Genomic DNA, 61,332 nt, shown 5'->3' on the forward strand with positions numbered 1-61,332 from the left:
CAAATTATTGTTTATCTTTTAGATTGTAAATATTGTATGAAACAATGCATTTTGGTGGCTCCATGCATTGCTTAAAAGAAAAGGATAAGTAGGATAAGTCCCCCGTAGGTAAACATTTTGCATTGTGCTTTCCAAATGGTATCAAGGACCTGAGTGTAAAAGTTATAGAACACTAGACATTAAGCCCGTTAAATTACGGGTGCTAGAACATATGTTGAAAATTCGCCAGAGACGGTCCGTGGGGCACATGCGCAGTAGCGCCAGAGACGGTCCGTGGGGCACATGCGCAGTAGCGCAATCCCATGGACACAGGGACTGGACGCAGAGACACTTCAACTTTATTATATAGGATACTAGGATACCCCTTAGAGGGGGTGATGTTGTGTGTCCTTTGAACTTAAGGAAGGTCTTTTGGATGATAAAGTTACAAGGGTACCCAAAGGGTTAGATACAAGATATGACATTGCTTACTTGTACTGATTTGACATTTTTGTGCAGAACCCAAGAAGCTTTGTTTATGACGACCCCTAAGCAGCCCAGACCACACTGAGCATGTGCACAGTTTTAGGGGCCCATTTACTTAGCTCAAATGAAGGAATAGAAGAAAAAAAACATCAAATTTTGAATGTTTTTTTTGGCTACTTCGACCATCGAATTGGCTAATTCGACCTTCGACTACGACTTCGAATCGAACGATTCGAACTAAAAGTCGTTCGACTATTTGATAGTCGAAGTACTGTCTCTTTAAAAAAAAACCTCTACTTCGCCACCTAAAACCTACCGAGGTGCCATGTTAGCCTATAGGGAAGGTCCCCATAGGCTTTCTAACAATTTTTAGGTCGAAGAAAAATCGTTCGATCAATGGATTAAAATCCTTCGAATCGAACGATTCTAAGGATTTAATCATTCGATCGAATGATTTTTCGTTCGATCAAACTATATGCGGTAAATCCTTCAACTTCGATATTCGAGGTCGAAGGATTTACATCCGGCAGTCGAATATCGAGGGTTAATTAACCCTCGATATTCGACCCTATGTAAATCTGACCCAAAGTCTTGCAAAGATGTTTAACAAAGTTACAAGATGGTGACCCCCTGTAGCCAACTTTGAAAGCATAAATTATTTGTTTGATTAGGCTTGTGGTGCAGTAAGTTCATGTTTATATTTAGTATTCAACATACAGCATTTCTAGCCTTATTCTATTTTAGACTTTACATGCCCTTTAAGAGCCTACACCATATTAAATTGAAATATTATAGATGTCATTTATTGACTATTAGTGGTTTTAATATCGACAGGTATTTTTCAGAAAATGTACATTCAGTCATTAACAGGTAGTTTACAATACATTGTAAGAAAGAAATACTGAAATAATCCATTAACACTTACTTAATTAAAATGAACTGGTATTGATTTCTAGAATCTGTTTTATTCCATTCTTTTATTCACATTAATATTTTTGAAAAATCTTTATGTTTATATGACCATATGTTATACAGTAGATAAGCGCTATTGACTGGATTGAATGATACATGTGATTTAATATTATACCAAATATAAGAGAAAAGACAGAGGAGGAAAAAAACACCCTTCTATGAGTGCATCCACCCTGTTTAAAGCTGGCCCTATAAAGAGGATCTGTTTGCTGGGCAATGTCACTGTATAAGCAGGTTGGCCAAAGTGGGCCGATCCAAGAGAAGGAAAAAGTATAGGTAACACTGGGCACCTGGTGCAGACTTGTAGGACGGGGACTGCATACAAAATCCAATGTAGTCCTCATTTGGCAGGATTTTTCTGATTCATATCAGCATGCTGTAGCCATTGCTTTTGTGGCTTTTATTATTTTGTGGTTAATTAATTAAGATTAGAGTGGAAGATAGAATAGATTGATTATAGAGTGACAGATGATAGGTAGATAGATTGATAGGCAGAAATAAGATAGATATTACTGTAGGTAGATTAGATAATAGAGCAATAGATAACAAATAGATGATAGCTAGAATGACAGATAATAGATGATTGATAGATGATGATAGAGACATAGATAGAGAGATAGATAAATAGATGATAGGTAGAATAACAAGAGAAAGCTAGATGATAAAGAGATACATAAGTATACAGTATATGGAGAGAGAGAGTGAGAGAGAGAGAGAGAGAGAGAGAGAGAGAGAGAGAGAGAGAGAGAGAATTCTATCTGGCCAACAGTTTAAGCAGCTCATTGTTGTATGTATGGATGTAGAGTACCAGAGATAGACTATACTTGCCATATGAAGAACTGTTGCAATATTGCTAAATTTGCACAAGAAAGACTTTTATGTGAATGCACTCTGAAAATGTACTACCTGTACTGTAACACTATTGTGCTGCTCCTTTCTTATTGTGTTATGGTGCCTTCAATTTTTAAATGTAATAATTTATCAGAGAAAAAAAATCTAACGTGATGAAAAAATTACAGGAAGTGGCCAAATTCCATGGAGTCACCGGCTACATCACTGTAACTACCAACTGGCTTTTTACTCTGTGTCACTTTGATTTTGTGCAATACAGGTGCTGCCACAGTGCTTTCCACAAACATTTCATTATGGACCATTTCACAAAACATTGGGATAAACATACAACACAACAAACAGTACATTACGTATTAGAATTGTGGCAGGTGCCTTGTTATAATTTATACATCTCCATAATCTGCTCATGAACTTGTAGCAAGTATTAATACATCTGAATTTATAGTTTTTATACCCGTTGAAAGGAATATTTTACAAGTCGCTTTCACACTTGCACACACACACACACACACATACACCATAGAAAGAGCACAAAGAGAATCTTCTGAACCCAAGAACAATAGTGTTACATTTTTAGTGGTGGCTTCTATTGTGGGAAGAAGTTTCCTTCCAGGCGGATGGTATTACTAATGTGAAGTTCTTGGGGGGTTTATAAAGTAGTTTCACTGCCTCTGTCTTTGGGGTTGCGGTCAACGTCCGAGTCGTCGTACTCCGACTCCATCTCGATCTTCACTTGAGGGACAGGGTTTGTTGTATTTCTAGGAAAGCCGATGGCAGGAGAAGGAGGGCAGGAGATCTTCAGGTGAAGAGTAATACTGTGAAAGAGAATATAATCAGGGTATTTGGACCATATTGGTAAAGTGACTGTACATAATTGTAAAAATAAAGTTGAAACTAATATGAAAATACCCACCTGCGATCCACATCTGATGCGCTGGGAGAGGTGTCTCCATGCAACCCCCCTGAGCGCCCACCTTTGTCCTATATTTAAAAAAAAGATACATGTTGCAGTTCAATGCCAGAAAGGTTGATTTGTAGATTTCAAGTGTAGCGATCCTATTTGCCATGGTAGACTACAACTGCATATGGGGTGAACGCAAAATATTCAGAAATGGTGTATTGGCTCCTCCTCTACAAACAAAGGGGGCTGCAGAACTACATTAAAGGGCATGTAAAGTCTAAAATAGAATAAGGTTAGAAATGCTATATTTTGTATACTAAATATAAACATAAACTTACTGCACCACAAGCCTAATCAAACAAATAATTTATGCTTTCAAAGTTGGCTACAGGGGGTCACCATCTTGTAACTTTGTTAAACATCTTTGCAAGACTAAGACTGTGCACATGCTCAGTGTGGTCTGGGCTGCTTAGGGATCATCATAAACAAAGCTGCTTGAGTTCTGCATGGCTGGGAAGTAAGGCGGGGCTCCCCCTGCTGTTCATAAGTATGATTGTTTCCCTGCTCAGCAGTTAGGGACCGTCTGACAATTCCTATCCACAGCAGTAAATGAAGGGAGAATTTCACTGCATACAGTCAGGTTTCTTATAAAAACAGTACACATTTTTTAATTAAAGTATATTGGATATAGGTTTCTTTTTCATTACAGAAAGTGAAATGGGATTTTATATTATTTCCTTTACATGCCCTTTAAGTTGTTTATTGTAAAACATTATCATTTTAAAATATTCTTTTTATAGGTTGCTGAATTGTTAAATAACTAAATTAAATTATAACATGAACACAATTTCCAACCTTTTGCTTGATAATCTTTCTGCCAGGATTGATAGCCACTAATATAAACAGCAAGAGAAATAACACACAAGTCCTGGAGGTTAACATATGAGGTTTTCAAGTCATTTTCTGTTTAAATTACTAAAGTCCAATATACTGCAGCACACTGCAAATTGTATAATAATCAAAAGTGTACTTTATTGGCTCAAATGTGAGCAGACATGTGGCAACGTTTCGAGCCTCACAGGACCCTTTCTCAAGCCTGTGAAATCACATACTGTTATTCCTGCCCAACACCCTCACTGTTTCCCCACCCACAATTTACTCTATTTAACACAGAACAGTATGTGATTTCACAGGCTTGAGAAAGGGTCATTTGAGGCCCGAAACGTTGCCACATGTCTGCTCACATTTGAGCCACTAAAGGACACTTTTGATTATTATACAATTTGCAGTGTGTCCCGCAGTATATTGGACTTTTGCAATTGATTTTCTGACCGAAAGGATTCATCGCATGAGGTAGAGCACTCTATCTTTGTGTGGAATTTTCTATTTAAATGACCAAGAATAGCCTAGTACAAAGCTCTTCTACACTGGGTTCTATCCAAGCCAACTGTGGTTTGTTCATAGTCACTTTCCTTGATATTACCTCATCACTGTCAGAGTCTTCTTTGCCTTTTTTCTTCTTGCACTTGTCCTCTTGCTTTTTTTTGTCCTTCTCAGGCAGGATATCGTCTAGCCAAGCAAGATCGTGCTGACTGAAAACCCAGTCGAGCATTTTCCTCACTATTATCAAGCCAAGGATCTAAGGAGAGAACAAGATGGGACTTGGCAGCTGATTTATCACTCGCAAGCAGACAGTATGGCACAGCGCCCATGTCATCATGCTTGTTAGGTGCTTATCTTACAGGGAACCATTCCATGCCATCAGTGGACAGTGATACAAACCAACACAGCTTGAAGCTTTTTTTTATATTCCTCACAAAGCTAAAGGAATGAGTGGAAAAAGCTTTTTAATTAATTATTAAGATCTCTTATATAGGTGTGGAAGCTGTCTGCTGACTCTCAGTTCTATAGAAGTCAATTGTCCTCGGCCTCCTAAATTTTATATAAAGGTCAATCAAAACATAGTGACAAATCTCCTGCCAACCATTTTCTTGACCCTCAAGCCCTCCATTGTCTTTTTCATGCAAGGGCAGAGCTTAGAAATTCCAGAGAAAGCATCAGAACAAGAAGAAAATTCTATTAATAAGGGACTACTCTGTACAGTACTTCTTGTCTTTGTGTTTTCTTCTGAGCTTCTAAGCACTGCCCTCGAGTCCCAAATTCTATAAATTATTTCCAAAAGAAAAAGAAAGTCTTGTGAGCTGAGAAGGTTCATTTGACTTTTCTCCAGTCAGTTCTAAGCAGAGCAACATCAAAAGACATTGCTTTTCACAGGAAATGTATGTTAGTGAGCTATAAGTGACTGGCTTAATGCCTTCTAGAACATCTATTTAAGTGCAGTGGTGTCATTAGTAGGGATGGGCGAATTTGAGCCATTTCGTTTCGGCAAAAATTCAATGGGAGTCAACAGTTTTTTGACGCGCGTCATTTTTTTTTTGACGTGTGACGCCATACAAGTCTATGGGTGTCATTTCCACGATGAAACAAGGCAAATAAATTGGCCCATCCCTGGTTGGAGTTGCACAATGTACGGAGAGTCCTCACCATGACTGGGAAAATAATGGCAGCAACAGTCGACTTGAGGATCCACAGGACAGCAAGGCAGATAATTTGGACAACAGTGAAGAGATGGATTCTGCGTAAGGGGACGTGCCGGAGATATGCATAGTCAGGTTGATGCTTTGCTGGCATCATGAAGAGTTTACAGCGATCCCAGAACTAAGGAAGGATAAAACAATGTCAGCACTGGCATTTTAATCTTCATCTTAAAGGGATTCTGTCATTCTTTTTATGGTGTGGTTTTTATTTCTAAATTACACTGTTTACACTTCAAATAATTCACTCTACAATATAAAATGTCATTCCTGAACCAGCAAGAGCATTTTTTTCTTAGTTGTAATATTGGTGTTTAGGCAGCCATCTCAGGTTATTTTGACTGGTCATGTGATTTCAGAAAGAGCCAGCACTTTAGGATGGAACTGCTTTCTGGCAGACTGTTGTTTCACCTACTCAATGTAACTGAATGTGTCTCAGTGGGACCTGGATTTTACTATTAAGTGCATTTCTTAGATCTACCAGGCAGCTGTTATCTTGTGTTAGGGAACTACTATCTGGTTACCTTCCAATTGTTCTGTTGTAAGGCTGCTGGAGGGGAAGGGAGGGGGGTTATATCACTCCAACTTGCAGTACAGCAGTAAAGAGTGACTGAAGTTTATCAAAACACAAGTCATATGACTGGGGTAGCTGGGAAACTGACAATATGTCTAGCCCCATGTCAGATTTTAAAATTAAATATAAAAAAATCTGTTTACTCTTTTTAGAAATGGATTATAGTGGAGAATTCTGTAGTAGCAGCACTATTAACTGTTTTCCCATGACAGTATCCCTTTAACTTTAAAATGTTGAGCCTTGAGGGCTTGTTAGGGTAGGGTGTCGGTTGACATTTTGACCTGCACATCACAACCTTGCACCCTTAAGCTGGGACTTCAAAATGATATGTTAAGCTGTTTTACATGAAATAAATAAATCTTCCTTTAACAAACCAAGATCTTCATATGACTCTAGCAGTGACTGTTTTGGTATGAACCCTTTAAGGTCTAATATTCAAGCAGGAGCAAAGCTCATAAGAACCTTGCTGTTTCAGCATGTCAGACGTAGTTCCATGAATATTATGGGTGGTTCACTCCAAATCTGACTTCAAGATGAGCTTGGAGGTGTATTTAGGAAATCAAGTAAGCAGAGCCAGGATAAGTAAGATTTGCACCCAAGGCAACACTTCATGGATCAACAGTATGCTTATACAACCCTCACCTGCCTGGCAGCCAGTTATGGCCTGGCCCCCATTGCTTACCCATTGGCAGTCTCCTTCTCTTGTCTGCTTTCCCCCTTGTGCCTCCACTTTTGCTTCAGAGGCTTGTGCCTCGCCTTCCTATCCCTAGTTCTAGCCCTGCAAATTGCCATTCTCCTCAATCTCTTCCTCTTGAGGCTGAGCCCGCAAGTCACTGCTCCAGGCACCCCTAGGAGGATTTGCTTGCAGTTTGTGAATCACTACTCTAAGGATTACCATATTCTGGCAAGGTATCTAGAAATCAAAGTGGAGTTTTGAAAACAATACCACTTAAAATAGAGCAGCACTACTTCCCCTAGAAGCTACATACATTGCCTAACCAAACACGGTACCTGTATGCCAAGGATTTAGAACATTTTATAAACTCAGTGCTTTGCTGTAGAAAATTCATAAGGATACACTACATGCGCCTCTTATTCTGGGGACTCGTGCCCCTTATTTCAGAAGAAATGATTAAGCCTTTATAACATTATGTTGAAAGTCTAGTGACTTTTTACCTGGATTCCATTGAGAGAAGCCACTCCCATATAGAGGAAGACACCATAGAGCACGGGCATTGGGATATACTAGAAGAGAAGGAGCATGGTCAGTAGCACACATACTATAACAAATGAAGCTACAGGAATTTATAGCTAATGTTTATAGCAATTTGGGGGAACAAATTTATTTAAAGGGGTAGCTCACTCACCTTTACAAACTTTGTTTTGAAGAAGTATATGCTTTCTATTATTTTAAATGTTTTATCGTTATTCTAAGAATTAAGTTATAAATATGAATCCATTTCCCCCCCCCTCATGTTCCGAATAGCAGCTCTGTAAGGCTCGACACTGCCATTAGTTGCTGGCCCCTGCCGAATTTTTCTCAACAAAAATTCAACTTCAATTTAGGAAGCAAACTCAGCAGAGGCTGCACCTGATGCTGCTGAGAAATACCCATGACTATTAAGTAAGAAGGCACTTCTTTTGCAAATTTCATTCATTATTTTTTATAATTTTAAAGATATTAGCAGTTGTTTTCTTGAGAACATGAAAGAACAACTATACCCCCGAGCAATGTAGGTCTCTATAAAAATTGAATAAAACATCTCATATAAATGATAAATTAACCATTTTGATAATAATATCATTTTCTAGCAATATGTGCCATTGGGTAATCCTAAAAATTAAGAATTAAGGGCCACCCCTAGGGATCCTGGTTCACGATGTACACTAACAAACCAAGGGCCCACATACATGTTAGGTCACATGAGCCAATGAATGGACACATTTCTGTCTTTTACTCCCACACTTCTTCCTGTTACAGTTATAGCTGCAGTATTTCTGGTCAGGTGATCTCTGAGGCAGCTCACAGACCTCGACAAAATGGTGGCTGAAGATAAAAGGGCAATATTTGCACATATCTATATTCCAGTTTGGTAAGATTCTTTAATAGGCCACTTAATAATATATAATCTGTTGTTTAAAGGACAAGTAACATCAAAAAAGTTATTTTAAAAAAAATTCATTAGTATACACAAAAAAACCCACCAAGACAAATTAAACTTTGAAATCGCAAAGTCTTTATTAAGAAATAACTTAGAGAAACTCTGCTTACTCTCCTCTTCAGAAAGCGATCGGGCGATCCATCGTGCGGCACACTATTTCTCCTCCCTGCCTTCCTTATAGGAGATAGCCAGGGAGGAGAAATCGACTGCTGCACGATGGATCATCACTGCGTAACCTTTTCTGAAGAGGAATGGAAGCGGATATTCGGTCAGTTATTTCTTAATAAAGGCCTTTTTCGATTTTAACGTTTAATTTGTCTTGGTTGTTTTTTTCTATGTATACTAACTTATTTTTTTAATTTTTTTTGATGTTACTGGTCCTTTAAGCATTCATTCTGGGGTATAGTTTTCCTTTAAGATATCTGCTAGTCATGTGATGTTTCTCTGGTCAGTTTTCAGCAGAGCAGAGTTTTCCCCACTAACTTGTACCAACAGTATCCAGACTGCCAAAATAAACAGCAAGTGGTGGCGGTGTTTTAAATTCATTATAAAAGCAGTGTAAAAACTGCTAATATCTTGAAAACTAGAAAAAATTTGTGCAAATTGCAAAAGTGCTCAGAAAAGTAGAATAGTGTGTCTACGAGCCTAACTTTTACATCAGATTCATAGCTGTATTGTTTAGACAAAAAATGGAAACATTATTGTGGTTTTCAACCTATTTAGACAAGACATTAAAAGGGTTATTTACTTAAATTTGAATTTATCTGATATCTCCCATTGACTAATACATGACTCGACAGGTCTGAGATGACGGATTTCAGATTCGGGCTCTTCACAGCATTGGGGTATAATAAATCTTGAAAAATTTTAGTTTTCCTGAATTGCTCAAAATTTTCAGGCTTTTTTTCCTGAATTGCTTGAATTTTTTCCCAAAAACCCTGAAAAAGATGGATTTTTGGGCTAAACCTAGTGCAAGCCACAAAAACTTCAAATTGAGATAGGTGCCTCTCCCATTGACTTAAACAGGACCTCAGAAGGTCTGAGATGGCTGATTTTGCAGCAATAGGGTATAATAAATCTCAAAAATTCTAGTTTTTTATACCACGAAAATTTAAGTTTTGCACCAAAAAGCCTGACCAGATGAATTTGATAAAAAAGATAAAAATACAGTGTTTTATGAAATATACAGCAAAAGAAGAACATACAAATATAAGACCATAGCATTAAAATAGATTTAAAAAGTTAATGCTCCATTTGTCACTTTAATGTGATCGTATCAGAGAATCCAGGAGTCACACATTACATTCATATAAAGATACTCATTCACCCGCTCCCAAAACAGAACAGGGATGACAATATAAGGAAGTCTTGGATATTATATTGTAATTGGGGGAATCTACAGTGACTGAAATTGAATGTCGGATAAAGATAGTTTACTGCACTTGCAAAAGTGACCACTGGGTGGTGGTACAGACTCAATAAGTTCAGCAGAACTGCCGCAGTGGGTCTGTTCTTACTGCAGGAAAGCAGCAGCCATTTCTCCTGCTATAAAATGACAGGGGGCGATGCTGCTACAGCCATAAAAACAGAACAGCAGTGATTTATTATACATAGATGATAGAATTTGCCTCGCAGCATTTGCTGACTGGCTGTGCTTCTTGCAATAAGATGTTCCCTAGTGCCACCTTATGCTTAGAAGAGAATATTCAACTCATGTTGCCATGTTAGAACTCTATTGGCTGTTGGGTATATCCGTCCTGGAGCAGAGGCTCTTGGTCCATACGCACATGCCACCTGCTGATTTAAAGGGGATGTTCACCTTTAAATTAACTGTTAGTATGATGTAGAGAGTGATACAATTTGTGATTGGTCTTCATTTCTTTTCATTTGCAGCTTTTGAATTATTTAGCTATTTGTACAGCTGCTAGGGTAGGGTTGCCACCTTTTCTGGCGGTGGAGACCGGGCAGGGCACGGGGCTGTGACGTGGAGGGGGGCGGACTGTGACATCAAGGGGCATGGCTATGATGTGGCAATTGTTGATTGGCTGATCGCCGTGTCAATCATGGGGAATCCTGCCCGGTTTTCCAAATTAGGAGTTTTGACTCGGGCAGCCCTTCAAATTACCGGGCTATTCGGATCAAAACCGGACAGGTGGACCCTAGCAACCAGGCACTGGTTTAAGCGAGAGTCTGAAATATGAATAGAAGAGGACTTGAATAGAAAGGTAAGTAATAAAAATGAACAATAAAATTGTCGTCTCACAGATCAATTGCTTTCTGGGTTCCCGGAAGCAGTGAACCCGTGTTGAAAAGTCGGTCAGAAGAAGAAAGTAGATGATATAAAAACTATAAAGAATAAAAAATGAAGACCAATTGAAAAGTTGTGCACTATAACGTACTAAAAAATAGCCTGAAGGTGAACTATCGTTTTAATAACAGCTCTTCTAACATGACTGTTGGAATGAATCATGGGAAGCAACTCTCCAGCTACAGATCAACGCAGTTGAAATTTCAAACCGGAGAGCTGCTGAATAAAAAGCGAAATAACTCAAAAACCACAAATGAAAACCAATTGCAAATGGTCTCAGAATGTCACTCTCTACATCCTACTAAAAGTTAATTTAAAGGTGAACAGCCCCTTTAAATGACTCAAATTGTTGAATTGACATAACTGCTCAGCTAACAGGCTGTCAGGGGCTTCATTGGTGAATTAATTAGTATAAACATATAATGTCCATTGGTAAAACAGGCACATTGCAGAATGTTGTTTGACGCGTTTCGGGCGCATGTGCCCGAATCGCGTCAAGCAACGTTCTGCAACATGCCTGTTTTACCAATGGATGAATAAAGCTTTGGAGTTTTAAAACACGGTGGTGTGCGGAACCATCTTCTTTTCCGGTTTCTAAACTCGTACGGCTTGGGACACTGAAGGATTCCAGCACCCAACCACTTACAAGCCACCAGTCTTCCCTTATTGATGCATGTGGTGAGTCGGAGCAGCAGTACTTTCCTTTTCTCTCTATGAACTGTGATTGCTACAGCGACTTAACTGTGCTGGGGAAGAGTTCTGGCACTTTTTTTGTACAGGCTCTGTGAAAACTAGGGAGTTACCTTTTTATTGATAACCAAACCTAAAATGTGATTTTAAACTCACATTTAATTTAAATGGTTCAATAATATACTGAATTTACTGAACAGAGTTTGATTGTGCAGCCCCACAGCAAGCTGAGATACTGACTTTAAGGGGGTTATTTACTTAATCTTTTATGGTCAGGCTTTTTGGGGGCACAAACTCGATTTTTTTTGGAAAAAGAAAAGATTTTTTAGAGATTTATTATACCCTGAAGCTGCAAAAAGCCCGACTCTGAAAATCCTCCATCTCAGACCTGTTGACGAGCCATATCAATCAGTTGCAGAGGTTTCTATCCCAAATATTGTGGTCTGTGCTGGGTTTTGCCTGATTAGCAGATGATTTCTGGGCAAAAACTCCAAAAAATCAGGCTTTTCTGGAGATAAACCCCATAAAAACGTAGAATTCAGGTTTTCGCTCGATTTTATCGTTTTTTTTTACTGATTCTGATTTATTTGAGTTATTTTATTTATAAATTAGACAAAATCGGGCATGGGAGTTTGGTCAAGCTTTTTTATTGGGACAATGAGATAAATTCGGATTTTAGTAAATAACCCCCTAAGAGTGGAGATTATTCCAATATATCGTCATTGTCTGCCAGCTGTAAATTTCAGTTTAGGCACTGTCCATAAAAGTACATAAAAGAACAAATAAAAAGTGAGCAACATGGTACAGTACCTTCAGCACAGGAGCCAGGAAAACAGAGATTCCAGTTAAAATAAACACTATAATTCCCGATACTCTCTGCTCCCTGACAAGACATAAAAATATATTTTTAAGAAAGGCAATGAAAATAACATACAGAGTTAATGTTTATTTTGGTATAATGGTATTATTATATCTGTACACAGAAATAGGCAAGTGTTATCTATCGGAGAGCTCTAGATAAAGAAAATATTCCATAACCAGGAATGTGCAGGTAATATTTAACTCAGGGGCCCCCAATCTTTTTTTACCTGTGAGACAAATTTGGATGTAAAACAGGTGAGAGCAACACACGCATGCAAAAAGTCCCTGGAGGTGCCAAACATGGGCTGTGATTGGCTATTTGAGGCTCTGTGTGGACTTACAGGAGGTTCTGTTTGGCAGTATATATTGTTCTTTTGCAACTAAAGCTTGTCTTCAAGACACAAATGAAAAAATAAGCACCTGCTTTGTGACCATTGGGAGCAACAAGCAATTGGTTGTTGAGCAACGTGTTGCTTGAGAGTCACTGGTTGGGGATCAGTAATCTTAACTACTGCTACTATGGTGCAGTACCCCTAATTTATTATAATAAAGGACTAAGTGCAAAACACTGGGGCTCATTTATAAAAAGTGGGCAAATTTGCACCTGGGAAGTAACCCACAGCAACCAATCAGTAACTGGCTCTTTACAGGCAGCTGCAGGTTGAACAATGAAAGCAAACATTTGCCCTCCGTTACTGTCCAGGTACAGATTTGCCCAGTGTTTATAAATTTAGTAAGGGCATTATAATTAAGTAAGGGTACTGCACCGTGATATTCATAGTGCTTTCCTACAGAGATTCGTACTGTTTTCTAGCTTTGGATAAACAGAATGCACAGGGACTGTCTAACTTAGTTTTGGATAAAGGGTATGTGCACCTACTGTCTATTAGCTCTGTATAAAGGCAATGTACAAGTACTGTCTGACTATAAGCTTTAGATAAATGGAATGTACAGGTACTCTCTTACTACTAGCTTTAGATAAAGGCAATGTACATGTACTCTCTTACTCTCTTACTACTAGCTTTAGATAAAGGCAATGTACATGTACTCTCTTACTCTCTTACTACTAGCTTTAGATAAAGGCAATGCACAGTTACTCTCTTACTGTTATCTTAAGCTAAAGGGAATGTACAAGTACTCTCTTACTACTAGCTTTAGCTAAAGGCAATGTACAGGTACTGTCTTACTGCTATCTTTAGATTAAGGTAATGTACAGGTACTCTCTCACTACTAGCTTTAGATAAAGGCAATGTGCATGTACTATACTACTAGCTTTAGATTAAGGCAATGTACAGGTACTCTCTTACTACTAGCTTTAGATAAAGGCAATGTACATGTACTCGCTTACTACTAGCTTTAGATTAAGGCAATGTACAGGTACTGTCTTACTACTAGCTTTAGATTAAGGCAATGTACAGGTACTCTCTTACTACTAGCTTTAGATAAAGGCAATGTACAGGTACTCTCTTACTACTAGCTTTAGCTAAAGGCAATGTACAGGTACTCTCTTACTTCTAGCTTTTAGATAAAGGTACTCTCTTACTACTATCTTTAGATAAAGGGAATTGACAGGTACTCTCTTACTAATAGCTTTAGATAAAGGCAATGAACTCGTACTCTCTTACTACTAGCTTTAGATAAAGACAATGTACAGGTACTCTCTTACTAATAGCATTAGATAAAGGGATTTTACAGGTACTCTCTTACTACTAGCATTAGATAAAGGGAATTTACAGGTACTCTCTTACTACTAGCTTTATATAAAGGGAATGGACAGGTACTCTCTTACTACTAGCTTTAGAGTGCTGCTGTTTTTTTTCTGGTTTGTACTACATTACTTTGGCGGAGGGTACAGCTTGCACTTGGGGCAGCAAAGAGCCGTTTTCTACTGTGTAGCACACTTCAACAGATTCTAGGTGCCTTTAATTCAGTTACCTACCTTACTCCTAAAAACTGTGGCTGCTCTCCTGGAGCACTGGTCTCAGTCTCCATCTTCAAGCTATCGATGTGGGCAATAGAAATGACAGTGGCTGCCACATACCAGGGAAGTCCCATAAAGGAGCAGACTGCCATTAAAATCCCAACCCAGAAGAGATCCAAGTGGTACCCACAACCTTTCTGCAAGACAAAAGTGATTGCCAAGTAACTAGAGGGTTTATCTCTTTCTGTTCTCTGGGTCTGAACCTTAAAAACAGCTCTACAGGAGTCCTGTTTTTCTTTATGTCAGCTTTAACCAGCCAGCTTGTAAAATTGTTTGAGGAATTAAAGCCAATAGTGCAGAGAATATAAAATATTGCTTTTAATGGCAACTACATGTGCAAGTAACCTTAAAACCAATCACTCACTCACAAAGGAAACATTGTAATTAATAAATATTGCTTAGAATTATATTTTCCTTTACTTTGCAACAAATAATTTTTGGGTAGATGGGCCTTTAAAAATAAATGGATTTATTTACTGGAGTGGCACCAAGAATGTTCAGCAAATAGACTACAGGATAACCCACCTTTAGCTTGTGCTCTTTTCTATTGACGATGACACCAGTAATCTGCTGGTCCATGAAGATAAGAATAGTCACCAGCAGAGCAGGAAGTGCACTGGCCAGATAAACCCACCAAGGATTCTTGCCAAAGGGAAAGACAAACCAACCTCTGTCAGGCCGTGTGGGCTGGTCGGGGAGAAGAAGATTCAGTTGCAGTAGTTGGATAACAGTCTTTGCACCATGTATAGCACAGCCATGATTCTACAACTATGACGAACCAGGAACCCTTCTAGCTTTTGGCAATACTACTGCTTTCATTTTAAGACATTTTGCATTGTTTCATAATTTAACGCATTGCTTGTTAGTAAACGTCAAATTGCCCATAAATATTACAACGTATTTTGGCACATGAAAGGACACATTTACTAAGCTCGAGTGAAGGATTTGAATATGAAAAACTTTGAATTTCGAAGTATTTTTTTGGGTACTTCGACCATCGAATAGACTACTACGACCTTCGACTTCGATTCGAACGATTCAAACTAAAAATCGTTCAACTATTCAACCATTCGATAGTCGAAGTACTGTTTCTTTAAAAAAAACTTTAACTACATACATCGGTAGTTTAAACCTACCGAGGTACAATGTTAGTCAATGGGGTCCTTCCCCATCACTTTCCTAAGCGTTTTTTGATCAAAGAAAAATTGTTCGACCGAACGATTTTTACTTTGATCGATTGAACTAAGTATTTCCCCAAAATCCTTCGAATTCGATATTCGAATTCAAAGGATTTCACTTCGAGGGTTAATTAACCTTCAATATTCAACCCTTAGTAAATGTGCCCCGAAGAGTCAACTGAATAACTCTATGTTATAATATTTTTTAATAATGATGAATAGTGATGGGCGAATTAGATTTGGCTGAAAAATTCATGAATTTACTGTGAAATTCCCGACACGGTGAAAAATTAATGAAATGCATTGAAGTCAATGGGCGTCAAAATAAGTTTGACGCATGTAAATTTTGACATGAGCCACAATTTTTCTACGTGCGACTATTTCGTCCAAATGCATTAAAGTCAATGGGGGTCTGAATAATTTTGATACGTGCCAATTTTTATGTACGCGAAATTTTAACGTACAAATTGTCGGCGCAGTTTCGCTAATTAATTCACTTGTGGCGAAACACGGAAATTTGCCGCAAATTTGTGTCTGGCGAATTTATTCACCCATCACAAGATGAAGGCAATTTTCCTGGACGAACTCAAGATACTGTGGTACCAAAGTATGTCGTAACATGCCAAGCCTCCTCACTTGTTTCTTTTCACATATCTCCCTGAAACCCTATCTTCCTTCAAATACATGTAGAATAGTCTTGAGGTTTGGGGTAATTTGGGGGTGACTGCCATTTTATTGAATGTGCGAATTGTAGAGCACATTTTTCCTTAGCACTTAGTTATCAGGATATCATCTTTGGCCTTTTAAAGGGGTTGGTCACTTGAAATTAATTTTAGTAAGAGTGATATTCTAATACAATTTGCAATTAGTTTTTATTTTTGTGTTTTTTTATTTATTTAGCTTTTTATTTAGCAGCTCTGAAGTTTGCAATTTCATCAATCTGTTTCCTAGGGTTCTAAATTCCCCTAGCAACCATGCATTGATTTGAATAAGAGACTGGAATATGAATAGAAGAGGCCTGAATACAAAGATTAGTCATAAAAAGTAGCATTAATTATAAATTTGTAGCCTTACAGAGCATTTGTTTTTTAGATGGGGTCAGAAGAAGAAGGCAAATAATTTAAAAACTATAAAAAAAAACAAAAAATGAAGGTCAATTAAAAAGTTGCTTAGAATTAGCCGTTCTATAACATACTAAAAGTTAACTGAAAGTGAACCACCCATTTTATGTACTTTAGGGAAATAAGTGAGACGAAGCACTAGAACATGCTTAGCTCATTCAACAATTAATAGATAGAACTTTAAAATGTAATTATTTTATAAAATATTAGGTCTAGCATGAAAGCAGTGGCATGCTTTTCCATAACTGTGAGGTTATTCATCAATTGTGATACCTTGTGAAACAGACACTGATTCCACTGTTGAGGTTTATGATGCCCGGACATGTTGAGTTAAGTACCAAGCATGTATTTTTTACCCCTTTACCTTAAATTCAGTAGGTACTTGTAGTTTGGGAGTATCTAATCCACAGAGAATGTCAAGACCAACAAAGATTAGAATGGACATGAAGATTGAGAAGTCACTAATAAGTTTACGTAGCTAAGAAGGCAGCATGAGAAAGAGAAAGAAGGGAAACAAGAATGATTAAAAGTTGCAGAAGAGGTATTATTTATTTATTACTTCTCAAAATTTCATTACAGGTTATAATAAATTTGAACATACTAATTTAAGAAAGCTTTTCATAATTCTTTAGAGAACTTACCTTTTGAGTGATCAAAAATTGTTGTATTGTTTGAAGCTGTCCCAGACAGGGCCAATTCTCACATAATGCATGAAAAGACTATTCTTTATTAGATATCTCATACCCTATACTAGTGAAGGAGTTTGTTATTTGATTCTGCATCCTTTGATGAATATGCCCCAAAAATGGCCGTGATAAGAGAAGGTGGTCAAAATGCCTATTGCAACCAACTACATAAAGCCAGGGGTTACTGTAAAAAGAACATGGGCCCATGCCACAAGCTTTACTATAAAATGAGATGAAAACAATATATTTTAGATCTTCTTTCTTGTAAAAAAACACAAAACAGAAAACAAAAGTAACTGTGTACCTAATGAAGCTTTGCCTTAACAAAAGATAAATTTTTGTGTCCTTGGGCTTTGTTTTGAAGATGTGAAAACAAATTGAGAGGTGGGAGCTGAGAGCTCATGGTATTATTTACTGGGTTTGTAGCGACATTGTTTATTCAGAAAGGGAAAACTAAAGCTAAAGTTTTTGGGGGGAAAATGTGGTATGCAAGTCAGCAGCAGCATTTTACCATCCTTCCACTGTTGTGGTGTCTTGACTACTCCAAAGACTGCTTAACAATATAGCTTTTGAATGTCTACACAGCAGTAGGGCACTTTCAACAGAACACGTGACCTCTGTGTTCATAAGACCTAATGAGAAATTTCCACTACAGTGTTATTGCTACTCAATAAACTCAATATTGTAACTATCTGTAAGCTTTTTTAGTTTGGGGTACCCGTGTTTAATGGTTCAGGTTATCCTTTGTGTACCAGATAGTTTCCAGTGAGGACGAGGGCCAACTGCTCCTCATACTGTTTTAGTCTAAAGCAGTGCTGTCATATTAAGACATATCCTTAAATCCATATACCTCCTCCTCCCCTGTAGATAACACAGCACCCCAGTACATGATTATACACATTAAGGGCCTCTAACAATAATTTTCAAATGCTAACCAACACCCAGAACAAAGGTAGCAAAGGGCAGGCAGAGTATGGCACACAAAGGAAGCATAGGACAGGCAGAGAATGGCACATACAGGGAGCATAGGGCAGGTAGAACAGAGCAGAAGACAGGGAAACCTATCAGGACCACTCTAAGATGTATTACATTCAGTGCTGGTATCTATCTTAGCATTAATATAAATTTAATTGCATGGAGATTAATACAGTTTTGTCCATTATATATATCAGATACAAAAATATATAAATAATGATGTCATACAAAGGCCACACACATCCGGATTCTTCACATGGAAAGCACTAATGCTGTTATATAATTGTCCATGGTCTTAAAGTTTTGAAACCACTGCCATAGACTAAGGCAAATATAATTTATGAACACGGATAAAAAATATTCAACTCATTGCATTTGTAAGATTCTATAACACTACAGAGCATTTAACCATTTAAGGTCAGCATGCACACTTTTAAAATAAAGATTCTGAAAATCTTGAGAAGATGGATCATTTTAAGTACTAGACAATATTTGAAGTCATACAAACCCAAATTAGTGCATTATTGGTGAATAAAGGAAGCACATTTACTAAGGGACAGACAAAGGAAGAAGGAAGGGAAGATTCAATGGAGCCAACCTTTATTTCACTAGGAACATGCAACTTTGGTGTCTCCAACTCAAAAAATGCGTCCACCCCACAGAAGAGAAGCATTGTGAAGACAATAGAAAAATCAGCCACCAGGGTACGCAGCTGGGGGGGGAACAGGGAAGATATTTAGGTAAACAGGATAAATATGCTATTTATTACAGTAAATAGACTTAAAAGGGTTGTTCCCTTTTATATTAACTTTTAGTATGATGTAGAGAGCAATAGTTTGAGACAATTTGCAACTGGTTTTCATTTTTAATTTTTGTGGTTTTTGAGTTATTTAGATTTTTATTCGGCAGCTCTCCAGTTGGCAATTTCAGCAATCTGGTTGCTAGGGTTCAAATTACACTATCAACCATGTACTTGTTTGGAGGTAAAATTTAAATTATTTAGTTATTGATTAATATATAATTTGTTTGGCCACTAGGTGGCAGTGAGTCCTATGTAAACTGTGAAGTATAAAGTTGGTAGTGAAAAGTAAATAAAGAAACCAGGAACAGGAAAGCGGTGGCCAGTGATAGAGAAAGGGAACCAAGATTTTGCCACAGCTGAGCTGTATGAAAGAAAAAGAAGTCACTCAATAAAGTGGAACTGGTTAAAAGAAAGTCCATACCTCATGTTTAAAGGTTACACACTGATTTTAATAGGAGATTTGATTTGAATAAGAAAAGTCCTATATAGAAAGATGAGCAATAAAAAGAAACAATAACAATACATATGTAGCCTTACAGAGAATTTATTTTGTAGATGGGATCAGTGACCCCCATTTAAAAGCTGGGAAGAGGCAAAAGAGCAAGGCAAATAACTCAAAAAGTATAAAAATAAATAATGAAGACCAAATCCAAAGTTGCTAGAAATTGTGCACTCTATAACATACTACATGTTAACTCTAAGGTGAACCACCCCTTTAATGCTGTATTAACTACAGTAAGTACAGTTTTAAAACGTTTACAGGGTAGCGTAATAAAGGGTGCCAAATGTTATAGGTCTAGTAGCCTATAGCAACCATTTATTTATTTATTCTACAGGCATGGGATCCATTATCCAGAAACTCATTATACAGAAAGCTCTGAATTACAGAAAGGTCTCCCTTAGACTCCATTTTAATCAAATAATTTTTAAAAATAATTTCCTATTTCTCTGTAATAATAAAACAGTCCCTTGTACTTGATCCAAACTAATTAATCCTTATTGGAAACAAAACCAGCCTATTGGGTTTATTTAATGTTTACATGCCTTTTTAGTAGACTTAAGGTACAAATTACAGAAAACCCCTTATCTGGTAAATCCCAGGATCTGAGCATTCAGGATAACAGGTCCCATACATATACTACATTTCTCAGTGGCTTAAATCAGTTTCCAGCCAGACACAGGGCTCCCTCTCTTACCCTTATCATAATTTACCACCCTGGGCATAAATATCCTTACCTTGGTTGGGAAGTAACGGCTAAACTTAAATTTCTTCAGTGATATAGTCATTGAATATGTTCCAAAGAACAAGATGAAAGACATGAGGGCAAGATCCGGCACATATTTGCACGAGTTTCCTACCAGGCTGCCACCGTATTTCAGACATTCCTTCATACTTAGCTGGGTCCAATCCAGAGCTGTAGCATTAAGGACATTGTACTTGGAATTCACATAGGAAAAGAAAACACACACAAAAAAATTATTTAGAACCGTTTTTAGATGGGGTCAGTGACCCCCATTTGAAAGTGGAAAAGAATCAGAAAAAGGAGGCAAATAATTCAAAAACTATTAAAAAGAAAAAAAATGAAGACCAATTGAAAAGTTGCTCAGAATTAGCCATTCTATAACATACTAAAAATTAACTTAAAGGTGAACCACCCCTTTAATGCAAGTGGCATCCCAATGAAGAGAGCGTGCAATGAGAACGACTGTCCATAACTTACCAGTGAGATGTTAGTGTTGTTTGGTGCAAAAGGAACTGAATCATTGAATAAAGTTGCGTTCACTATAAAGGGAAAAAAACAATGTGTAAGCAATGATATTCATGATGTCATTCTTACTGTTTTGCAAGGAAACTCCCTATTGGGGCATAGAGAGCCCATTAATTTACAGGGGTTTAAAAGGGCGAACCTTTCATTCATTTCACTGAAGTGGAAAGTCATAACTTTATATTCAGTTACTCAAACAAGTAATGTGTCTATTCGTCTAAAAATCCATTCAATGACAACTAGGAGCGATGTTTCATTATCCCACACGATGGCTCCTCTTAGGAAAACTAGATGTATAACTGGGAACATACACAAAAGGAAAGACTTATATTTAGAGGAAAATATGAAGAGGGATTCGATTTCATGGTCTGCATTCATGGCCAAGGTGGATAAAGGCATTAGTAGAATTAGCAGCCCCAGTGCAGAGTTGCTTTACTGTAGAACCTAGACTATCTTACTGACCATGTAAAATTGTCACTATTATACCAATATATAGAATATCATACTCCAAAACTTCTAGTCACACATAACTACCAGAATACAAGTATTAAAATGTCCCAGTGCCTATGATTGAGTATCAGATGGACACGAAACACGCAAAGCTTGAGATAATTGTTCAATAAAGTATTTTGAATTTTTTGACTTTTGGTCTGACCTGGTGTGGTCTCCAGTGTGCCTTACACCCATTATTTTGTCTATATTCAGTAATAGATTGTAACCTACTAACCTAGACATCAGCATTCTTTATTCTGTGTATGGTAGACCAATCAAAGTTCATTTCTAATTGCTTGCTTTTGGTAAACTCACATAGCTATACAATGCACCTAAGAACCCCATAACCCCAAACTAATATAATGCCTGATGCACATCAGTGTAAACAACAGCACACACACACAAATATCACTGCTAATGCATCATGGTGGACATAAAAGGGGTAGACCCTGTGGCTTTAGGAGATCCAGTAAGAAGCCAGAAAGAACAGTAAGCGTAACATTGTGGTTATTTCCCATGGGGCCCCTGTCTGCATTATGTGATGAATAAAGGCTGGGAGAGTTAATGTAAGTTCTGTATATGGTTAAGGGGGAGCCTAGAACATTTTTTGCAGGGGTTCATGGGACGTTATGTGCCCAGCAGTATAAATAGCCAAAACAACAGATTGTGATCATCCCACATATAAAAATATCTATAATATCTATGGCCATCAGTACAAACACATCCAATGTTTCCTTTACTGATTGTAGGGGTACAGGTGCTGGAGCTAGAGTCCTGTATGGGTCCATTTTTTGGAACCCGTACCCGACCCGTACCTGCAACCTGCAATCCGCAACCCGGACCCGCAACCCGCATTCTTACCCGCTTGGACCCACTACACGACCCGACCCGCAAGTACCTTTTCCGCAACCCGGACCAGCGACCTGCTGACCATTGAGAATAAGGAAGTGCTGTCATTGTAAACTGGAAGTGACATTATCGGAAGTAGGCGTGATCAGAAAAATAGGAGTGAAACAGGAAGTGCCGTCATTGTAAACCGGAAATGTCATAATCAGAAGTAAGCGTGATCAGAAAAAAGGAGTAAAAATCTCTATTGAGAAGACCCACGACCCGACCCGCAAACCCGCATAACCGCTGACCCGCGTCTATACCCGCACCCGGAACTTCTACCCGCAGGTTTTTGTGGGTAACCCGCGAGTACCCAACCCGCTGCAGGACTCTAGCTGAAGCGTTACTGGCTTATGATTGGAGCATCACTGGTAGGTGCTAGCTAAGCTCTAAATTCAGTGCAAGGGGCTTTAGAATCCCTGTATATAATATCTATTATAGCCAGTACAGGGCTTCCCATGCTGAGCATTCAGAATGACGTGCAAAGCTGGAGCACTCAGTGGACATCCATGTGCCTCGCACCTCCTTCCTAGCACTTTGCCCCATTTATTTTTTATGAAACCTTAGATCTGAGAAGAGAATGGTAAGGTGATGAAAAAATGAGATAGAAGTACTTACTTTGCATAAAGGACAGCCAGAGTTGTGCAATGAATAAGAAGAAATGTGGCAAATATCAGTCACAACAGTTGCTCTTAACAAGGAATTATATGTTAAGCACAAGCTCTTTCTCTCTCTCTTTAACTACTTGTGGAGATATTATTCTCAGGCAGCAGTCAGGTTGCTCCCTTCCTAGTACATAAGTGCCCTGACAGACGGGACATTTAGTTCTGCTGTGCGTGTGACAACATTCCTTATGTTCCCTTCCTACCTGTGGTATAACATACATATCTGCAAGGTAATGCCTTATGCAATGCATATGTTTTCATGTTTTCTCACCTACATCCCATCTGCCATTACTCAAAGAATCACCATTGCAACAGTCAACATTGTATATTGGTTGTACTAATTAGCGATTATACAGCAACCTGGCAACAGGTCTAAGCAATTCCCTAAGGTTTCCACTCACTCCTGCTATAGGACACTCCATTTACAATGTCATCTAGCACAGCTGTGAGTGCTCTGAAAACTATAGGACCCTCACCGTCCTCTAATAAAGAAAGATTGTAGGAAACAAGACAGAGGTTTACATAAAAGGTGCCATTTATGCCCATAATTTTCAATATGTCTTCCTATCTCCATCTAACTGCCTTGGTTTTTATATTTTGCTTTATGCCAATCATTGTTTCTCCATGCCCTATCTAACCCAACTCTTTTTTTTTGCTGTTCTTCATTTTTTATTACATTCCTATCAGTACCATCCTTTCTACATTATATCAGTCCCTCTTTTCTTATACCAAACATCTCCCTAATTACCACTTTTCAACGTGCCAGTACACTCTGTATTATTTCCCTTTTGTCCTGTATTTCTCCCCTTTAATGTGTCCTTTGTCTCTTATCTTTAGATCTTTTCTATTTCATGAATTTTCTTTTTAAAGGGGCAACATAAAAAAAAGTTTTGCCTAATAAAAGAAACCATAATTTTGCAATATACATTCATTTATTAAATGTTTTTCAGTTTTTTTGTATAAGTATTGCTATTGAAAGCATGTTTGTCTGACTGTTTCTATTTCCAAGTGTCGGACTGGCCCACCAGGATAGCAGGAAAACTCCCAGTGGGCCCAGGGCCCTATTTCTTTATGAGAACAAAGAGGCTTAATAATGGAAGAATATAGTATAGTAGAGAAAAGGGACTAGGAGAATAAAGAGGTTAAGTGAGGAGTGGAGGTATAGTTGTTTGGAAAGTGGGCCCTCAGCCTAAGGTTTTCTGGTGGGCCCCTGGTATCCCAGTCCGACACTGCTATTTCCTGATGTCTCAGACTGCTGATACAATGTAAGACAAGGCAGCTGATTAACAGACCTGTGTTTGCTGGGGAACTAAGACTTTTGCAACACTGTTTCAAAAGTAACAACCGGAGTTAAAGGGATACTGTCATGGGAAAAAAAAAATTTTTCAAAATGAATCAGTTAATAGTGCTGCTCCAGCAGAATTCTGCACTGAAATCCATTTCTCAAAAGAGGAAACAGATTTTTTTATATTCAATTTTTAAATCTGACATGGGGCTAGACATATTGTCACTTTCATAGCTGCCCCAAGTCATGTGACTTGACAGTATCCCTTTAAGCAAATGCTGCTTTTAGTAACAATCATTTCTACCAATAACTTTAAAAGAACTGAAATGTGTTAATAAATGTATAGTGGAAAGTTGCTTAGAATACTGTTTTCTTTTATTAGGCACATTTTTTTGTTGTGGTTGACTAACTTGCCCTTTAACTACTATATTGGCCCTTCAGGCTTTAAGTTATCTGTTCCCAGTTCTATTCTTGTATCTTCATTAATCCTTATTCCTCTAGTTTTACTTGTGCTTGAACTTAATTTTTCAACCCAAATTAACCATGTAATTTAAACTTATGTATCCCTAAATATGAATGCAGTTCCAGCACATAAAAGCAAATAGACATCTGAGAATACAATACGAATGCCCAGAACATACACATATTGGTTCCATGCATGACTTTGCTCTAATAAATCTAGAAAAAAGCAAAAACAGCGGAGCACCGGAGAGTCCAGTAAAAATATAAAAAAATTTAAATTTTATTTAGTATACATATAAAAACAAATTACAGCAGCAGTGAACCATGGCTGCCCACTTAACGCGTTTCGTGGCGTCCTGCCACTTCATCAGAAGCTGTCGGCAGCCAACCTTCAACTTCCTTAAAAGAACCTTCTACATGTGTGCTTTTAAGGAAGTTGAAGGTTGGCTGCCGACAGCTTTTACTAAATAAAATTTAAATGTTTTTATATTTTTACTGGACTCCCCGGTGGTCCGCTGTTTTTGCTTTTTTCTGGATTGAATCGACCGCATGGGATGGCGGCGGGGTGTGCAGCACGATGAGCCCAGTGTCCGGTAAGTGCTCCCACTAAACTACAATTTTTCTGGACTCTAATAAATCTACTGCCCTTAGGGGACACATTGCTGAAATCCCTTATTAGAAATCCTTATTCTACCATTGGTGGCTATATAAGGGACAAAAAATCTGTCTACTGACCTGGGTCAGGCGCAACACACTCGCATCTGTATAAGGTGACTTGGTCAGGTTTGAAGTCAGAATTAATTGGGTAATACTTGAAAGCTCCGATCATTTTTTTAATGGCATCATAGATGAAGATAAAACTGATGAGAGTTGAGAATCCCTCCTCTGTGAAACGCGTGATGTACTTAATAATAAAGCTGGCGTCAGTAGCGACAAGAATAAGGCACTGCAGGGCAGAGTGGAGCCCGATCCACAGCCGAAATTCCATATAATCTATATCATTACCTCTGCAAGTGACAATATTGTATTACAATTTCACACAATAACCTACATTTTAAAAATACAATTTACCTTTTTTTCCTATATTATTTTCTATCAGATTCTAGCTTTCGCCTCTCTTCCACTCTCACTAGTAAACCAGCAGTGTAGGTAATTAATATATGGAAGTTAATTTTTCCATTTGATCAGTACAAGGAGAGATGATGCCATTAAACTGTAAATCTTCAACAAATCTCTTTCATCAAGAAACCAATCTCACTAATTCACTAGATAAATTAAAATATAGGCTTATAATAACAAATCATGTAGCTATTAAAAGTAAATGTTCAAAGTGAAATTTAAATATGAACATTATCTCCATGGAAATAATCTTAAAGTGGGCAAATACATTCACAGTAAAATGGGTGGACAATTCTGCTGTACCCAATTTGATTGGTCACTGTATGATCCCATTGGATTTTCATCTACTGATGTCTTCTCTCTGTAGATGCAGAAGTTTATTTATGATGGAGGGGAGCCAACTGAATCCCCTTAAAATCTGATTGCCGGCTGATTGGATTAATAGATGTGGATGTGGCCAAAATGCTGTTCTTAGAATTCAAAACTAGATTTAAAGGCAAAAGCTTTATTTACAGAGATCCACATCATATCTAACTCGGTCAATGATGAACTGTTGGCCATTATGTAATAAAAGTGCAATGCTTTCAAACAGATGACCAATAAATGCTGCCTTATGATTGGTTGCTATGGGTTACTAGACCTGGTGTAAATGTTGCCCTTTTTAATGAGTATCGCTGATCAGGCTCAATATGAGTGTCTGTGTACATTTATGATCTTGAGGGAGCAGATGATATTTTAGTACTTACTTGCTAAAATCAAATAGGAGTTTCTCAAAGATGAGAATGGGCCCAGTGCTGCTCAAGATGATAAGAGGTTGTCCAGCAAAAAAGCAAAACACAGAGCCGGCCATTGCTGTGCCCAGGAAGCTTTCCATAACTCCCTGGAAGGACATATAGAGTAGAGAGTTAGGAGCAAATCCCCCCGACTCTACCCAGGAGCTATTTCTCTTTTTTGAAAGCACCTGTAGAATGTGCCTGACCTTCTTCATGGATACAACACTGTAGAACACAGTCAAAACTATGTTCATAGAGGGAACACAGGTCCTTTTGGTCCATTTTGGAACCTGCTTATGTTTTTTGCAATTTGAACCCTCCCTATGTGTTTTTCCTTTTCCTATAGCAAAGTAACATGGTACTATCAATGAAAATGGTTTGCAATATTTATTGCTGCTTTATGGGCCAGACCCTGCAGTGCATTCTAGTTCTAACTGAATTTGCTCTACATTTTTGGAAATATGCTGCCATTTCTAGTTCATGTACAGGTACAGCAGGGCTGATTGCCAGTCTCTACTTTACAGCAAAATGCAAAGACATGACCATTTTGCCATAGATATCTGTGAATGAGAATGACATTAGCACTTGGATCCAAACCTTTGTCGTTGAATAAGAGAGCAGATCAGCAGTCAACATCTCTATAGTGCTGCTTCACATACCTGGTAATTGTCTGTGGCATCTCCAAGTAGCCCCCCAAAGGTGATGGCGTTGGTAATGCAGCCCAGGTAGATGAACAGAATGGCAGAAATTGACTGGATGTGAAAAGCTTCATAGAAATCGCTAGGAATCCAGGGCAGCTTCCTCTTGATATCCAGATACAACCCCCCGCAGAACCTATAGGACACATGAACCTGTTATTTTAATTACAGAACCCAATAAATAAAGGCATTTTTCAACAAACATGAACTTATATACTTGGGATAATTTAGAACCATATTATTTTGGATATCAGAAACAGATATGTAACTCTATTGTTAAGACTACAAATAGTCAGTGATCTGTTATCAATGATGGAATTTTAAGGCCCCCATACACTGGCCGATAAAAGCTGCTGACAGACCGAGTCTGCAGCTTATTGGCCCATGTGTGGGGCCATCCGACGAGCCTCCCCGATCAATATCTGGCTGTAAGTCAGGCAGGGTAAAAAATTCCGTCAGATCGCGGCCGCATCTGTTCGTTGATGCGGTCCCGCAATCTGACCGCCCGTATTGCCTCCATTCTGCTCCAATCATTGGGCCCTAGATCTGATTAGCCCAATATCACCCACCTCAATGTGAGAGATCAGCTTGTTTGGCAACATCGCCAAAAGAGCGTATCTCCCTGTGTATGGCCACCTTAACTGCAAGAGATCTTTTTTAATATTGGTCCCATTAACAGTGGGTTTATCATGGGCTAGTGTCCCCAAGAATTCATTAAAATTCACCCATGCACGTTGCCAAATAGGCAGATTACATAAAAATACTGGAAGATACAGGGTGTAAAGCAGATCCTGTTTTCTTCCTTTTTGGAACTACTTAAATAACAAAGTTTCCATACATCTATAGCCAACCAAATGCATAATTTGCACACAATATTATAATGGTGTAGCCACCATAGGTTATAGCTTCAGTTCTACTGAGGTCTCAAACTGTAACTAAGAGGACTAACATAGTCAGCGATCGTTAGAGAACAACAATCTGGTTATGACAGCATTTACTGAACTTGTAATCTTCTCACCTCCCAGTAAATGAAAGTTCTTCTCCAATCTCATGGGCAGCTGGCATCTCACCATCTTCACTTCCTGCGCCACCGCTTCCAGCCCCTCCTCCTGCCGAGCCATTCATCTGTCCAGCTTCATTAACTGAGAACATTGATTTTCTACAATGGTCATAGCAGAGATGAGGGACAACACAAAGGGCTGCATAGCCGACCACTAAACATTAGCTGAATTCCTACTACAGAAGTTAATAGTCAAAGCCATCACTATTGTCCTTCTTCAGGATTACGTGAACAGTTTTTAAAGGCCTAATTGTTATGCAAATGTAAAAAAAATATCCAAAAATTAAGAAGAATTAATTAGATTTTAGTTTTAGGGGAAGAAGAAGGTGCTAAACACTGAAGAAAAATGATTGCTAAATATTTGTTAGTGTATGTATCTCTAGATCAGGAGTCGTGGATGCAAACAACGAGCAACCTATTGCAGGGGAAATGCAAATTAATTATACTTCTGTATACTTGAAATGAGCGATCAAGCATGTGAGCATTCGTTTATACTCTTTTTTTTATATCTTATGCATAGCAGAAACCTAGCTCATTTTAGACTATAACAGTACTTACCTCTGGTCAGCTGATGGGATCTTTTTGGGTGGTTCTATTCTGATGGTTGGGTCCCACTCCCCAGGAGGAAGTACAATGACTTCATTTAAAAACTCGTCTATTCCTGCAATTAAGTCCTCGCGGTCTTTTGCTTTGTAGGCAACATCGCTAAATATCTGAAAAGTAAACCACACAGTATTGCTCTCACAGGGATTTAATACATCTGTAGATTAATAATAGACACTCAACAGATAAAGATGCATTGTCTTCCGAAGAAGTCTTGACCTTTTTAAGTTGGCCTGATTGTATTTCAGAGTGCTAATGCTATAGTACTAGGTTTGCCAAGTTTTTTGAGTACTCACATCATCCACCATCAAGGTTGCAATGGCTCTGCCGATTTCAGTGTAAGATTTGGCTTTCCCCATTGGACCCAACAAAATGAAAAGGAACCTGTCCAGAATAAGACACATTAAGCTACAAATATTTAAACTAATGTAACCTCTTATATTCCCTTTAATCAGCCTTTTTATTGTAAATTACTGTATGCTTTTAGTTCCTTTAATCTAATATTACCTTGTGGGTACAGGGACCTCTGTAACCCCTCCCAGCATTATGGACTGTACCAAACGGACAAAAGCTACAAAAGGCTTGTCTAAGAAATCCACCTCTCCCACCAGAACATTGGAGGCCTCTGCATCTCGAGGAATCTTCTTCATGAATTTGTTCTTCAACTGGTAAGAGAAAAAAGAGTAACAGAGGCTTTAAATATACTGTTTCCCGCTATAAATATTTTTCTTCTGACCTTAGACCAAGAATGGGGGACAACATAATCCCACTCCAACACACCAACATAGATTATATACAACTATTGATCCAAAGAAACATTTGATATGTTGAGAAGCATGACCTTATGGCTGTTTACAACAGGCTTAGGTAGACTGAGTGTGTCACCTGAAAGGTCTAATATTTAAAATGTGTAATATAATGAGTAATGGTATACCCCTTGAGGGACGATAAACTTTATCTAAAGTATCATATAGAACTCTGTTTTAAGGAGCCTTTAAATATTCAAACCTAATATAAACTTTATTTTTCCCAACTTTGTTTACACTATACTTTGAACCCCTTTTTACAGGCATTGTGTATTTAAAAGGAATTATCTGATTTTCCCTTTTAGTTTTTGTGTAGTTCTTTAAATATCTCAGTGGTAGCCAGCAAATGAAGACACCTTCTTCTTTTTAGCATTTATGATCCCAGTATGAAACTATGGAATTATAATGAATGGCTAGTGTGCTAGAAATGAATCAATGAGACTCCTACAAAGTTTAGTTTGGTAATAACACCCCATTTTTTCATGGACTGCTTGAATGTCTTCAGATGTTGCAACCCCTTTGAAGTTAAATTTTAGTCTGACCTCCATCAGTTCATAACAATGTTCTATTGATATCCAAGTTGTAAATTACCGTCACCCTTAAATTTCAACTTACTTTGCCTTTATGCCAGCTGGCTTGGGTCCCCCTAGCAGGGCGACCCCCACATATTGTGAACCACTGGAGTAGAAGCTTATGATCTAAATCTAGGTGCAAGGGAAAGAGGAGGCATATGGATTTAAGGGTATGTCTTAATAAGACTTTTTTCACATATGAGTGATAAGTGATATCCCTGCAGTGAGCACCAATCATTTGGTTTTTTGTGTGCTACCACCATTAATGTGGACATGGTCTTGTGGTAACATGGGTGTGGTTTAAAAACAGGGAGTGGTCAACTCTGGCTTCCATTATTGGCCCTCCATGTAGGCCAGAAAAATTTCGGCCCTCAGTACCACAGAAGTTGGACAGCACTGATCTAGATGATTATTTTCTAATGTGATGTCTGACATCTGTGTTGACATGATTCTTATACATCTATTTTTTAAGGCCCCCTAATACTTTGTTTGAGTGTCCAGTAAAACAAAGTTTTCAGATATGTTAGAGCTCAGAATAGTAACATATTGAAAGGAAATGAATCAAAACCTTGTAACTATCAAGCTTCTTGCAAAAGTCTCTTAAAAGAGAACAAACGTTAAATATCTTCAGCTACTTTCTATCTGGTGCTTCTCTTTTTTTAAAAAAAAAACAAACAGCATGGGGTATATTCCGACTGCTCCCTGGTATCCTTATGTGCCACACCAAGGGAGACACAAGGGAAGAATCAAAAGATGGGGAATGGAGTTGTGTAGAAAAATTCCCCTTGCTTCATTTTGTTTTTTAAAGAAGAGGCATGCCAGTCCAGGGAAGAATGTGAGAAATTTGAAATGATATAAGAAACCACAGCAAAAAGGAATAAGTAAAATATACAAGTGATTCAATGTTTTTTTTTTTGCTTTATAGGTTTTTTTTTTTGCTATCATCTGCAACAGACACGTATTTCATCCATGAATCTATATTTCAACAAAGAGAACTCAGCATTCGTCCTTGAGAGATGGGGGCACCGCAATGGGCACCTTGCTACTTCTGAATTCTATTTGCAAAGTGATTCAATGTTATTGGAACTTCTAACATTCACTGTATGTAACAACTCAGGACAGGTATTATACTGTAACTCGAAGAAGTGCTGTTATTGTATGGATAACATTCTAATAACCCCTCCATCATTCAGGAAGAGTTAAAGGAAATGTTCAGCTTTAGACATGTTCTAACCAAAGCAACTATCGCCGGGTTGTTATTATTTATTATATGATTCTGAATTATTAGCATTCCTAATCTGCCTGTTTCCAACCTCCACCTCCAGCAACAAAAAATAGCTTGATTGTAATGGTTCAATATTATTATCATTGTTATTTTTACTTGTTTATCTTTCCATCAATACGTTCCCTTATTCACCTTCATTCTTACTTTTGGAAAGGGCAAGTAAGCCAAATTGGGGATGTTCACACTGGAGAAGAGGCGCTTAAGGGGTGATATGATAACTATGTATAAATATATAAGGGGATCATATAATAATCTCTCTAATGCTTTATTTACCAGTAGGTCTTTCCAACAGCTACTATAATTGCCTCTGCTCTTCTGGAAAGGCTTTCCACTACATTTTGGCACCAGACCTGCTTCTATTTGGAAACAAAAATATTAGTGAGGCTGCAAACTGATCTTTAAGGATCAGGTCTGGCTCACACTTCACACTTCATTCTAATTCAAATAGGTTAATGTCAGGGCTCTGTGCAGGCCAGTCAGGTTCTCTCACTCCTATCTCAGCAAACTCATTCCATGAAGACCTTGCTTTGTTCATTGGGGCCATTATTGTGCCGGAACAGGGAAGTGTCCCTCAAACACTTGCCAGGAAGCAGAATACTGTCAAAACCATGGTGAGACCAGTATTCCTCCACTATTATACTTTACACATTCAGGCAGGAAGTGTTTGCATTAAATCTGCAAAATCAAGACTTGTCCATCAAACTGTCAGGTGGAAAAGGGCGATTCATCATAATAGAGAACATGTTAACACTACTCCAGAGTCCAATGGTGGTGACCTTTACACCACTCTAGCTGACACTTGCCATTGCAAATAGTCATGTTAGGCTTCTGTTCAGCTGCCAACCCATATTAACCCTATAAATCTGAGAAATAGTCTTATCGTGATGTTGCTACCAGAGACAGTTTAGAACTTGACAGGCAGTGTTCCAACTGAGGTTCTGATGATATTATGATATAATACACAAAAGCCATGAATATCTTGTAAATTATATCCTTATAAACGGTGAGTAGTGATGTCATCAGTTATAAACGGTGAGTAGTGATGTAATTTCTGTCACATGACTCACTGAAACTTGTGTATTATAATAAATAAAGTACCCCCAGTTGCAAAATATGAGGATATTAGAAGTTGCCTCGGAGTTCCATGACCTGTATAAAAACACTCGGCCTTCGGCCTCGTATTTTTATATGGTCATGAAACTCCTCGGTAACTTATAATATCCTTATATTTTACAAGAGGGGGTACTTTATTCACTATATGATGTCCAGTGTGTGTCTTGCTGAGAGCAGAATCACATCACCTACTTGTAGATTGCCTTAGCAAGTGCCCCACTTCTAGTTAATTCAGTGTTACACTTAAATGGGTGCTCATTCCTAGTGCACAAGCAATGATGGTGTTTTGGGAGCCTTGTGTTTAAATAAAGGACCCACTGGCTGCATTATAAATAGAAAGGTCCCAGACCTAATACAGAATTCCAACCAACTTTTGTAGGGTAAGTAATAAGATAAGAACTGTAGACATCAGTTACTAAATTAATATTGAGAACTGAACTTAGTTAAGAAGAAAGGCTGTTAAATCTATATCAGTTCTTTTTTGGGGGGGGAAGAAAAATAAATACTTGTAGAGTGATGTAAGATTTGCAAATTTGCAAATGTTCCTTTTCAACTACAACATTGAACATTGTTCACTAGATTATGCAGTAGTTTATGTTTCTGATTAAGAAGGATATTCTTTGTTACATTTATGGAGCGCATCAATTACCATTATCCAAGAGGAAAGACCAGAATTCAATAATTCTTTTGTTTTAGGGTTTGGTCTAAAACTTGGAAAAAGTCCTACAAATACTTTGTAGCAGAGATTAGTTAAACGTACACCCTGGACAACAAAGCAAGGTAGAGTATCAGCCTGCTATAATTATCAATTATCACAGCACAGTATAACACACTTTATAAATGACTATACTTCAGAGATACTCATTCATTAATAAATAAGACACATACACATCAATGTAGAATAAAGATCTCAGTACCTGGTCTGAGCTTGGGGCCTCTGAAATGTCATTCATGCTTCTGCTATGTGCATGTCCTGAAGAATAAAGTATATGACAGTAAAAAGAACTTCTATACAATCCTCTTGTGACTTTACAATTAGTAACAAAACAGTCTCATTAAAGCACTAAGATGTCTGTTATAGGAAAAGCAACATTCTAAAGAGCCTATATTAGTGAATTGGTCAAAGGAGTATTTTTAGAGAATTCTGCGGAGAATGAAAATAATAATTTTTTTGAACCCTTTCATAAAAATGTCCGAAGGGGATGGCTATAGAAGAGCTGTGAAATTACTATATAAAACTCTGACCATATATTATATATAAAGCGTAACATAAACGTCAGAAAGGCACACCTAGATAGAGAAGGTGAGCTGCTAACTAAATTGGAAGACCCAGCCGACAATTGAAAATGCTGGAGGATAATATTCAAGGCTGCTGTGATCCATGGTCAGTTAGTATAAGTAACCGTGATATATATTTTATATATGTGAGTGTGTATATATAGTTCTGTATAAGTATGGGTATATATATATATGTGTGCACTGGGGTTTAATTTGGAAGGGTTGAACTTGATGGACATTGGTCTTTTTTTCAACCCAACTTAACTATGTAACAATGTATGTGGCTGTAGCTTTCCCTAGTATGTCCTCTGCAAGGTCGGACGTTCACTTAATAGTAGGGATGCACCGAATCCACAAGCTTTTCTTCATGAAAGAATCGGCTGAATACCAAACCGAATCCTAATTTGCATATGCAAATTAGGGGTGGGAAGGGGGAAACTTTTTTTACTTCCTTGTTTTGTGACAAAAAGTCACACGATTTCCCTCCCGCCCTAATTTGCATATGCAAATTAGGACTAGGTCCGAATCCTAATTTGCATATGCAAATCTGAATCCGAATCCTGCTGAGAAAGGCCGAATCCTGGATTCGGTGCATCCCTACTTTATAGACCCGGGTGCTGCAGTGGCATACATAATATATATCTCCTTAGTGGTTTGCAGTGCTCACTGGGGTTTAACACTTCCAATATTTTATTAGTATATTTTAAAACATAATGCACTCATCAATGTTTCCGTCAAGTTCTAGGATTGTTTTCATGGTATGATATGCGTTTTAAAACCAAACTTTATAGAAACGTACCACCATAATCCAACACCAGAAATCCCACCCCCAAATGGGCTACAGAGCAGAGAAATTACCGAAGATTTAGCTTCAAACTATTCACAATAATAGTGAATTCAAAGAATCCTCATGCATGTACCAACTGAGTGCATTATGTTTTAATTTTTTTTTAAATTTTAATAAGTTTTAAACTCAGGTGTATGCTGCAAATCACTTACTATATAAACACATTAAAGAAAATACATTAGGTCTTAAAAATACAAAATAGCAAAGTTCTTGTGGTTGCAATCATCAACCTTTGCAAGGGCGAAGCTTATGTTAATTGGGGTCTTTAGCCGTCACAACCACAAGATTGCACCATGTTATCTCATGGGGCTCATGTTTGAAGAGGTGGGCAAAAACAAGGTGCAAAAGTATGTATATTGCCCCTGACAGTGCACACCATTGCCAGTGTAAATGGTGGCACCTGGCAGATGTGGTCAGCCCCTAGAAGCCTCCTACATGTGCTGCCTTCACGGGGTGCTCCCTGAGCCTTATACTAACTACTTGCCTAAGATATGAAGTACAGGGTTCTGAGTACTACACCATGTTCCGTGCTCAGGGTGTGCCATCAGAGGTACAAGGGTGGAGAAAGCAAGTGGTGTACCAAGTGCTATACCACTTGCTCACTAATTAGTACTGTTTGGACCAATCAGAACACTTAGCACTTGCACCCGGTGATAAATGAGCCCTCTGGAGTGCTATACTGATTTCTATATTTTCTTACGTAGTCGTCCATAGTTGGAATTTTGGCGCAACCTCAGGTCTTCTGTGGAACGATGGAACTGTGTGCCAACTGGAGTGCCTGGAGCTTGAATCCGATCTACAAGGAATAGCAAGCGGTAAGAAAAGCAACTTTTTACTACATCAAGACTGGAGAAAAATGAGCAATTACGTCAGCTTTTACATCTGTGGTTGTACATTGTAGCTCCTCATGATGGTACATGGTGGATCCTACCAACATATGTTCCTTATACCATAAATGGTGCACATTTAAGTTTAGCAAGAATTATATGTCACATCTAGTAAAGTGCAGATTGTCAGGCACAGCATATGAAATTGAACTAGGCTTAGACACCCACTAATTATAAAAATAAATCACAGATTGTTCATATACCATAATATGTCACATAATGCAAACATACAGATGGAAAGCAAGCTGATAATATTTTTATGATTGCCCGTAATGTGATAATTTGGTTCACTCAGCCCACAGGCAGAGACACAAACATTGGTTGTAATGATGGTTATGATGGGTCACAATAGTGGCCATATATATTTAATTATTTCTAATAAATCTTGGGTCAAAAAGCTGTAATTATTTGTTATCCTGGCTTCAATCTCTATGTTATTGTTCAAAGAATTCCTTGACTCACTTGTGCTGGAGGAGACAGATTTTCCAATGTCCGCCAAAGACCTATGGATGGGCTTCTTGGTTTGGTGTCTGTGTTTCCTTAGAAGGACAAAACTAATTTTGTCCCTGAGCTCTGGTTTTAGGATTCCATCCTCTATTTGCTTTTGAACAATATCATCTACAAGAGAACATTTCTGTCAGACTTGAGAATGTTTCTTTAGTCCTAAAAATGTATTCAAAAGTTCATTGCATTTAATGGAGTAAAATACTCTACATCTGTGTATTAAAGGGGTGGTTCGCCTTTATATTAACTTTTAGTATCTTATTGAATGGCTAATTCTAAGCAACTTTGTTGGATTTTATTTTTTCTTTGTTATAGTTTTTTTAATTATTTGCCTTCTTCTGCTGACTCTTTCCAGCTTTCAGAAGGGGGTCACTGACCCCATCTTCAAAAACGAATGCTCTGTAAGTCTACACGTGTATTGTTATTGCTACCATTTATTACTCATCTTTCTATTCAGGGTAATTTGGATCCTAGCAACCAGATTGCTGAATTTGCAAAATGGAGAGCTGTTGAATAAAAAAACGAAATAACTCAAAAAACACAAATAATAAAAAATGAAACCCAAAAGCAAATTGTCTCAGAATATCATTCTCTGCATCATACTAAATGTTCATTTAAAGGCGAACATCCCCTTTAACACAAATGATGTAGGCCCAGCTGTACATTCAAATGATATTAGAAGCCATCTTTTGCACCTTGCAGACCGTTAATATTCTTATAATAACAAAGAGCCATGAATATCATATAAATTATATCCTTATAAGTGGTGCTTAGTGATGTCATCAGTTTTAATCAGAGCTTAGTGATGTCATTTCTGTTATATGATTCACTGAAACTTGTATATTATAATAAATAAAGTACCCCCTGTTGCAAAATATGAGGATAATTGAAGTCACCTCGGAGATCCATGACCTGTATAAAAACACTCGGCCTTCGTCAGGTGTTTTTATTTTACAAGAGGGAGTGCTTTATTGACTATATAATGTACAATAGCAAATACATTACTTGCTATATTAGGGTTGTCCAATTGGAGGCTGCAGGCCACATGAAGCCCTCAAAGAAAGTTCTATGACCCTCAGCTAGTTAGATACTGTACATATAAAGCTGTGCCTATGAGTTCTATATTCTGAATATACCAAGAGCTGATTTCATACCTACAATCTGTGAAAGTGAATACCCATCTAAATCAAGCATCACACTTCCAGTCTGAAGACATGTCCGCAGCTCAAATAAACTGTGCAGAGACAGAGTTGACACATGTGGTTTGCTCCATCTTTCGCCTCCTTCCTCCACTTTTTCTTCAAATTTTATCCACCTGAGTAAAGGGAGAGAATTATAGGAAACTTATGAAGGTTGTAATTTTGTAGACACAATTTATTTAATGCTATTCAGTCTCAAGGTCTTGTTTCTTCTTGTGGTTTTAATCGTTCTCAAATTGTTTTTCTCTTTAGCGGTTTACTAAAAGTTGTGTGACTTGTATTATGGATTATGCCAGAAAACAAGGGAGGTTTTAAATGTCTTAAGGGATGCAGTTTGACAGAAAGGGATTTTTAAGTAGATGCACATACAACAGGCACTGTAATCCTAATCTTACTAACTCATTCGTGACTGTTGCACAGGTATTGTGTTCTTTGTCAAACAATGAGAGGGAAGAGGAAACGAGAAATACAATCAAAATATCAATAAATGGTTTATCATCTACACATTTTCCCATACTTTATCATTTTAAAACCAATTATGTATCCTAAACTAAAACACCAGTTTAATATGAATTATTTGCCTTCTTCTGACTCTTTGCAGTTTTCAAATTAGGGTCACTGACCCCTATCGTCAAAAACAAATGCTCTGTAAGGCTACAAATGTATTGTTATTGTTACTTTTTATTTCTCAGCTTTCTATTCAGGCCTCTCCTATTCATATTCCAGTTTCTCATTCATATCAATGCATGGTTGCTAGGGGAATTTGAACCCTATTTGTAGTAATGAACAAGCAAGTCAGACTCACCCCTGTTCCCTTCACTTAAAATCCCAGAGGGACTGCAATGAATTCAGTGTACCCTAGCAAACAGATTGCTTAAACTGCAAACTGAAGAGCTGCTGAATAAAAAGCTAAATAACTAAAAAAAAAAAAAAAAATGAAAGCCAATTGCAAATTGTTTCAGAATAGCACTCTCTACATAATACTAAAAGTTAAAGTGAGCCAACCCTTTAAGAGGCTTTTCTACTAGTCTATAGCATGATTGGGGAATTTGCAAAAGACGTATTAACTATTAAATAATATTATTAATTATTCTGGCTGTTGTTAGTCTTGTTGCCATAGAGCAATTGTTACTAATTGTTGCTATCAGGCTCAGTGGTAAACCTGGGATATTTTTATATTGCAACCCTAAGCCAAATAAGTAATCACTATGTATGGCTGTATCTAACCTGAGTAGGAAAACCTCCTAACATGACTATTATATTACAGGTATGGGACCTGTTATCCAGAATGCTTGTGACCTGGGGTTTTCCGGATAACGGATCTTTCCGTAATTTGGGTCTTCATGCCTTAAGTCTACTAGAAATTAATTTAAGCATTAAATAAACCCAATAGGCTGGTTATGCTTCCAATAAGGATTAATTATATCTTAGTTGGGATCAAGTACAAGCTACTGTTTTATTATTACAGAGAAAAGGGAAATCATTTTTAAAAATTCGGATTATTTGGATAAAATGGAGTCTATGGGAGACAGCCATTCCGTAATTCGGAGCTTTCTGAATATCAGGTTTCCGGATAAGGGATCCTGGGAAAAAGAAGGCTTTGTATGTTACCTTGCTGTCTCCTTCCATTCCAGTTCATCCCCTTCCTGCTGCAGAGTGTCCATCTCAGTGAATAAGGTTGGATTTGGAATGTCGTCATCCTCTCCCAAAATGTACCGTAGTCGCTCAGCAGCAGGAGACACTGAGGGACAAGTAAAATAGACACCCTTTAAAACATATAAGGCAACGTCTATTCTTCTCCAACCATTAACATAATAGGGTATTATTGCAACAAGTGATCAGCATGCACATTTCCAATTAACAGGAACTGTAAGTTACAATATAGAGCACATTCCTAATACCTTTGTGCTATAGATCTAAACATCCACTATGTTGGGCACTAAGGGGCAAATTCACTAAGATGCGAAGTTGCGCCAGGCGCAACTTCGCCGCACTTCGCCAGGCGTAGTTTCGCCAGCACTCCGCAAATTCACCGAAATCCGAAGTTGCGCTCAGGGGTAGCGTAAGGTTGCGAAGTTGCGCTAGCGTTGATTCGCTATGTAAAGCGAAGTTACGCTACCGAAGGCTAATTTGCATACGGCGCCAAATTCAAATTTCAATGGAGGAATACGTATCAGCACTACAAATGCCTGGGAAACCTTCAATTCATCAAATAAAAATTGTTATTTTGCCCTACACATGTGCCCACTGTCTAGGTAAGTTGCCATGAGTCAGGAAATGTAGGGGGGAAGGAGGGGAGCCCCAAAAAAAATTTCGATCTTTTTCAGCCTATCACCCATAATGTAGAAAACACGACAGCGTTTTTTGGGACTTAGAAAAATTTTTGACTTTTTTTGAAGCAATCCCTATCTACTCTATTGCGCTTCGCCAGGTCTGAGGTGGCGAAGGAAGTCTAGCGTAAAAGGTAGCGTTCAGTACACTGCGCAAGTTAGTGAATTTGCGTAGTTACTTCGCTAGGAAAATTCGCCAGGCGTAAGGGTGCGAAGTAACACTAGCGAAACTACGCCAGCGTTCGTTAGTGAATTTGCGCAGTAACGAAAATGCCAAACGCTAGCGAACTAACGCTAGCGTTCGGTGCTTCGCGTCTTAGTGAATTTGCCCCTATGAGTGGAAGCTGAAGGGTGGCCTTTACAAATAACTGTAATATGCAGGCTCCTCCTCTTGGTATTAATAAGTAACCAAGGCATCATAATTGGGAGGTTAAAAACATATACTGGATTCTCTCTATGAGTGGGTAGCGCTGTACAATGGGATATGGGAGGCAAGACTTAAGGCATGGTGATCTAAATTATGGAAAGATACCTTATCTTGAGCCCCAGGACACAAACATTCTGGAAGCCTATACCTGTACAGGTATGGGACCTATTATCCAGAATGCTTGGAACCTGGGGTTTTCTAGATAGTGGATATTTCCGTACTTTGGATCTTCATATCTTAAGTCTACTCAAAAATCACGTAAACATTACATAAACCCAATAGGCTGGTTTTTCTTACAAAAATGATTAATTATATCTTAGTTGGGATCAAGTACAAGCTACTGTTTTAATATTACAGAGAAAAAAAAATCATTTTTTAAAAATGTAATTATTTGGATAAAATGGAGTCTATGGGAGATGGCCTTCCTGTAATTTGGAGCTTTCTGAATAACAGGTTTCCAGATAAAAGATCCCATTCCTGTACTACAAAAACAATGTAGTCTGATGGATGTAGAACAACTCAAAGTATTTAAAAGACTGTAAATTTGCCATGACTCTCCCTTAACACGACCAATAGCTCCCGATAAGCAGTGTTATTTGATGTTGGTGGGTTTGTGATACAGAGAGAAATGTGGACATTGTGACCACAGAGTAAGTTGTAATTGAAATGATTCGCATAAATGAACCAGGCACTAACTCACATTCTTCCCCTTCCATCATGCCATTTTCATTTTAAAGCATTCGTTTTCCAGGCCTCGTTGATTTTCATGTTCACTCTCAACGGTTTTATTAAAATGCTCCTCTAGATCTCTTGCAATTTGCATTGATTTTAAAAATGGAAACCTTTTGTTAGCTGGTGTTTGCTCCTTTCAAATGATCAACTGCCAGTGGCTTACAGCTTAATTATACATACCATGTATGTATATACAGTATATCTTTATTTCTGTAGTGATACTGTGAACCACATTTATATCTTTGGAGCTGTGAGAATTGTGCAAAGCCACAAGAAAATCCTATGCCACCTGCTAATTGATTACAGGAAAAACTTGGCAAGCCCGTATTTGGGGTTAGGTGAGGGTGTCCTTCAAAAATAAGGCATGTGTATCAACAGATACAACAATATGGAAGCAAAAGTCAACACTTGATCATAAGAGTACAATATATGAGCGCACAGCAAGCATACAAAAACACAAGTGAAGAAAACATATGTAAAACCCAAGAACACATGAGAATAAGTCAACAATATACCAGAACAGGTCAATAGCACATGAGCAGAAGTCAAGAAAATGCACGGGCAGTTAAAAAATATAAAGTAAAAGTCCAACCAGACTGCACGTCTATATGTCTAAATCCCTTAATGGGATGGTTCACCTTCAAATTAACTTTTATTCCGTTATAGAATGGCTAATTCTAAGCAACTAATTATAATTGGCCTTCATTTCTTTTTATAGTTTTATAATTACTTGCCTTCTTCTTCTGATTCTTTCCAGCTTTCAAATAGGGGTCACTGACCCCATCTAAAAAACAAATCCTCTGTAAGACTACAGATTTATTGTTATTGCTACTTTTTTGACTAATCTTTCTACTCAGGCCTCTCCTATTCATATTCCAGTGTCTTATTCAAATCAATGCATGGTTACTAGGGGAATGTGGACAGAAGCAACCAGATTGCGGAAATTGCAAACTGGAGAGCTGCTGAATAAAAAGCTAAAAAACTCAAAAATCACAAATATTAAAAAATGAAAGCCAATTGCAAATTGTCTCCGAATATCACTCTCCACATCATACTAGAAGTAAACTGAAAGGTGAACAATCCCTTTAAGAATTACATTAAGGGCAATAGCACACAGTGGGTTTTTTTGGGTTCTGCCTGGCGTGCTGGGAACAGGAAACTTGCACTTTCTTGAGGAATAAAAAAGGTCATATTCCCAACTTCCGTGAAGGTTTTCTTCTCCCTGCGGATCCTTCTGAGGCAAGAAAGAGATTTTCCGAGGTGGCACACTGTTCAGTAATAAGAAGGCTTAATGTTTTTACAATACTTCTCACTTCACTAGTTGCAAGTTCCTCTGGCAACACGGAATTTAATTCAGAAATACTTATTCTCCATAGGTGGCACAAACACTGCTTACAAATTACAAGGAAAAAGCGCCTTCCAGCAGAGTTAATACATTTTTGTTTCAGCCAGAAGGAAGCTAACAGTGTCCTCTTTGTTTCTTGGCCTGGCTTACTTAGAAATGCCGTTTTCACGAGTTATATATGAAACGTTAATCCCATATAATTCCTTTAGAAGAATTCCTCCTCGTTTTATACCTGCATTCTGAAGGGGTTTAATGTCTGAGCAGAGACAAACAGAGACCTTACAGTCGGAATATTATCTGAGAAGTAAATATTCCTAATAATGGCAGTTAATGTGAAGGTTTCTTGCTTTTCTACCACGAGATACAGAGGAACTAATAAATGAATCAGACATCAGCTACAATAGCGCAATGGCACTCAGAGCGCTTCCTTTTTCGAAGTCGCCAGAAGTTGCCTCACGGGGAAAACAAAACATTAAACAAAACCAATAGGATTGTTTTGCTACCAATAAGGATTGATTATATCTTAGTTGGGATCAAATACTGGTTTGTTATTGCAGAGAAAAAGGAAATAGGTAATACAATTTTGAATTATTTAATTAAAAAGGAGTCTAGGGGAGACAACCTTCCCGTAATTCAGAGCTTTCTGTATAATGGGCTTCTGGATAACGAATCCTATACCTGTACAATATTCCAGTTTAACACATGTTCACATGGCAGACATTATTAAATTGATGTTGAAATAAAACAAAATCAGTGCAGCCACTAGGGGTAAAGAAAGCCCTTTCAATGCTCTTTTTGGCCTCTGGGCTTTACTTTGGAGAGCCTGGCTTACTGAAACTAACGGCAACATCTGATTCAGGGGCATAACTAAAGAGGAAGCAGACCCTGCGGCTGCAGGGGGGCCCAGAAGTTTTAGGGGGCCCCATGAGGCCCTAATTCGTATAACATTTTAATAAATATTGGTAAAACAGGTCAACCTCTATATATTTTGGGGGCCAGAAAAATAATTTGCTGTGGGGCCCAGTAATATTTAGTAACACCACTGGTCTGAGTTCAATTACTGACTTGCAAGTTGCAGTCCCTGCTGTTTTATGGTTAATCTGGCGATAGTGGCAGGCTGGTCAGTTTAGGACTCTCTGTCCCGCCATAGCTATGTGTGGGAGCCTATCAGAAGGCATCTTTAAAGACCACCCCAACATGATCCCAACATGCCACTAAAAGTCTGCCTGGAGAGAGAAACTGTTCTTTACATGTATCGTACAGCTCCAATGAGGGGTATTATAGCGTTACACGGGTCACAGACCCCTCCCCTTCATCTGCTTGCCATTGAAGGAGGACTTTTTACATTTATAGACACAATTCCCAGCCATTTGGTCTGTAGGCACATTAGTGTGATGATAAAGAAAAATCTGTGTGTGATCATCAGTAGTAAGTTGTAAACCTGCGACATTCATATTGGAGGGCCCCATACACAGGCCATTAAGCTGCCAACAGATTTCTATATAGAAATTTACCCTTTGCCTTTCAAAGATTCTATTTTAGTTCCTCTATGGGATTTTATATGCACCATTTCAATAACTGGAACCACTTTCCACACCTTCTGCTTCTCACATATCTCCATAACCAAAATAAGGCTCCACAAGCTTTTAAAATGGAGCTCTTCAGATTACTTACACTCAAGCCCCCTCTTTCTTTCAACAGTGGCAGCCCCCAATAATCATTGTAACAATCACCCTGCTGTAATTTTGGAGGGTTAAGTGAAGTATTCTTCCCTATCTCCAGCTTTCTTGCTGGATTAAAGGTGTAGTCACATATTAAAAATATTATATAATATATATATAATATAATACACAAAAGCCATGAATATCCTGTAAATTATATCCTTATAAACGGTGAGTTCTGATGTCATCAGTTATAAACGGTGAGTTCTGATGTCATTTCTGTCACATGACTCATTGAAATTTGTGTATTATAATAAATAAAGTACCCCCAGTTGTAAAATATGAGGATATTAGAAGTAACCTCGGAGTTCCATGACCTGTATAAAAACACTCGGCCTTCGGCCTCGTGTTTTTATATGATCATGAAACTCCTCGGTAACTTATAATATCCCTATATTTTACAAAAGGGGTACTTTATTCACTATATTATATAATATAATAATAAAACATCACCTTATGCTTGATCCCAACTAAAATATAATAAATCCTGGAGGCAAAGCAATGCTATTGGGCTAATTTAAATGTGAAATGATTTTTGAGTAGACTTAAGGTATGAAGATCCAAATTGTGGAAAGATCCATTATCTGGAAAACCCCAGGTCCTGCATTCTGAATTACAGGTCCCATACCTGTACTGAACTTTGCACCATGTTCTTCCATTCGTTAGTCCCAGAGCCTGAGTAATGCTTATTTCCTATATCATTGCCCAGTAAAACCAAGCAACCAATAATTTATTGTAGTCTACAACATATATACTATATATATATATATATATATATATTTATATATATATATATATATATATATATATATATATATATATATATATATATATATAATAAGAAGATTATAATAAAGATTATAAAGAGCTAAATCATCATTCTGTTAGCTCTAGCCATAGGGTCACTTATTCAATTGTGGATTAAGGCATATGGGTTTTGATTAAAGTAATATGTTGTAAAGCAGGTAGATGTAAGTATATGCTTTGCTTTATAGGTCTGTAAATGACATCTGATTTCAGCTGTACAGTATAAGCAGTATTAAAGCAACCACACACACATATATATAAAAATATTTGCAAAATTATTAATATTGCAATAATATTATATTATATTTTGCAAATATCTTTGCAAAATTAAAATTTTCTTACATAATTTGCTCCTCCAAATATATATTAAAGTGATAGCATTAATATGATACAATAAACATGATTTTGTTAAACTTTACTGACTTACACGTTGCAACACTGCAAAATATTATTTATGAATCACATGTTTAGCGAAAAGCAAAAATAATCATTATAGAGAACTGCTTGGACTTTGCTCCAGGTTTAAGATGCTTTGTGAATGAGGTGAGATTTTCGAAGTGAAAAAAAAAAAAGAAAGAAATCTCAGAAATGCGTTTGTGTTTTGTTTTCAGCTGACTGGTTTGTAAGAAGAGCTTAATGGCATGAATGTGCTATGGAGGGGATTTGCTGCTGGGAATAAATACAGTAGAATAGAACATTTTCCATTGGCGAAATTTACAGTTATTAAAGAAGGGAGACAGTCCGTTGTATTATTACTCAGTTAACTCACTAAACTCTTCACTACACATATCCTGAGGAGAGACATGGGAGTAGGAAGGAAGAAGGTTGGACTCACAGGGTGCTGTATAAAAGCTGGAGAGGTTGAGACAGAGAGAAAGGGCTGGGGGATGCTGTGCCAGAAAAGGCACCTTACAGGTAGATCCCGCTGGTTTGAAACTTTATCCGGATCCTGTGGAGAGACATGGGAGACACATGGAGTAGGAAGGGAGAAGGTTGGACTCATAGGGTGCTGTATAAAAGCTGGAGAGGTTGAGACAGAGAGAAAGAACTGGGGGATGCTGAGACAGAAAAGGCACCTTACAGGTAGATCCTGCTATTTGTGAAACCTTACCCGGAGTCTGTGGCTGCATAGTGACCCTTGCACCTCTCTCTGGGGAACAGACCTTCCTTGAGCTCAGCTGCACAGCTTAATGAGCAGATTACTGGGAATTTCAAGTGTTTTACTTTAGACAGGGGCTTCCAGGGAGTGAGGTCACAGAATACTGGCTATAGGGGGTGCGTTAAGCCACTGCCCCATGCAGTATATATTCTATCGGTATGCAACCCAGTATTCCACACTCCCTGCCCTGGAAGTCATATCCTCTTACTGAAGAGTAAAAGACAACAGGATTTCATAGGGTCAAAATACACAGGGGGATGATGGCTGAAGAGAGAACTGCAAGGCAATTTAGAATCAGTTCTTTTGGTTCTCCAACGTTATTGGCATTGTCCCATATTGTCATAAGGTCACATGCTGGTACAGATGCCCTCTGCATTCATAAGAAATCATTTACATAATAATATGGCTGGTCTAGTCTAATGTTTGGCTTTGTTTTCACAAAGAGGCCTCATAATGAATCTCTCTCTGCTTAATTCATTCATCTAGATGGCAGAGAAAACATTAGGTCTTGTAGTAAAGATTTAATATGGCGATTTCTCTATTTCTGATGTGATTGGACTAAAGCAGTGGTTCACAGCCCATGGTGCTACGTCCCTAAGGGGGCTCAGAGCCTTGTTGGTTAGGGCTGAGTTTGAAGGACAGTTAAGAACTATTTGCTCTTCTGGAGGTTAATAAAACCAAGATTTAGAGTGAACACTTTGATGTCATTTTTGGAACTATGGCTGAATTTCTGATATAGCAATGGTTTTATATGTTAGAAATTGTGTTACAAGCAGGGGGGCCTGGCCAAGTGTTCGGGGATCTTCAACCAAATATGTTCCTCACCTCTTGACTAAAAGCAGATGTGGTGTCCAGCATGGTTCCGGATTGGGACAATCCCAAATGATTTACATGTTTGGTCAGATAGCTGCATGGAGAAATGTATCATGTTTACTCTCTATAAAGCATTAGCAATGGCCCATGCTGAATACGAAGTTTAAATCTGAATAACAACTTAAAAAAAGACATTGCAGCAGATTTATCATGCACCATTCACTAAGGGGCAACAATTTTTTCGGCCTGTAAAAATTTTCAGTATGCAGTGGGAATTAACAATTCCCGGGGCTCTAACAACCCATAGAGCTGAATCCTGTTCAGCTGCTTAAATGAGTCTGCAAGGTTACTGGTATCAATTATTATGCAGGTATGGGACCTGTTATCCAGAAACCCAAGCTTTAAATTTCAGGATGGTCATCACCCATAGATTCCATTTTACTCAAATAGTTCTAAATTTCAACATATTTGTATAATAATAAAACAGTACCTTGTACTTGATCCCAACTAAGATGTAATTAATCCTTATTGGGGACAAAACAATCCTGTTGACTGTAATTAATGTTTAAATAGTCACTTTCACTGAGCAATCTCATATGGTGATTGTTATCCTCTCTCATTCTTCACCCTATGACCCATTATTGGCCACTTTCTCAATTGATACAGTTTGCCCACTATTTACAATCCTTGCTCTAGATAATAGTTCCTAATGTTGAGGCAATTCAGAATTAAAAGATTTTTTTCCAGACCATTGCAAAGCTGTTCCCTATTCTGGTGTCACTCAACAGAAAACACGTTGGATAAAACACTATATATAGATATTCAAAGGAAAGCCCATAAAATGTAGTCTTGGAAAAGGCATTTATTTCAATGTAACCCTAGAAAATACTCATATCCCAGTGGCTGAATTCAGAAATTGCAATTTCAATGTTCTTCATGGGTGTTCAGGATAAAATGACACTTACTGGTTCTGCTGATATCAAAGCTCTCATTGTCAAAGTTCAGCTGCCCTCCTTCATCTGTATCTGAATGTTCATCCCTTGCATAATGTTTCTCATTCTCACTGCTCCGATCCCGACTGGAGAGGGATCTCCTCCTGCGTCTTTTTCTTCTGTAGCTGCGTGGAGCTGGTACCCCAATGTAGATGGAGTGATACTCTGTAGAAATACACAATGGAGCCTCACACAATTACTTGAAAATACAAGGATAATAGACATCACCTTGAACCCATGTACCTTTCCATGGTTATATAGTTTATGCCTACATGCTTATATTCAGATTATTTTCCCTTAGATAAAAAGTAACCTATGAGCTCATAAGCACCAGGGAGCGTAGGGCAGGCACAGTATGGCACACACAGGGAGCATAGGGCAGGCAGAGTATGGCACACACAGGTAGCATAGGCAGGCAGAGTATGGCACACACAGGGAGCATAGGCAGGCAGAGTATGACACACACAGGGAGCATAGGGCAGGCAGAGTATGGCACACACAGGGAGCATAGGCAGGCAGAGTATGACACACACAGGGAGCATAGGGAAGGCAGAGTATGGCACACACAGGGAGCATAGGGCAGGCAGAGTATGGCACATACAGGGAGCATAGGCAGGCAGAGTATGACACACAAAGGGAGCATAGGGCAGGCAGAGTATGGCACACACAGGGAGCATAGGACAGGCAGAGTATGGCACACACAGGGAGCATAGGGCAGGCAGAGTATGGCACACACAGGGAGCATAGGCAGGCAGAGTATGACACACACAGGGAGCATAGGGAAGGCAGAGTATGGCACACACAGGGAGCATAGGGCAGGCAGAGTATGGCACACACAGGGAGCATAGGCAGGCAGAGTATGACACACACAGGGAGCATAGGGCAGGCAGAGTATGGCACACACAGGGAGCATAGGCAGGCAGAGTGTGGCACAAACACAGGGAGCATAGGCAGGCAGAGTGTGGCACAAACACAGGGAGCATAAGACAGACAGAGTATGGCACATACAGGGAATATAGGGCAGGTAGACTATCGCACAAGCACACAGGGGGCATATGATAGGCAGAGTATGGCATACACATGGAAGCACAAGGTAAGCAGACACGGCAGTCATGTGTGGGCCTCCAGTTGGACAGCACTGGACTACATGATGGCTTATTATACTTAGAGTTGCTTTAAGATGACTGCCTCACAGAGGTGCTTCTGGGTCCCTGACTGACTTTCCAAGAGGGGCCGCAATTGCACTCTCTGCACCAGAGCCAAATCCCCAGTTTAAAAAGCAGTAGAGTTACCAGGAGGGTTTTTTGCTGACCCTAGTAACCTGTGGGGCACTGCCACTTGAGACACTTTGCCTCAAGATAACAGCACCCATGGTACCTGAGCATTAATACATGTGTTTTTTAATTACTCGTGTTACTTAGCTGATCAAGATATTAAGAGACATTATTATTTCTCTGATGACTGTAGCTTCAGTCTTGCCTAACTTCCATTGCCCACTGATTCCCAATTATAACTATCTTCTCCAATAACTTAGTGGCAAAATGTTATTAAGAGTGCATTCAGTTCAAGAGCAAGTGGAGTGTATTACTGGGGCAGAACAGGGCATAAAAAAAAATATCCCCCTTAAAAGAGACTGACATCTATGCCCAGGTTTTGCTCATAGTTTGTACAGTGAGACAACACTTTTAGGCCAGCTAGAAAACCATCCAGTCCAATTCCTATAAAAATATATATAATAAACATTAGTCATAGATATTTGTAAAATATACTACACAATGCCACATGTCATCATGCGTAGAAATACTGGCCAACATTCATTCATTCTTCATTGTTCATACCTTCTTCTTCATCATATCTCCTTCTGGAGGAGTCATCGTCCATCATATCACTAGAGCTGGAAAGAGAAACAGAAGGGAATGTAACCTTAAAATTCAGTTCTTATTGTTAATGACCAATGAAATTCAAGGTACAACAAATGCACTTTTTTCATTTCAGTTAAAAGCGCACCATTTTAATAAATTAGCGAAAGACCTGGAAAATTGGATTCTGCGCTGCATGACCCTTAGAATTTCTCCAAGCACAATGGGATTTTGGTCAATGTCCTACGTTTCATGGTCAAACCCAAATAGTGCCCTGGGGAGTCCATTAGGGCTTAGATGCCTATTAATCTACTGTCAATGTCCTATTATTTGCTGTTTTTGGGTCATAGTTATCCTTCTACATTTGGCAGATGACAAAGACAATTCAAGGAAATTGCTAAAAGCTACAGCTCAAATTGCTCAAACGGCTCTTCTAAAACCTTTTGCGATTTATGTTTATTATTAACTCTAGTTTTCAAGACATTAGGGGGCACATTTACTAAGTTCGAGTGAAGGATTAGAATAAAAAATACTTTGAATTTCGAAGGTTTTTTTTGGCTACTTCGACCATCGAATTGGCTACTTCGACCTTTGACTACGATTTTGACTTCGAATGATTCGAACTAAAAATCGTTCGACTATTCGACCATTCGATAGTCGAAGTACTGTCTCTTTAAAAAGAACTTCGACCACCTACTTCGCCTCCTAAAACCTACCGAGCACCAATGTTAGTCTATGGGGAAGGTCCCCATAGGCTTTATAGGCAATTTGGGATCGAAGGAAAATCGTTCGATCGATGGATTAAAATCCTTCGAATCGTTCGATTCAAAGGATTTTATCGTTCCCACGATCATTCGAACGAATTGCGGTAAATCCTTCGACTTCGATATTTGAAGTCGAAGGATTTTACTTCGACCCATAGTAAATGTGCCCCTAAAGGTATTAGAACAAAAAACATAAGTTCATGATAAATGACGAGAATAAAAATATATAAAGATATAAATAAATATAGGAAAATAAATAATAATTTTTTTTAAAAAAAAAGCATCCCTAGTAGTCAATTAATTAATTAAATACAACAATTGATATTAACTTTACGTGGTACAAAATAATACTACCGTATATAAAATACATAATGGGTATATAATCATTTATTTGTATTGAAAGTGTGACCTACTTAACAAATAAATAGAACTATTGTTATTAACTTAATATCCCATTAAATGCTGAAATCACAAACATTAATACTAAATTGATCACTTTATTAATCGAACCTATCTATTTATGCACTATATATTCATTAATTAGATATAACCAGTCTAGGTTTAAAGGACAAGGAAAGTCTAAAATAGAATTAGGCTAGAAATGCTGTATTTTGTATACTAAACATAAGCATGAACTTACTGCACCACAAGCCTAACCAAACAAATGATTTATGCTTTCAAAATTGGCCACAGGGGGCTGTCATCTTGTAACTTTGTTAAACATCTTGGCCTGACCCTGCACATGCTCAGTTTGGTCTGGGCTGCTTAGGGATCATCATAAACAAAGCTGCTTGAGTTCTGCATGGCTGGGAAGTAAGGCGGGGGCTCCCCCTGCTGTTCATAAGTATGATTGTTTCCCTGCTCAGCAGTTAGGGACCGTCTGACAATTCCTATCCACAGCAGTAAATGAAGGGAGAATTTCACTGCATACAGTCAGGTTTCTTATAAAAACGGTACACATTTTTTAATTAAATTATATTGGAAAAAGGTTTCTTTTTCATTAAAGAAAGTAAAAATGGGATTTTATTTTTTTGCCTTTCCTTGTCCTTTAAGAACTTAGAAATTGATTATAGAATGAATACTATTAGCACTTGCACTTTAATAATGAAAATGTTTGTAGTTTTCACATGAATTTTTATGGATTTTTACGGAAATTTTTAAGATGTATTTTTTGCACACACTGTTTTTTTAAAAACGAGATTGATTTGTACCCTTACCCTATTTAACACTGTGACACGTGATGCTTACATAACCCTGAGGAAGTGCCGACTATACAGGCACGAAATGCGTAGTTTTTTCCCATAGCTACACACCCAGTGTATAATGCTTTCAAAACTGTGTGATTCAATAAAGCCTATATGATATTACCCAGCGTCTTCCTTGTGGAATGGTCAGCGCTACAAGTGAGTAATATATTATGCAATTTCACAGCATTCGGTAGGAGGAACCGAACTCTCGCGACAGAGGAACGATGGGTGAATAAATTCACCTGGCGCAAATTTGCATCGAATTACCACGTTTCGCCGCCGGTGAATAAACTCACGAAACTCCCGCGAAAATTTGCCGGCATCAAGAATGTTTGGATGTGCGTCCATAAAGTTGTTTGCGTCAAAATCGACGCTCATCGACACTATTCGGACACCCATTTATTTTATCAATTTTCGAGTTTCACAAATTTTTTTGTGAATTTTTGCCCGTTCTGCAAATTTTGCGGAAAATTCGTGGATTTTTTGGCGAAGTGAAACGGGAGAAATTCACCCATCACTACATCGCTCTACATAGAATTGACCAGAAAAATATTAGAGTGTGCAGAGCAACATCATGCAACTTTTATTTTCTAACTTACAAAAATTAGAAGTTTTTAAACTGCTAAAATAACAAATCTAAAAAACAGTGCCACCTGCTATTCTTTTTGGCAACCAAAATTTCAAAATTCGAAGTAATTTTTTGAATACTTTGACCATCAAATAGGATACTACGACTTCGAATTTACTTCGACTTTGATTCAAAGTAAAAATCGTTTGACTATTCGACCATTCGATAATCGAAGTACTGTCTCTTTAAAAAAACTTCGACTTTAATACTTCGCCAACTTAAACCTGCCGAGGTGCTATGTTAGCCTATGGGGACCTTCCAGAGAAATTTTTAAGTTTAAGGAAAATCGTCAGATTCGAAGTACCATCAGAGTACGATTGGAATACGATCGTACGATGAATAAAATCCTCCGACTTCGAATTCGAATGTTTTCCACTTTTTTTTTTCCACTTCGAAATTCGACCCTTGATAAATCTGCCCCTAAATGTCTGAAAAATGTTGAGAAAAACACATAATTAGGTTTTATATTACATTTGCTTTTCAAATGAATGGTGTAAAGAATTCCAATGCCCTGGATAAGTCATTGCTGAGCCCATGAGATACAGTTTGGCCTTTTCTCAGATGGATATTAATCATTCCAGTTCTTGTCAGGCACCGCAGGTACGTCTGTAGGAACAGATTGTCAAATCATTCCCCCACCATTGATTTTCATCTTGCTGCTTATTCTCCTGGCCTGCTGCCTTGCCTGCAGATGGAGCTGCTCTATGGGAAGTTCCCTTGCAATACAAGACTAGTGATGTGCGAAGTTTTTCAGAAAGTTTTGCAGTGAAAATGACACCCATAGACTCCACTTGGTGAAAGAAATTTTTGCACGGCAATTGAAAAAAATTTGCCCATAGACTTAAGTGCAAATTACGGGTTAGATTCACCCATAGCTACTGGGGTCTAATGAGATACATGTAGGAAATACTTCCTTACAGCTCTTGATAGGTATAATATTTTAAAAACAATCTACTCCATTTGGAAAGTATCGCCTACTCTTACAAATCCCATATAAAATCTCTGCTCTGCCTTCATGGTGAAATATAAGGGACATCCTTTCCTTTATGAAGTGTCAAATTATTGATATTTGCACTAACCATTTCTACCGCTGAAATATACCAATTAAACGTGTAGTTGACCCAGTTGAACCGATGCTGTCACTACATAGCAGCCGAAGGGCCCACGAGATAATGGGTAGTACGTGAATCAGGATAATAAAGGCCCTTACTAATACGAGTATGGGACCTGCTATCCGGAATGCTCGGGACCTGGAGTTTTGCAGATAACAGATCTTTCCATAATTTGGATCTTCAAAATTATGTAAACATTAAATCATCCCAACAGGCTGGATTTGCTTCCAATAAGGATTAATTATATTTTAGTTGGGATTAAGTTCAGAGTATTGTTTTATTATTCCAGAGAAAAGGGAAATCATTTAAAAAAAATCTGGACTATTTGGATAAAATGGAGTCTATGGGAGATGGCCTTGCTGTAATTTGGAGCTTTCTGGATACCTGTAGTTAGGTCTGCTCCAATGATGATCATGGTGTCACTAAATAAAGTCACGCGGTACCTTGTTGCCCCATTTCTGAATAATGAATAGTACATTTCCCCTTTAACATGGGTAATCCATAGTAAAAGAATCAGGTGAAGCAACCCACACCATCAAAATAATATAATATAATATGACCCAATGAAAGCAGTGCATGGAGGAAGTGTGGACAGTGATGTAAGTATGTTTTCTGTTGTCTACATCCCAGAGATCTCAGGTAATTTGAATGATGTAGGGTTGGAATTTCGAAGCATAATCCAGATTATAACTATAATGTAGCACTTCACTAGCACAATAGTAGATAGAAATATAATAAAAGAAGCTCCATTTAAACATGTCCATACATGAATAGATGTGCTGGGCTACATGAACATGATCTGATCATTTACCCTTGGCCCAATGATTGGATTCTGATGTCTATGCAGACCCATTGGGAAAGGGCCACATACAAAGGGGATTTTCTAAACCTGCTCATTAGATAACCAGTCAATGTATAGGCAGATATTGGTTGGTCAGGTTGTTGGGACGCCCCTATGCATGGGCCAATAAGCTGCTGATTTTTAATCGTGTACTGGCACTGAATCACTAGGCAACACATGCAGGGATTTAGGAGTTAGTTTTAGCAATTGATGGTTGAAGGAGGAATAAAAGCCTAGTAGATAGGAGATATGGATGTTCTGATGACATGTTGGGGGGAAGACTTGTATGAGGGCTCCTGGGTCTCCACTTGTACCTTTATTGTGTAAAGGCGATGGGTGAACATAAAGAGATAATGGAAAACTGCCTCCCCTGCTCTTTTAGAGACATTTTCCCCCAGCGAAGGACACACTGGGGAGGGAATGAATTGTCATTGATAATTTCTCATTATTATGATGATGAAAAGTAATGAGTGAATTTTTTCTGCCAGCAATGGATTCACGCCAAAATTCCACATTTTGCCATGGAAAAATTTGTTGTGACAAAAAAGTGGCCAAGACGAAAATGTTGCCGAGGCAAAAAAGTCGCCATGATAACAAAAGTCCATTGACTTTAATGCATTTGGAGAAAAATGCTTGTTGTGCTTAGAAACTATTTTGATACCAATTGAATTAAATGCATTTTATGAATTTTTCCGCTGTTTCGAGAATTTTTCTGCAATTTCGCAAATGGGAAATGGGACAGATTGGCTCATCACTAATGAGGAATAATTGTTAGATATCTGTGTTTTGCTTAGATATCATTTTGTTTTCATGTTGGGTCCTTGGATTCTGGCAGAGCCCTTAGCCCCACCTTGTCCAGCTTTGTTCAAGTGCTTACAAACAACTAAATGCTCATCCCACCATAACACTTTTGTAAGTTTCACTCAAATATTCATTCGGATCGGTGCTGGTAGAATCATCAGGCAGAGCTAAAATAGTTCCTATAGCCAAATGCATGTACATGAATAGTTCAGATCAATTCCGGCTCACAGGGCCCTGGCCTACTTGTGGATTTGCCAGCTTCATTGTTTCCCAGGGTGGTAATTAGTTTCTGGAGGATAACAAATGTCCTTCATACTTGGCTGCTGGAATATAATGGTGAGCTACTCTGGCAGCAAAATCAATGTCCCCCCCAGGCTGACTTTGTACAGCGGTAGCTCTAGCAGGGCACCACTCACTATTGTCCATGTGTACTTTATATAGTTCTGGGGTTAATTCTGGGCATTTATTACATTCGACCCCTCTTCTTTAATTCTCCAGTTTTGCTCCACTCACTACCTGTCAGCCATGTTATTTCCCAGCAATGCACTGGACACTTAATATAACTACAAGGAGATCAAACCAATTATTGCTTAAAGGGCATGTAAAGTGTAAAATAGAATAAGGCTAGAAATGCTGTATTTTGTATACTAAATATAAACATGAACTTACTGCACCACAAGCCTAATCAAACAAATAATTTATGCTTTCAAAGTTGGCTACAGAGGGTCACCATCTTGTAACTTTGTTAAACATCTTTGCAAGACTAAGACTGTGCACATGCTCAGTGTGGTCTGGGCTGCTTAGGGATCATCATAAACAAAGCTGCTTCTGCATGGCTGGGAAGTAAGGCGGGGGCTCCCCCTGCTGTTCATAAGTATGATTGTTTCCCTGCTCAGCAGTTAGGGACCATCTGACAATTCCTATCCACAGCAGTAAATGAAGGGAGAATTTCACTGCATACAGTCAGGTTTCTTATAAAAACTGTACATATTTTTTTATTAAAGTATATTGGAAATAGGTTTCTTTTTCATTAAAGTAAAAATGAGATTTTATTTTTTTGCCTTTACATGCCCTTTAAATGCTTTTCAACCCAGCACCCACCACCCCAGTCATTGGGAAAATACCAATCTTATTTCACCTTGAAGGGATGGACAAAGTCATCAGAAAGTGCCAAAGTGGACGAGTTGTGTTTATATTTCCAGGATAAAGCTGAGAGCCAGAGGGGATATTTTCAGGGTCATTGCATCCTGGTTAGTGATGAGCGAATTTATTTGCCAGGTATGGATTCACGGGGAATTTACACACTTTGGCACCTGCAAATGTTTTCAAGAAAATGTGGCAAAAATTCACAGTGGAAAAATCCACTGCGACAAAAAAAAAAATTGTTGTTCGCCAGAATTGGCCTGCGCATAAAAATTGATGTGTGTCAAAATTATTTGGATGCCCATTGACTTTAATGCATTTGGACAAAAGAGTTGCACATTTTCAGCGTTTCGCTAATTTTTCTGGAGTTTCGCAAATTTTTCGGGGAAGCAAAACGAGACAGATTCGCCCATCACTAATTCCTGTTTATGATTTAGCCATCCCTGTAGGATGATCAATATGCTAACCAGTGACAGGTAACAGTACATTATACAGTATTTAAAAGAATTATAGCAGTAGACGGATATACATCCAGTTGTGGAACTAAAACTCTCAGCAGCCTTTGGATAGTGCAAACAGGGCAAAATGATATATATATATATATATATATATATATATATATATATATATATATATATATATAATACACAAGAGCCATGAATATCCTGTAAATTATATCCTTATAAAACAGTGCTTTATGATGTGATCGGTTAAAATCGGAGCTTAGTGATGTCATTTCTGTCACATGACTCACTGAAACTTGTGTATTATAATAAATAAAGTACCCCTGTTGTAAATATGAGGATATTATAGTCATGGAACTCCTTGGTAACACATAATATATATACATATATATATATATATATATATATATATATATATATATATATATATATATATATATATATATATATATATATATATATATATATAGTGAATAAAGTACCCCCTCTTGTAAAATATAAGGATATTATTAGTTACCAAGGAGTTTCATGACCATATAAAAACACGAGGCCGAAGGCCGAGTGTTTTTATACAGGTCATGGAACTCCGAGGTAACTTCTAATATCCTCATATTTTACAACTGGGGGTACTTTATTTATTATAATACACAAATTTTAGTGAGTCATGTGACAGAAATGACATCACTACTCACCGTTTATAAGGATATAATTTACAGGATATTCATGGCTTTTGTGTATTATATATATATATATATATATATATATATATATTGCCCTATCTATCTATCTATCTATCTATCTATCTATCTATCTATCTATCTATCTATCTATCTATCTATCATCTATCTATCTATCTATCTATCTATCTATCTATCTATCTATCTATCTATCTATCTATCTATCTATCTATCTATCTATCTGCTTAGCAGGGCCAGGCCAAGGTATTTTGGCACCCTAGGCAAGGACTTCAATCAGTGCCCCCACCCGATCCTACATTACCATTTCCCACTTTACCATTCAAATTGCACACCCATTATGTTGCCCCATGTACCTGTGCCAGCACCTGTCATATTGCCCCATATGTACCTGTGCCAACTGCAGTCAATCTCTCAGATTGCTCCCAAGCCCCCAATGTGTACCTGTGCCAGCATAAGACAAAACATCCATCATATTGTTACCCCCAGTCTGTAATTACGCCAGCAGCAGCCAAAATAATCCATCATATTGGCCCTAATTTGTACCTGTGCCAGCAGAAGCCAAAAATCCATTATGCCGCCAAACATCTGTGTACCTGTTCCAGCACCTATCATATTACCCCCATTTGTACCTGTGCCAGCAGCAGCCAGAAAATCCACAATATTGCCCACAAATATTTACTTGTGCCAGCAGGAGCCAAAACTCCATCATATTGCCCACAAATATGTACCTGTGCCAGCAGCTGCCAAGAGGGAGATGGGGAGTGCCAGCAGTACAAATCACAGGCAAGAGGGGGTTGGAATAGGCGGTTTATAAAATTAAAAAACTATTAAAGGCAAGCAAACCAGGATTTAAAAAAAGAAAAAAAGAGCCCCTTAAAAGTGCACCCCCCATCATGATTGCGCCCTAGGCGGGCGCCTACTCTGCCTACCCCTAGTTCCGGCCCTGCTGCTTAGAAGTCTTTGTAGTCTGCAATGGGGGGGTCACAAGGCTATTGCACCTAAAGGCATCAGCTAATTGATAAATGATGGGGTCCAGGGCAATTGCCGCTATTAGTGATGAGCGAATTTATTCTCGACAAATTCCCGTGATTTGCCGCCAGCGAATAAATTTGCGAAACTGCCACGAAAATTAGTCGGCATCAAAAACGAGACGCCGGCGATGTTTCACAAATTTTTCGCCGTTTCCCGGAAATTCGCAAATAATTCGGGAAGCGACATGCCCCAAATTCGCCCATCACTAGCCGCTATCTAAAGACAAATGAGATGACCCATCAGGAATTGATTGTGTTTCCAAAGCAACAGGAGCAGTTTTGTGTAACTGTCAGTTCTCTGCTTAGCATCAGTACAAGTCAATGACTAGAACATGACACATAATAGAGAGGAAGGGGTCTTGCTCTTATTGATCAGTCTATATGGGGCAGCAGCAGCCTCAGTGAGCAGGACAACATATAGCCACTCATCTGCTTTGCTGCATTCTAATTCTCCCACATAGAGTTAAATAAAAGCCAAAGCCCATGGAAGTTTTAGTATCACAAAAACTGTCAACATTTTGTTTTCAACATTCAACTCTACTCCATTTATAAAAGAATCTGATGTATTTTTTCTTTGAAATACCCGTAGTTTTTTGCCTCATGAATATGTATTGGTTAAGATTTCATTTAATCCAATTTAATCCAATTGCCCGGGGGTGTCTGAAGGCATCAGAACTCCCCACCGGCACATTTTAATGAAACCAGAACCATTGTTTCCACTGCTGCTTTTCAATTATATGCCTTCTCCTGCTGACTCTTTCCCGCTTTCAAATGGGGGTCACTGACCCCATATAATTAAAACAAATGCTCTGTAAGGCTGCAAATGTATTGTTATTGCTACTTTTTATAAATCATCTTTCTATTCAGGCCTCTCCTATTCATATTCCGGTCTCTTATTCAAATCAGTGTGTGGTTGCTAGGGTAATTTGAAACCTAGCAACCACATTTCGGAAGCTACACACTGAAGAGCTGCTGAATAAAAAGCGAAATAACTCCGCAAATCCACAAATAATAACATTTAAAATGAACTGCAAATTGTCTCACTCTTTACAACATATTCAAAGTTAATTTAAAGGGGAACAACACCTTTAAGCATGGGTAGGGTGCAAAGTACAAAAATAAGATACAAGCCATTATGTTCTTTGCACGTTGCACCCTTCCCCACGGACAAGCTCCTAAAAGTGCAGGTTCTTGCACCCCAAAATAGAACTAAAGGACCTGCACTTAGTTGATAAATACAGCACTGCCTGCACCGAACCCAAGTGCTTAAAGAACGAGAACTATGAGGAGCTATTTTGTTACCCTTTTAATTTGATTCCACTTACTCAAACAAGCACCAAAGTGGCCATAACTTTCAATCTCGTTATGGCACATGGAAGCAGCATCTGTCTGTCTGGTTGTGAAACAAACCCATCTAGTTTCTGCTATCTTGTTATTTGAGACATACTGAAAATGTATAATGAATGAATTAACTAATGTTTTTTCTTTCATTATTGGGAAAAAAACTCCTCCCCGTGGGGGTCCTTACCTGTATCTCTGCACAGGGGCAACTGGAGAGGGTCACGGCAGTGACTGGGATGAGCTGGGAGCTCTGGGCAAGCAGAACATGAGATGCTGCAGACTGGTGACAATAGACTCAGGCACTGTGAGAATTGGACGTTGATGCCAAAGGTCTATCCCTGCCCACATTACAATTTGGTTTGGGGGCATTGACTTTCAGAATGTATCCCATCATGCCTCTGGGTAGCAGTGCATTCAGGGGTGGGTGAATGGGGGAAGCAAAGTCTCTGACACAATTAATCATAAGCATGAAGGGAGGGCACAGAGCTATGACCCATGGGAGATTGTGCTGCGGTGGCAGATGCATCACACAGAAGTAACTTGTGTATATTAGTCCTCACTTATTGATTAGCACCAGGAACCCCTTATTATGCCCAGCACCCCATCTCTCAGCGCAGAGCTGCTTGACTCCCTCCCAATCTAAAGATGGGTGCACAGGTAAGTGTCACAGTCTGTCTTAAATGGGCGATGCCCTTGAGCTGGTAAATGGCACATTGAACCCAACTGGTGCACCACTTTAAGAGCGTCTGTCTTAAGCTGGCCATAAATGTTGAGATTTTTAAAAGATCAGCTCCTGATCGTGAGACCACGTTCTTCTCAGAACGATCGTACGAATTGTCCATCAACTAAAAATACCAATTTGCCAGGAAAACAAAGGGGAGCTGCCTGCTTGGCCCTGCAAACATAGACAGATTTGCACTGGGACTGATAAAGATTTTTTTGACCTGGCCGATCAATTTCCTGACAGATGTCGGCCGAAAAATCGTAAGATGTACGTTCAAATCCCACTAACTGCACGATAATTTCGAAGGATTGGTCCGGCTTCCCTAAAATCGGTCGTTCGGCAAGAAGAATCGCCGTGTCTATGGGGAGCTTAAGAGCGTGGAAAGCAGTGGCTCTCCAGGTGATAATATATAATGCTCTGCACTTCACAACAGCACGGGGCAATAAGTTCCTCCAATTCAAAGGTTTCCCACATCTGCAGCAGTGGAACGCTTAGCCCCACGCAGCTCCAGTCACTTTGTCGTAATCTGTTAGTCTGTGCTTCCCAAAAGTGCGTTGCTGCAAAAGGCCACAAGATGGGAGCACCTACTCGTGTTTCTAGCCTCAAGCTCATTCACGGAAAAGGAATAGGCCTGGCAAATGGGTAGTTATGCAAATATCGACAGGCTACATGACAGAACTGTTCTGAGGAACTAATGCCCTAATTGTTCTGTGGCCTCCATAGCCTGTCTACATTATTCTTACACATTGAGAGCAGCATGGGTATATAAAGCAGACCCTGCGGCTGCAGAGGGGCCCAAATGGTATGGGGGCCCCATGAGGCCCTAATTAAGGAGTAAATTTAATATACGTTGGTAAAACAGGACGACCTCTGGATATTTTAGGAGCCCTAAAATTATTTTACTTTGGGGCCCGGTAACATTAAGTTAC

General features: G+C 38.4%; 1 protein-coding gene across 5 annotated transcripts; it reads right to left on the minus strand.

The window, feature by feature from the left end:
- Positions 1-2,847: 2,847 nt before the first annotated feature.
- slc4a5.L (solute carrier family 4 member 5 L homeolog) lies at positions 2,848-59,989 on the minus strand. Of its 5 annotated transcripts, none has more exons than XM_041586940.1 (26): positions 59,867-59,989; positions 49,589-49,644; positions 47,724-47,915; positions 39,036-39,165; positions 37,380-37,540; positions 36,184-36,339; positions 35,535-35,630; positions 33,627-33,682; positions 29,441-29,598; positions 29,230-29,317; positions 28,889-29,043; positions 28,289-28,429; positions 27,232-27,406; positions 26,546-26,679; positions 25,416-25,687; positions 20,844-20,878; positions 20,359-20,559; positions 18,919-19,032; positions 14,886-15,047; positions 14,319-14,497; positions 12,329-12,401; positions 7,535-7,603; positions 5,735-5,908; positions 4,674-4,829; positions 3,203-3,270; positions 2,848-3,104 (listed from the first exon to the last, which is right to left on the minus strand). In XM_041586940.1, exons 2-26 carry the CDS (start codon positions 49,632-49,634, stop codon positions 2,939-2,941), a joined length of 3,357 nt encoding a protein of 1,118 aa, XP_041442874.1. In that variant the 5' UTR covers positions 49,635-49,644; positions 59,867-59,989; the 3' UTR covers positions 2,848-2,938. The 5 variants fall into 5 exon arrangements, with proteins under 5 accessions (XP_041442874.1, XP_041442873.1, XP_041442872.1 ...); XM_041586939.1 differs by lacking the exon at positions 18,919-19,032 and adding an exon at positions 17,024-17,137 and having other exon boundaries at positions 20,844-20,905; XM_041586938.1 differs by having other exon boundaries at positions 20,844-20,905.
- Between the last annotated feature and the right edge of the window lie 1,343 nt (positions 59,990-61,332).

This window comes from Xenopus laevis, chromosome 3L (genome assembly GCF_017654675.1).
Source record: "Xenopus laevis strain J_2021 chromosome 3L, Xenopus_laevis_v10.1, whole genome shotgun sequence".
Lineage (NCBI taxonomy): Eukaryota > Metazoa > Chordata > Amphibia > Anura > Pipidae > Xenopus > Xenopus laevis.

Excerpts from the sequence above, each read along its gene's own strand:
- slc4a5.L (XM_041586939.1), bottom strand. The coding sequence starts at position 49,634 with ATGATGGACGATGACTCCTCCAGAAGGAGATATGATGAAGAAGAAG. Across the intron at positions 20,906-25,415 it reads GTGTGTTGCGCCTGACCCAG|TGAACGCAACTTTATTCAAT; the intron begins GTCAGTAGACAG and ends TTCCCTTTATAG. Across the intron at positions 12,402-14,318 it reads CCACAGTTTTTAGGAGTAAG|GGAGCAGAGAGTATCGGGAA; the intron begins GTAGGTAACTGA and ends ATGTCTTGTCAG.